Source organism: the organism of the source record quoted next, unplaced genomic scaffold (genome assembly GCF_019419815.1).
Source record: "Pyrus x bretschneideri cultivar Hongxiangsu unplaced genomic scaffold, Pyrus_bretschneideri_v1 Contig55, whole genome shotgun sequence".
Lineage (NCBI taxonomy): Eukaryota > Viridiplantae > Streptophyta > Magnoliopsida > Rosales > Rosaceae > Pyrus > Pyrus x bretschneideri.
In genome coordinates this window covers 1279739-1340686 of record NW_025999793.1, presented here as the reverse complement: position 1 = coordinate 1340686, position 60948 = coordinate 1279739, and the positions used below count along the sequence as shown (strand labels likewise).

The following is a 60948-nucleotide window of genomic DNA, read 5'->3' as shown; positions in this document are numbered from 1 at the left end:
ATACATTATGTAATATATTCTTATTACTTAAACGAAGAGCCGCATCAATAGAAAGCAGATTTAACATATGCACTTCAACCATTCTTAGAGAGTATCTCACAATCATGGTCTACCATTGAATTAGAGCCTCACAGTTGTTTGGAACCCGATTTTCCTTCAATAATATAAAGATATTCCTTGAGTTCCACTTTTGCTTTATCCGAAAAATGAAAATATTGCATGTGCGCCCTCCTCCTTATACAAAAATCTTCACTAGGTCGCAAAGGTAATGCCCAATAGAACATATTCTTCCGTCTATTATATATATTGGCTGCATGCATACATATTTTTCAAAGCTAAAACCCAATATTGCTTTCATTAGCCTTAACTTGTATGAAAGTTGTTCAGGGTTTAGCAAATATAAATCTAACTTTTGTGGATCTGCTTATACGTGAATGCTGATGGCCATGACGAGCGGCGGGGTTGCGAAATCAAAGATGTTTATGCTTAGGTAATGTTTCCATTATGAATTAGCTAAATTGATCCTTCTAGTCCGTAGTTATCGACAGTAAAAGTTGTTTCAATTGAACCATCTTAATTAACTGGATATCAAGTCTATTATCTTTTCTAAAAGAAGTGGGACCGACATAACCTCTATTAGAAAGACTATACTAGATGGTAAGTTGAGATGATATAATAATAATTTTATTAAGAGGGTTAATAATATGCATGCATGCCGCAGTTCATATTACAGGGAAGCTAAGCACGCGCAAGGAGATCATCGACGCCATTTCAGCAGCAAGCTGAGGGGAGCTGCAGAAAACATATCAAGCAGAATGGTTGAGAGTGATAGTGAGGATACTGACATGATGGAAAGTGAGACTGGCAGTAATAGTTCATCTTCATGGAGGTGCAACTGGGTGCCACATCCAAGAACAGGAATATACGTTCCGAAGGGGCATGAAAAGGTCATGGATGATGTGCCTAAGGGAGCTGCTTCTCTTAACCAGACTTTCTGGCTCAGGAACGTCGACGGAGTACTTGAGAAACCCGACCCGGATACTCCTCCTGAGCATTACTATCACTACACGCATATGTAATGTGACAAATGGACCGTGATTCAATTCATCGTGATCGCGATCATCGTTATATATAGCTGAGTAATTAAAGGTAATAAAAATTAGTACTAAGGATATTCTGAATAATATATGGCCACATATAATTTGAAGCCCGGAAGGGTTTTACGACTTTCTTTGTTGTGGCCAGATGCATATATAGAAGCAGTAGTATAGGCTGTATAGCAGTGTAATTAATAAGCTTGTGCCCCTTAGTAATTTGGCTGCATCATGGTGCTAGTCATTTGTAATTAAGGTATATATAATACATTATATATAAAATAATGTTTACACATACACAATGGGTTTTTAAGTCGAGTGTTAGGTCAATAAGTGTTCCATAGATATTTCTATAAATGTAGTCATCGACTCATCGTACAGAATTTCTTTCACATGCGTGCTACGAAAAATGGAGCATACAACCTTCGTAGCGTAGCTTAAGCTTATTTTGTGTGATAGGTAGTGTTGTTCCTTGCAAATACTCAAACATATTTAAGGGAAATTTTATTAAACCCAATCTTTTTATGATTCTTTATACTTAATTTAAAATTTTCTCCTCCAAACTCTCAAAATTTTGCCTTATTAAATAAAAAGATAAAAATAAAGATTGGTGTTTCTAAACTCATTAACCCACAACACCATTGCACACCTCCATTATTTTTGGCCAACTGTAGAACTGTGAACTAGAAGTGTGTGTTTTCATTCATTGACTTAATGCAAAAATAAGTACAAGTGATAAGATTTTGACCACCTGTGAAAATAGAATTAAAAAAAACTAAAATACTTTTACAAAACACATAAAATACTTGTAAGAGAATAAGGTAATTGTAGTATACACAACTCAAACAAGTTTGTTATCCACAAGAATTGATATAAATAATTTATGTTTATATATAGAAAGTATTAAATTAACACTAATAAAAATCGGCAGCTAGTAAACAAACAGATATGTAAAATCAAATGTAAAATTACATTTCACAAATCGAGTTCCTTATCTTGGTGCCGAGAAACTCACAGGTAACAGGTAAGGTCATCCTTTTCTCTCTTCGATCAATGTTGTCTACAACAATTAGGTTAGGGACAAATGGATGAAATTGGTCTCATGCATGTGCTTTATGTATGTAAGGTCTTCGATGGCAGAAAGGGGAACGAAATGGTGGCTCTTACCTCAGATTTGACGAACAACATATTCAAAAGTAAATTGCTTACTAATTTCTTGTTAGTAAATGATTTACTTAGTAAATTCTTATTTGTTCTTTATGAAACTGTTTTCTGTTGAGATAGCTTGAGCTTATTAACAGTAAGAAGAAATTATGAAGAACAAAGAATTACAGAATCGAAGAGAGAAGGAGGGAGGGAGAGAGAGGGAGGGAGAGAGAGAGAGAGAGAGAGAGGAAATTGTATTGATTGCTTTCAGAAATATTACAACTGACTTGATAGAACAAGAGCCCTATTCTCTCTTATATAGTCATATATGCTAATTACAACAGTACCCTTCTAACTATATTAACAACCTCACTCACTAGAATAATGCCATGTGGCATTTCTATTATATCAGTTATTACTCCCCCCTTAAACTGAACTTGGAGTCTCCAAGTGAAGTTTGAATCAATCGTGCATCTGAGACTTGTCTGAAACAGCAAGAGCAAGATGTCTGCAATGCTTTACAGACATTGGACTGTGCAATCCTTTTGTAAACACATCGGCAACTTGTTCTTTAGTAGGTATATACTGAACAATAAGATCTCCACGTTGCATCTTTTCTCAAACAAAATGATAGTCAGTATCAAGATGTTTGATCCTTGAATGGAAAACAAGATTCGAGCTTAAAGCCAATGTGCTTAAGTTGTCACAATGGAGTAATGGAGGAACCAAAAGAACTTGATGCATGTCTTTGAGCAGGGATCGAATCCAAAATAAGTCTGTTGCAGAATGTGCTAGAGCCTTATACTCAGCCTCTGTGGAACTTCTGGACACTGTAGATTACTTCTTAGATTGCCATGGAATTGGATTATCTCGCAAGTAAATCACAAACCCAGTTATTGGCCTTCGAGTGTTTATATTTGTTGCCCAATTGGAATCTGAATAGGTAGTTAAATTGAAATCCAGACTTTTTTTGTAATGCAGCCCATAATCAAGTGTACCCTTTCAGTATCTTAAAATCTTTTTGACAAGTTGCATATGAAGATTAGTTAGGGGAGTCAAAGATTGACAAACCATGTTCACAGCATGGGCAATATCTGGCTTAGTGAAGGTCAGATATTGAAGAGCCCCTACTAAACTTCGATAATGACTTGGATCAGAGAGAACAATACCTTCTTGTTTAAGCAACTGTGCATGTGGCTTTGATGGTGTAGATGTTGGCTTACAAGTCTCCATTGCTGCCTTTTTCAGTAGTTCCTTTGCATACTTTGATTGACTTATGAACAATGAGCCATCCTCTTTATATAATCCCAGAAAAAATGACAACTTTCCCATATCTTTGAGATCAAATACTTCTGCAATAGCACTGATCACTGCTTGACTCTTTGTAGAGTTAGAACCAGTGATTATGATATCATCTACATAAAGCAAAAATAGAATAATGTCCCCTTCATCCACTTTAACAAATAAACTTGTATCAGATAGTGAGTTGTAAATCCGAGAGAAGAAAGATAACTTGTGAACTTTGACTTCCAATCTCTTGGAGCTTGTTTCAATCCATAGAGAGATTTGATAAGTTTGCACACATAACTTGGACAAGAAGGATCCATAAATCCTTGAGGCTGCTTTATATAGACTTCCTCCTCAAGATCCCCATGTAAAAAGGCATTTTGAATGTCCAATTGTCTCATATTCCAACCAAATTGTGCAGCTAAGGCTAAAATGATTCATACAGAAGTGTGTCTCACCATACAATTGAAAGTTTTTGAGTAATCCAAGCTTTGTTCCTGAGTGTAACCTTGAGCCACTAGCCTAGCCTTGTATCGTGATACTGAGCCATTAAGATTTTTCTTGACTTTATACACCCATTTATTGCCTACAATAGATCTGTGAGATGGAGTTGGAACCAAAACCCATGTACCTTGAGCTTTTCATGCATTATACTCTTCTTGCGTAGCCAATTGCCATTCAGTTTTAGAAGATGTTGCCTTAAAGGTCTTAGGTTCTTCAATTTCTGTTATGTCAGCTAGAAAAGAAAATCCACCAAAGAATGCACCAGAGGTTGTACCAGGAGAAGAATCATTAGACCACGATTCCTGAATCTGTAATGAACTTAACTCAGGTAATGTAATAAGATAAGCTACATAGTTCTTTCTTGAAATGGCACACGGTTGTAATCTAGTTTGAATTCCATGATGTCTGTGTTATTGAATAGGTAATATGAGAGACTCAGTACTGGAAGATCTCCCAGAAAGTGGTAAAATTACCTGGAGTTGATCATAATTGAGGACAGGAAGCAAATGAGGTGAAGTAGGTGTATCACAAGCTATAGAGTAAGTAAGATCATTAGGTGCAGTTGATGAAGATTCAACATTTTGATTTTGTGGTGTAGTACTATCTTAAGTATGAGAACTAAAAACTGGTGTCCTAATCACTAATGTATCAGACATGACATAATGTATTGCAGGTGATTGACCATTCTCAAATTAAAAACTTGAATGCCTAACAGGAATTGAAACTGGTACAATCACATAAGGAGAGGGATTTGATGTTTTCACAGATGTAGCACTTTGCTAAGATAGCCCCAACTTTGTAGGAAATATTGATTCTTCAAATATAACATGTCTTGATATAATACACTTCCTTGATTGTGGATCATTACATATAACCACTTTGCACCCCATTGCATAGCCTAGGAAAACACACATTGTTGACCTGAACTGCAATTCATGGTCATTGTAAGGTCTTATACAAGGAAACACAGTTGATCCAAAAATTCTCAAAGATTGTAATTTAGGCACCTTGTTGTACAAAAGTAGATAAGGAGAACTAAAAGACAAAGTCTTACAAGGCATCTTGTTGATCAAGAAAACTGCATGAGCACATGCAAATTCTAGAATTCACTACTTAAACCAGAAGCATTCAATAGAGTGAGAGCAGTGTCAACAACATGTCTATGTTTCCTCTTAGATATTCCATTCTGTTGAGGAGTATAGGGACGTGAAATAAAATGCATAACAACTTTTGCAGCCAAAAAAGATGTAAGTATCTTGCTAGTGTATTCACCTCCACCATCTATTTGCAAACTTTTAATTGATATCTCAAACTGAGCTTGAATGAAAGTGTAGAATTTAACAAAAAATGCATACATATCTGACTTATTGCACAGGGGAAATATCCAAGTAAATCTATTATATTCATCCACAAAAAGTACATAGTATCTATATCCTTCCACAGATTTTACAAAAGTTGGACCCCAAACATCCATATGAACTTTCTCAAAAGGAACCAAACTTTTATCACTTCTAACAAGAAATGGTATCCTAGACATTTTCCCTCTAATACAAAAAATACAAGTAATATATGTATCATTTAATTTGTGTACAACCCTAGACTATTGCAACATAGCAGTCATATTATCATGAGCCGGGTGCCCTAACCTTTGATGCTAAACATTAGATTTCACCATTTTTCCCAAGTAAGCCACTGGATCTTTTGATACAGATTGTAACCCTCTTGAAACTTTAATCATAGGAATTTGAAATAGCTTTTCTGGTTTACTCTTTTCATGATACACCACCTCCCTTGTCTTATTGTCCTGCACAAAGAATTCACATTCATCACATATAAACCAACTGTTATTATTTGCACATAATTGTTTAACTGAAAGAAGGTTTTTGACAATATTTGGAACATGAAGAACTTTATTGAGGACCAGAGATTGATTATCAGTTTGAATTGTAGTAGAACCAATATTTTGAATTGGTAAGCTAGAACCATTACCAATGGTTATATTCTTAGAGCCCTGATAATGAGTCACTTATCTCAAAGCATTTATATCTGCAGCTATATGATGACAAGTGATAGGAGCATATTTATGCGACTTAATTAGCTTGTTTTCTTGCATTTATGTTGTTAGTTTCTATTTATTATAGTAATTTAAGCTATTTTCATGTGTTTGTAGGTTCAATTGACTAAAGTAGCAAGAAAAGGCAATTTGGAGCATTTTAGAGCAGTTTTGGCCTTGGAATGGATAGCACATGCATGGAGCAAGGTGGATGGACGAAATTGAAGTTCAAGAAGGGCTAGGAATTTGCTAAAGAATTGAAGAAATTAATTCAAGACTTGGAAGAAAAGGAATCAACTACAAAGAAGGAAACATGAGTCAAACTACCTTATTTTGACTTAGTCAATCCTAATCTTTTCCTACTTATGTTCCAGCTGCCAAGAGGATCCCTAATTAATTTAGGACACTTAAATATATGTTCTAGAAGCCTAAATCCCATTCCCAAAGGGGATGCTGCACCTATCCCTTTCCTTGCCGTGCAAGGCATGCCCATTCCCTCTAAATCCATGCCGCAAAAGCCTTTCCCTTTCCCTCTAAGATATGCCGCACCTTTCCTTCCCTTTTCTCTCTGGGATTCTGACTTTATTTACCCTTTTTCCTTGAGGATTTGGAGTCCAAATCTTTCCCAAAACATTTAATTAATGCCTAGCCTTCTCTCCCTTTAAATATATGTTTATGTCGTAAAAACCAGGGATTCGTTCAACCATTCATTCATTCAGCCATCATTCACCACAATTTCGACACAACCCATCCATAATACACCACAACCCAATTTCATACAACCACCCTTGTGCAGCAATTTTGGAAGGAAGGAGACGATAGTTTGGAGTTGTGCCTGCCATTCAAGATTGTTGGATTGTTGGAGCGTTTCTAGGTGCATTCAATCTTTTGTTTTCAATGTTTAATTTAAATTTTCTTTGTTTAATTGTGAACATGAGGAGCTAAACTCGTTTTAGCTAGAGGAGAATTCAAAGCCATGAACATATTTGCAATATGAATTGATTACTTCCAGTTGTGAGTTCATAAATTGTGAATGCAATTTACTTAACTGTTTGATTCAGAACTTATTCTTGAATGTTGATTAAGGAGGCCTACTTAGTTTGCATGCATGAATTTTATGCTAGAATATAAGTGAGTTTCACCTAATTGTTATGAACTTATATTCATAAGTAGTGGAGGTTGCTAGTCACAATCGGGTTAAGTAAATTCCTAGCAAGAGTATCATGTTGTTCATGGTTACGAATGCCTTGTCAATGCTTATGATTTTCAGAAAGCTTAATGATCTTTGATTGTATCTCTATTATGCTGTTCATGTAGGGAACTATTGAAGAATAATTTGGTTGCCAATGCGTTTTCCATCCAATTCAATGACTTAAGGAAAATCTGAGGGTTAATTAGTGCTGTTCACGGTTAATCTGGGGTGTTGAGGTTCATGGTTTATTGGAAAAACAACTGGAAATCGATTTGTATGCAAGTGTGTTATGTGTGGAGAAGGGCCCTCTAGCTAGCCAATCACCCATAATTTCCCCTAATTTCGTGCCAAACTTGTTTAAGTCTTTAACCTACTTGTCTTTACTTTAAATTTGTCAAAAACCCAATCCCCTTTACTTTGTTGTGTCAAATTAGTTAGAATCCGTCCAAACTTGTGTTTTTAAGTGTTTTGAGTCAAGTTAAAATTAATTTTCGTCCAAATCACCCTTTAGTGTCTAGTTTGAGTCAATTTGCTTGTTTTGCGCTGTTTTGAGTCATTCTAGTTTGTTTTGAGTTCTTTGAGTCTAGTTAAGTGTTTTCAAGCCTAGTTTTGTGTTTCTGAATCAGTTTTGAGTAGATTAGCAATCCCTCCTAATCCCCGGCTTAGAACGATCCCTACTTACATCTTTACTACAATTGTCAATAAGAGGGTTTAATTTAAGTGTTATTTTATATCACATCAACAAGCACCTGATTCCACAATCCATGAGTCTTGAGGAAAAGTCTATGATGTTTGTTGTGCATTCATGGCAGAGAAGGATGATGGTGGTGGTTGACCTTGAAATGCATAATTTCCCCTATGAAAACAATCAATACAATTTCCTCTCTCTCTCTCTCTCTTTCTCTCCTTCTATCTTTGATTATGTAATTCTTTGTTCTTCATAATTTCTTCTTACTATTAATATGGTATCATTGTCGGTATTGGCTTGTCGTCCCTTTCGATCTTGACGACGTCTTCCGCTGATTAGGGTTATGCTCGAAGATTGAAAGTCTGACGATTTTGGGAATCATTTGAAGATCTGAAATTATGCAATTCGGAGATCTGGAGATGCCTTGGTGAATCAGGTGAATTTGATTTTGTTAAATGATTCAATATAATGTTTTGTTTCTGAAGTTGTGGTGTTTTTTGTTAGAATTTCACGCTCTTGGATTATATGCGATAGAGATTTGGGATTTTGTTAGAATCTTGATGAGTTGATCTTAGAAAGTGTCATTCTTTCTGCATATTTCTTGGAGTATCATTCTCTAGAATTGATGAATGTGTTGGGAATTAAAATTTGTAGTGTCGAAGAAGAAAATGTCATTCTTTCTGTGAATCTGTGAATGTGTTGAAGAGTAAAATTTGTGATTTCAAAGCAGAATGTGTTATTCCTTTTGTGAATCTTGGAGTGTCATTCTCCTTAGTAGAATTGTGAAGTGTTTGTTAAGGTTTATATCTTTCTTGGAGTATCATTCTCTTCAGTAGATTTGTGTTGGATGATTTCATTTTAATGGCGTCTTCTTCATTCAAAGTTGAGAATTTGTTGGGTATGCTGACTATTAAACTCAGAGATGACAATTCTGCCAAATGGGCATTTCAATTTCAGTCAGTTCTTAAAGGGTACAAACTCTTTGGTCACTTCGATGGTACAATTGTGTGTGCATCGAAATATGTAGTAAGTGCAGAAACTGGTATTACAAAGGATGAAGTAATGGCTCTTATCAGTTTGTTACTTGCTACATTAACAGATGAAGTAATGTAATATGTTCTTGGGTCTAGAAATGCTTTTGAAGCATGGTCAAATCTTCTTGAATGTTATGCTTCAATTTCAAAGTCTAGGGTGAATCATTTGAAAACCAAACTACATACAATCAAAAGGGCACAAATAATATTGATAAATACTTGTTGCGACTGAAGAATATTAGGGATCAGTTAATGGCTGCAGGGGAGACAGTATCTGATAATGATGTTATAATTGTTGGTTTGGCTGGTTTGCCAAAAGAATATTTTGTCATTCGAACTGTGATTTTGGCAAGGGAGTCTTCAATAACTTTGAGAGAATTTCATGCACAATTACTTGGTATCGAAAAGGAGATTGAGGGAGAAATTAATTTGTTATCTCAAAATGTGGTTAATCTGTTTGTCTAGGGCTCTCATTCTGGTTAGTCTGCTAGTTCAGGTTGTGTCATATATGGTCAAGGATATGGATCATCACATGGTGCATCTTCATCTAATTCTTAGAGTCATGATCATATACCTGCTACTACAGGGGGTACAATTATTCAGCAATCACATAGTTTATTTCGTAATTCTCATCAAAACTGTGTTGAGAGTCAGACATTTGGTCCAAATGCATCACTGTCATTTCCTCCAGGACATCATGATCAGTCTTATGGTTATGGTTTTATAGGTCAGTCTAGTTCTGGAAATCAACAAGGATTCAAGTCTTAGAATTTTAAAATGGTTACAGGACCAACAATGGTAATCACTATAAGAATAATGGCAACATCTATAGGAGCAATAACAGTTTCAGAGGAAGAGGGTATACCAATGGGAATAATTACTATTCTGCATGATTAAGACAAACATAGAATGGAGCAAGATCATGGTCAGACAATATAGAAGCAAGGCCAAATGTTGTAATCGAATGTTAGATATGTAATAAAATGGGTCATATTACAGCAAACTGTTTTCACAAAAACATAAACAATGCTTCAGCTGGTTTTTTTGTAGAATGCCAGATATGTGGAAAAAGATGACACTCTGCACTTGCTTGTTTTCATAGGGGAAATTATGCATTTCAAGGTCAACCACCACCATCATCATTCTTTGCCATGAGTGCACAACAAACATCATAGATTCTTCCTCAGGATTTATGGATTGTGGACTCAGGTGCTTCTCATCATATGACTGCAGATATAAATGCTTTGAGACAAGTGACTCATTATCAGGGCTTTGAGAATATAACCATTGGTAATGGTTCCAGCTTACCAATTCAAAATATTGGTTCTACTACAATTCAAACTGATAATCAATCTCTGGTCCTCAATAAAGTTCTTCATGTTCCAAATATTGCCAGAAGCCTTCTTTCAGTTAAACAATTATGAAGAACAAAGAATTACATAATCGAAGAGAGAAGGAAAAAGAGAGAGGAAATTGTATTGATTGCTTTTAGAAATATTACAACTGATTTGATAGAATAAGAGCCCTATTCTCTCTTATATAGTCATATATGCTAATTACAATAATATCGTTCTAACTATATTAACAACCTCACTCACTAGAATAATTCCATGTGGCATTTTTGTTATATCAATTATTAGAGCTCATATGCCAAGTGTAGGGTTCTAGATTAGTTTTCATTTTCAAGGGCTCACATGCCTTGTAACTACCATATGTCATAATCACAATGGTTTATGTATTTGAATGGTGATGATGACTGATGTAAGGAATGAATGAATATATGAAAATGGAGCATCATTCTGCAACAGTTAGAATGTTGCAGTTGTCTCTCATTCTCTCCCTTTAGCTGTTTCCTTTTATTCTTCTTGCTCCCTTCAAAATCCAAGTGTTCATCAATGAAAGATTACTCAAATCTTAACATGGTATCATGAGCCTAGGTTTTATATGGAATTGGGACGTCGGATCTGTGAGTGATGTGCTTAGAAATCCAACGTGAAATTTTTGACTTAGTTCATCGATTCAGGTCTTAAATGGCTGGGTCAGGTAGTAGTGATCTTTGGGCTTTAATATTCAATGGTGACAACTATGAATTTTGAAAGATCCGAATGAGAACTATTTTTAAATCACGTGGAATCTAGGATTTAGTTGAAAAAGGATCTTAAAATTCCAGAATCGAAGGGGAAAAAGGTCAAAGTGGAAGGGTCATCGGATTCAGAGACAGCAGCTCTGAACGAAAAGCTAATAAAGGATGCTAAGGCACTGGGTATCATCCAAGTAGTTGTCCTAGATGACATCTTTCCAAAAATCTCAAATGAAGAGACCTCAAAGAGTGCTTGGGATATTCTACACCAGAAATTTCATGGTGATAAGCAAGTGAGATCCATTAAGTTGCAGGGTTTATGTCATGATTTCGAGTACATAAGGATGAGGGATGATGACACCTTGTCTGTGTATCTCACTCGTCTTCTCGAGTTAGTGAATCAGATGAAGGGTTGTGTGGAAGATTTACCCAGAGAGCGATTAGTTTAGAAATTGCTCATAAGCTCAACTAAGGAATTTGATCTTGTTTGTTATGTGATTGAACAAACTAAGGACATTGAAACTATTAAGGTACAAGAACTAATTGCAACGTTAAAAGGAGTTGCATAATGCCTTAATAGGCATGCTGGGAGTACCACTGAGAGAGCATTCAGTAGTATGAGTGTGAATCCAGAGAGAGTTTTCAGTAGTATGAATGTGAATCCAAAGGGAACTCAGCCACATTCATCTTTTGGTAATTCTAAACCAAAGAAGAATTGGAAATCGAAGGGAAAGAAATGGGATCCTAAACCTCAGAATCTTGCTAACTAAGGTGGTAAATATGATCAGGGAGGAAAATCTGACCAGTCTAAGGGAAAATGCAAGCATTGTGATAAGTTATTGATTTAAAGGGAAGCTAAAATGCCATGGATGCCATCGATTTGGTCACCTTATCAAGGACTATGATCAACCAAACAAGGCTGGAAAGCTTGTAAACTTTACAAATCAGGTAATAGAATCTACAACCATGCTTTATGCTTGTCATTCTGCTACTATTGGAAGGAATATGAATATATGGTATGTAGACAGTGCATGTAGCAACCATATGACCTCTTATGAGTCTTTTCTTATTGATGTTGATAAGAATGTTAAGTGTAGAGTTAAAATGGGCACTGGAGATTTAGTGCAGTCCATAAGCAAAGACACATTGGTTATGGAGATGAAGGGTGTGACTAGGTATATCAAAGAGACTATGATTGTACCTGGGTTGGATGAAAACTTATTGAGTGTAGGGCAGATGGTAGAACATGGATATTAGCTTGTGTTTAATGATTACATGGTTGATATTTATGGAGATAGACAGATGGAAGATTTGATTGCAAGTGTCACAATGAAAGGAAACAGATGCTTTCCTTAAGTTTGGAATGTGTCACTCCTTACATGGCTAATAGAGCAACTGTTGAAGACTTATCTTGGTTGTGCCATAGAAGATATGGACATCTAAACTACATTAGTTTGATGCTCCTGCAAGAGAAGGAAATGGTGCAGGGTTTACCTTGACTACAAGTTTCTAAGCATGTTTGCTTTGGATGTGTTACAGGGAAGGGTCATAAGGAACCATTTGACAAGGGAAAGACTTGGAGGGCATCACAACCTCTAGAACTTATTCACTCTGATATCTATGGTCCAATGTAGATAACCACTCTTGGAGGCAACAGATTATTTCTCACATTTATTGAAGACCGCACTGAATGTGTTTGATGTTTTTCTTACGACATAAGTCTTAAGTCTTCAACATTTTCAAACGGTTCAAATCCATGGTTGAGCTACATAGAGGCTACCAAATTAAGAAACTCAGGAGTGACAGGGGTGGAGAATACACATCCCTAGAGTTTTCTAAGTTCTGGGAAGATATGGGGTTAGAAAGGCAGCTAACTGCTGCCTACTTTCCACAACAAAACGATGTTGCAGAGAGAAAGAACAAAACCATGATTGAGATGGCTAGAACTATGATGTATCAAAAGAAGATTCCCTTGAAGTTTTGGGCTAAAGCTGTGAATATAATTGTGTATTTGCAAAATCGTTGTCCAACAAGTTCTTTGAATAACATAACTCCATTTGAGGCTTTTAATGGAAGCAAACCAGGTGTCAAACACTTGAAGATATTTGGTTCTCTGTGTTATATTCACATTCCTTCATAGAAAAGACATAAGTTTGAGGAAACTGGTGAGAATTGAGTATTTGTTGGGTATGGCAGCTGTGAAAAGGGATATTGGGTTTTCAACTTGAGACCGCAGAAGGTTGAATTATCAAGAAATGTGATATTTGATGTGAAAGTAATGTGGAACTGGGAATCTAATGAGGCAGTGCAATTTTCTATTCCTTGGAATGCTGATGGAAGCTCAAGGATAACTGAGCTTGATTCTGAGTCGAGTGACTCACCTCAGTTTATGCAATCTTCTCTAAGATCATAAACAACTAAAGACCTACATACATCTTAGGAATCTAGTTCTCTTGGTTCTTCAGTTTTATTCTCAGAAACTTATAAAGAAATGGAAGAGTTTGAGTGATGTATATGCTTAATGCAAGATGAGCATTATAGAACCTGAAGATTTTAGTGAGGCAGTTAAAGATGAAGCTTGGAAAAAGGCTAGGACAAAAGAGATGTTGATGATAGAAAAGAATTCTACTTGGGAGTTAGTTAATAGGCCATGCAACAAACCAATTGTGGGAGTGAAGTGGGTCTACAAAACAAAGATGAATCTTGATGGTTCCATTCAAAAACACAAAGCTAGACTTGTAGCCAACGGCTACACATAGAAACTTGGGGTTAACTTTAATGAAACCTTTGCCCTTGTGGCAAGGTTCGATACCATTAGGACACTCATTGCACTAGCTGCACATAAAGGTTGGAAATTGTGGCAATTGGATGTTAAATCAGCCTTTCTAATGGTGTTCTCGTCGATGAGGTATATGTGGACTAACCTGATGATTTTATGATTAAAAGGGCTAAAGACAAGGTGTATAGGCTGAGAAAGACCCTCAATGGTCTAAAACAGGCACCAAGGGCGTGGTATAATGAAATTGACACATACCTAATTCATTGTGGCTTTCACAGAAGCTTAAGTGAAGCAACTTTATATGTGAGAAACAAGGATGATGTTGGTGCTTTATGTTGATGACATAGTGTACACAGGGAGTAGTGTAGAAATGATGGAAGAATTCAAGGTTGAGATTATGTGCAAATATGAGATGTCAGATTAAGGTTTACTTCATCATTTTCTTGGAATGGGGGTAACTCAAACTGAAGGGAGTATATTTATACACCATAAAAAGTATGCTTTGACTCTCTTGGATAAATTTGGGCTTAAAGACTATAAGCTAGTGAGCACTCTATTGGTTGCAACTGATAAATTGAGAAGAAATGATGGAAGTGAACCTGCATATAAGTGTTTGTTAGGAAAATTGTTAGGAGCCTTTTGTACTTAATAACAACTAGGCCAGATATTATGTTCTTTGCTAGTTTGCTTGCACAATTTATGCACAGGCCTTCTAAGAAGCATTATGGAGCTGCTAAAAGAGTCCTAAAGTATATCCAAGGAACAATTGACTTTGGGATTGAATATGTGGTTGGAAAGTCTGCTTTATTGATTGGTTACTGTGATAGTGATTGGAGTGGATTTGAGGAGGATATGAAAAACACCTCAGGGTATGCTTTTTCATTTAGGAGTGGAGTATTCTCATGGGCTTCGGTTAAGCAGCATAGCGTAGCACTTTTAACTGCAGAAGCAGAGTATGTTAGTGCAGTTGAAGCAACCTCTCAGGCCATTTGGCTTAGATTTGTGCTCGAGGACTTTGGAGAAAAGTAAGTTGCTGCAACCTTCCTTATTGTGTGACAACACATAAGCTATAGCCATGTTTAAGAATCTAGTGTTTCACCAAAGGACTAAACACATTGATAGGAAGTTTCATTTCATTAAAGATGCAATTCAAGAAGGTGTGGTTGATTTGATCTATTGCAAAAGTGAAGATCAGATTGCTGATATTTTCACAAAGGCTCTTCCCAATGAAAGGTTCAATAACTTAAGATGTTTACTTGGTGTGAAATTAGTTAGCAGTTTAGAAAGGAGTGTTGAAAAGTAAATTGCTTACTAATTTCTTGTTAATAAATGATTTACTTAGTAAATTCCTATTTGTTCTTTTTTGAAATTGTTTTATGTTGAGATAGCTTAAGCTCATATGCCAAGTGTAGGGTCCTAGATCAGTTTTCATTTTCAATGACTAAAATGCGTTGTAACTGCCATGTGTCGCAATCACAATGGTTTATGTATTTGAATGGTGATGATGACTGATGCAAGGAATGAATGAATATATGAAGGTGGAGCATCATTCTACAATGGTTAGAATGTTGTAGTTGTGAATATTCTTCTCTCTCACTCTGCTTCATTCTATTCTTCTTGCTCCATTCGAAATCCAAGTGTTCATTAATGAAAGATTACTAAAATCTTAACACAACAGGACGATGGAGATCTTGAGGTTCTAATGTCAGAAATATACAAATCTTCTTCCTTCCTTCCTTGTTCTACAAAAAACTTGCAAATTCATGAAGCATGAAATCTATAGTGACTAGATGATTTATGGATTCCTAAGATTTGATATCTGTTTGTCATGCTTACGGATGGTTTGTAATCATGTGGTAAAGAACAGTAAGCAGAGGTGAAAGCAAAGAACCATAAGACTCTGCAACTGCCCAGTACTACGCCGATGAAATAAAACCCAGAAAACATCTCAATGTTCTCGGATTCAAGAATAAAAGGTAATAAACTCATTTCCTGCACTGATATTTAGGTTGGACTTATGACTACTATGCATCATCGAGTCTGTAGCGAACATCTCTTTGAACTGCAGGTACCACTGAATATATGGTAAAAAGGAACGTGATCACAGATGATAGTAATGTTTGCAAATCTAAGAAAGAAAGGTACAAATTTTGGACTATTTTCATCCCCTGTTATGGTGCATATCATGCATTTATACTGCGAACTACCTCTATGGATCCATAAAACTGAAACTTTCAAAGATATTGATGTGTATTTGTTCCTTGGTTTCATGCCCCCTTGAATTGAATCGACTGAATAATCTAATTACTTGGACTGTGGACCCTTTTTTATTACCTAGACCTCTGAATTGTAGAATGAATGTAATCTAGAATTTGAAATTGTCTATAAATTAATTTTCATGGGAGAGAGTGGAGCGAGTAGGTCCAAGTTTAAATTCTGATTTGCGTTGCATGTTTAGACTGCATGCTTAGGTATTACTGTAAACACGAAGACTCATGTGACAAATGAGACAAGAACACGTGTACAAAGAAATTGTTTGTATTAATGATTTGGGGTTACAATCTTTTTCACAACTTTAATCCTCTAATTCGATCTCCATAAGGTGTAGATTTATGAATGTGCTGTTAATCCAAGGGCTGTCGAGGCTTGATCTAGGATGAACAGTTGCCTTAAGGATTTGGCTTAAGGCGTACGAAGAACCGGCACGTGTGGTTGTGCTTGTTGATTCTAAGGATGTAGGGTGTCGTTGATCCAAGGGTCACGGTGACTTGATCTTGGATGAATGAGGGCCGCAAGGATTTGGCTTGTGGTGAAGGAAGAATCGGCACGTGTAGGGGCGCTTGTTGATTCTTCAAAGGTGTTGACGAAGAACAAAGAGAGCTTTCTCGATCTTTGGAATTCTTGGGAATTTGGGAGGTTGGATGCTTGAGAGCTTTAGAGTTTCAAAGTTCCAAGGATTTTGGGGAATGAATTCTTTTCCAATTTGGGAGTAGAGAAAATGTATGTCAATTGGTCTCCTGGAATGAATGAAATGGCTTGCTATTTATAGAGTTTTTCAAGCCTTAATTTTGAATATAATAATCAGATCAAATAAATCCTTTCGCCAAGTGTTGACATGTGTCCTTCTTGATGACTCATTTGATTTTTGTTGAGTCACATGCTACGTGTACAATTTATATGACATGTGGCATGTGACATGTATGTTTCGGTACGTTGAAATTTTAATGCGTTGGTCAATATTTATTTCACTAAAATTTCATTGTCTACAAATGCCCCCCAATTCAAGGTGCATCATATACATGTAATTGTCACGTGTAGAAGATGTGTTTTGAAGTCCCTCAATGTATATGTCGATTCAAAGGCTATTGAGGCTTGATCTTGAATTGGGCTTGGAAATTTCTTCAAGGGCCGTTGAGGCTTAGTCTTGAACTGGGCTGGATAGTTCTTCAAAGGCCGTCGAAGCTTGATCTTGAATGAAATTGGACCACGAGGAGCTTCACTTTGTGGATGATCTTTAGTTTTGGTAGTAGATGAATCGGCCCATGTATTGTTGCGCTTGTTGACTTTCCACAGACTTAATCTTGAACTGGGCTGGAGGGTTTTCTAGTTTCCTCCAAAGGTCGGAATATTACTCATTTTATTTAGAGCTGAATTTGATTCAAGGGTGATGGAGACTTGATCTTGAATTGGACTTGTGATTTCTTCAAGCGCCATCAAGGTTTGATCTTGAATTTAAATGGGACCATGAGCAGTTTCACTTGGCAAGTGAGATTTGACTTTGTTGGGGATAAATCAGCACGTGCAATTGTTGTGCTTGTTGATTATCCACAAGCTTGATGTATCATTTTCACTTGCCTTATCTGTTCTCCAAGCATATGTGGTATCTTCTCTGGAAGTACATTAGCAGTTGAAGATGAGTACTCAAGACTCGCCAGGTTAAATCATTGAATATGGGCCAAAGCCATCTTGCTCGAACTCGCCAGGTTAAATCATTGACGGTTGAGGTGGCAAGTCTCAGATAGGAAATCAGAGGGCTTAAGCATGAAAATAGAGAGCTACACATGCTCGCAAATAGTTACTCAATGAGCATGAAAAGAAAGCTTGGCCAGCTTCAGGAATCCGAAGGTTGAATTCAAAGTGACCATCGGATGTTTGTGGCTTTATTCCAAAGGCACCTATTGCCTTCGTCCTCTGGAGTTCTGCCAAGTGTTGAAGCTCCAAATAATCAACTTCTGGTGCCTCCTTCTTTAGAGGTTCTGCCAAGTATTGAGGCTTCCTATAGCAACCTTTGTGAAGGCTCCCTTTTTTTTTTTTTTTTTTTTTTTTGGTCACATATCTTTAATTTTATTTGTTCAGAGATATCAATAAATAAGCTTTATTACCATGTATTTTTTTTTGGTTTTTAAAAAAATTAAATTTGGGCACCATTCCAGTTGCCTTTATTTATTTTTATTCTTATGGAGCATGAAGCACCAAAAACCTTTTTATTATTTATTATTTTTAAGGTGGTGCCTTATGCACCAAAGATCTTTTGTCTTATATATTGGTCACATTGTGTCGTGCACAATTAAACTTTTATAATTAATTTATTTTTTCTTTTCCCCATTCTTGAGAACTCAGGAGTATGATTCTTCGCCGGAGAAGCGAGGTGGAGAGCATGGGTCTTCCACTTATTTGCCTTTTGTGGCTTTATAAAAGAATTGCTACCTTCTCCTACTTCAGTAACCAATTGTCTTGTTCTTTGCAAAGTAGAGAAGCTCTAACCTTCAACCAGACCGACGGTAGAAAGGAAGAAGAAGGTGAAGAACACGTAGCAGATCAGAACCCGGGTTTTAACCTTAAAAGCTTCCTCTGGCATGGTGGCTTCGTCTACGATGCCTGGTTTAGCTGACTCTGCCCTTCTCTTTCTCCCAACTGGGAATGCTCTCGGGAGACCATTATATATATATATATATATAATTGCACAGCAACTGCATTGCTTGTTGCCTTACCGTAATTATGCTTTTTGTTGCTTGGTGCTTGTTGCAGTGTGGCACTTTTTACCATGTGGTGTGTGCAAAAGTCTGCAGCAGGGTTATGTTGTGTAGTGCCTTTTGGTCAAAGTTTTCCTTCATTGGTGACATTGCCGTGTAGTGCAAGAAACTGCTTAAGTAATCGATGCAGGGTTGCGTAATGCGATTGAGTAGCATTTTGGTTTTCTTTGCTACTGTAACATGCTTTAAAGGACCGTCTTGTAGCTACCCTCATTGCCTTGCTGCTCGAGCTTTGTGGCTGATTTTTTCCATTACAGCCATGGTATTTTTTTTTTCAAGTGCTTTAAAAGCAACACAATCACCATTCTTGCGAAGGAAGGCGATTCACAAGATAAAGGAATGATGTTGAAGCTTTGTGCGCTGTTAACTGGCCCTAAGGCACTTGCTCTTCATTGAGAATTCTTATCTTGAACCCTTTGCACCATGTTCGTGACAATCCTTTGGCTTCGTTCGAGCTTCTTAGTGATTACACTCGTAGCGGAGCTGTGACTTAGAATAACATTTTGCCAACTATTGGAGAAACCATCTTTGCTGAGTTGTATAGGAAGTGGCTTGAAGATGTCTTGAGCCGATCCAAAGATGTGTTTACTAATATGGGCCTTTATCACACTATGTACGCATTTTTGTTTAGTTATGATCACCATCTTTCGTCCTTTATGCATTCTTTTAGCATTAGTGTTCTGCAACCTACACACTTCACACGGCATAAGGGGAGATGTTGATTTCACTTTGGGATCTCCACAAGATAGGAGGCTTGCCAATCTAAGGTAAGTTTTACGACGAGGTTGTTTCCAGCGTGGAGGAATTTTCTCATTGAAATAGCCAAGGATTGCCTACGAGCTACCGTTGTTTGTTTTAGGCGTTTCATAAGCTTTCTCAGGAGCATTAGGGTAAGCTAGGCGTGAAGATATCTTCATGGATTCGATTTTGGTATTGGGGTTCCATGAAGTACAAGAGGCATTCGAAGAAAAGTGGCCGCAACAAGACAACTAAGCCAAAGGGAGACGTAGACCCGTCAGGCGCTATAGGTTCAGTAAGGTATCGTACCCCTCTCGAATTGAAAGCGTTTGACTAACTTGGCGTAGCCTCAGAACATATAGAAGAATCTTACCTATTCGCTTTCTTAGTTTGTTGGCTTTGTAAGTTTGTTTTCCCCAAAGATGACATCAACTTTATTCGTCCTGATGTCTTCAAAGTGGCTAGCAAGATGGCCGTAGGAAAATCTTTTAGCCTTGCTTGAGCCTTGTTCAATTATGCCCATGGACCCGTAAGCCCTCAAGGCAAGGCGAAACGGAATATATGTTTCCCAGTCTTAGCCATTAGTTATGATGGCTTGAGCATTGTTTCGAACTCAGCGAGTACCGAAGATTGTGCTGCGGTACTTCCCTACCACTATATGTATGGTTGGTTAGGTGAGTACTTTGAAACTCATTTTTCCTCGTCAACTTTAGACAAGTCGAGGCCTTTTTCATCAACTCCAATCAAGTCGGGGCCTTTGATGACAAAGTATTCTGGCGTACTTTCTGCAAAGAGCCTTGATAATTTGCAGGCACAAGTGTTGTTTAGAAGCTATGAAGGTTTGAGAATGGACCATCTAGCAAGGGTTGGCTCGACACGGCGAGGCCTCATAGATGATTCGTACCTTTGTTTCTTAGACTTATCTTATTTTATGAGTCCGTGCTTGGGATATGTTTCTTTGCGACAAGGAGACCCATGTATTATTCAGCCGTATAGTCCTCACTGTTTCAGCAGGCAATTTGGTTTTGTCTAACACATGCCAGGCGAGCTGATGGAAAACGCCCAATCGGAATCCTTGCAAGCTGTGTATATGCATTGGGAGTCTTGTACCTGTGTATGTACAAATGCTTCTATCACCTTGTCAGCCAAGGATGAGTTCAAGAGTAATCCATTGATCTGTGCATACGTAAGTTGGTGGTCAAAGGTACATCATGAAAACTTGGGGATGGCAAATGGTACCATTTCTTCTCATTCACACAATGATGTGCCGAGAAAGGGTTGTTCAGTGAATCCTACGCAGCTGGTACCTTTTGATTACGCGAGTGTAGCTCATTTGCAAGATAGACCTATGGTTTTAACTCCTTAACGCTTGTGCTTGTATTCTCAACATTTGGATGCTTCTGAAGAGGTGGGTGATGAAGTTGACTCGCACGAAGATGGACTTGCTTTAGAGTAGCGTCAACAAATTTTAAACAAGCGACCACTTGAAGGTGCTCAGGTTGATAACGACGTTAATTTTCATCATAAGAAGAAGAAAATGTTTAGGCATCTTCAATTTGATGGCCTTGTGTCACTTGAGAAAGATCTACGTATTTCGTTCTTTCTTGTGATTTCTTCTGCTTTCATTATTTTACCTTTTGTTTCTAACATCTTTCTTTGTCTTCTTTAGGCTGAGCCTTCTTGTTCTTTTGATTTGGCGAACGTGGGCGTTCATTCCTATACAGAGATGTTATTTGGAGGCAATTTATCTACAGACGAGGAGATTGAGGATCCACCTGGTGCACAACTTGTTCCGAATCCGCCAAGTTACCCAAGTTTGCTGTGTGTAGGTGAATGTATGTAAGAGCCCGTCATGCGTCCAACACCTTTGCCAGCTAGTTTGAGATGTTCTGAGAGGGCCGAACATTAGTAGTACTGAGCAGTTTATCCATCGCATCAACCTTTGTGCGGCCATGGATATCAAGAGCCATATTGAGGAGAGGATTTCAAAGTGCCCATTAGAAGACCTTGCGTTGCTTAAGGAGCATTTGTCGAAGCTTGTTTTTGCGATTAACAATATAACGTTGATTTTTCACCCTTGAGAGTCGAAATTGCCAAACTTATGGCCGCCTTGACTGAGTATTCTTCCTTGCATGTTATTTCCTCGACAAAGTTGAGTCCAGATGTTATAGCTCAAAAACTTGTGGCAATAGACTTATCAATTGCCCAAGTCCTGTCTTCTCAGCAAGCTGCTTCGGAAGATTATCAAGTCATAGGGACTTCTTTAGCTTTCGTCCAGGTGCGTCTAGAAGTGTTGGTGCGAGAGTGTGAGCAGTTGGGAATTGAAGCATCATGACTTGAAGGTGTTCTCTCGGAGCAAGAAGCTACACTTTTCCCGTAACAAGAGGAGATTTAACGTCTACAGCAAGAGAAAGGCATGGCTATGGAGTTACCCACCTTGTCTTCCATTGATGTGGAGACCTTAAAGACTTTGGAAGGCCTGCTTGAGGATCGTCACTGTAGTTTTAGGGACATAGCTCTCAAGTAACATCTTCCATTTTTTTATTTTTTATTTTATTTTTTACTTTAAGCCTTCTTTGCTTTTGCTCATTTTTGTAATAAAGCTTTGGCCAAATCCTTCTTTTTAAAGAAATAAAGTATTCACATTTTGAGTTTGCTCTTTATTCTTCAAAGTGTTTATGTTTTTGTTGATGATGTGACCTTACTTGAAGTTTTGAAGTTTCAAATTGCCTACGTACCTTTGGTTGAGAAGGGATCAAGTTATGATGTAGTTTACATGAGTGATGGTTTTTTTGTTTTACTGTACACAGTTTATGCTCGTTTGAACAACGAGCATTGTACCGTGTACAGTTTAGGCTCATGCAGGCAAAGAGCATGGTACGTTTGTTTTAGGGGTAGTAGCACTTCAAGAATCTACCATTAATGGGGTGGATCTTCAAGCTGTCTTCCGTCATAATTAAGTTAGCGCCGTTGTTGTTGACCTTTTGTATTGCATATGGTCCATCCTACTTTGATGTGAACTTACTTTTTGTCTTGTGAGTTGTGATGATGGGCCTTCGTAATGCCAAGACAAGATCTCCAGTTTGGAAAGACGTTAGGCGGACCTACTTACTGAATGCCTTGGATAGCCGTGCTTGGTAGCATTCCAAGTGTTGTTGAGCTTTGAGTCTCCTTTCATCTAGTGCTTCCAACTCTTGAAGTCGTAGCTTTATGTTTTCATCTTCAGTCAAGTCTTTTTGTATAGGCATCCTTAGTGAAAGGATTTGACTTTCGAACGGTAGAACAGCTTCTATGCCATATACGAGAGAATAAGGAGTAGCTTGGGCATGAGTCCTATGTGTAGTTCTATATGCCCAAAGTGCTTCGCTTATTCTTTTCTGCCAATCTCTTTTTTTTTTTTTTTTTTTTTTTTGGCCAATTACCTTCTTTAGGAGGTTGCACAACATTTTGTTGAATACTTTTGCAAGACCGTTGGTTGGAGCATGATACATGGAAGACTTGTGCTGCTTGAACTTGTATTTCTCGCATAGCTCATCCATGAGTCGGTTGGAGAACTATTTTCCGTTGTTGGTGATGATGTGGTGAGGTACACCATATCTGTGGATGATATGCTCTTTGATGAAACGGACGACAGTTTCCTTCTTGACTTCTCTTAGGGGTACGGCTTTAGCCCACTTGGAGAAGTAGTCAGTTGCGGCTAGGATGTAAGCTTTTCCTGCAGATGACTTTGGTGAGATTGGTCTTATGACGTCCAATCCCTATGCAGGCTTAGCATATTTTGGCATGTTTTAGGCAGTCCTTCATTATGCTCGGCCAGTAGTAACCCATTCTCTTGAGCTAGAAGTGTAATTTTGGTCCAGACTGATGCGCTCCGCATACGCCTGAGTGTGCTTCTTTCATGGCTTAATTGGCTTTTTCCTCACCTAGGCATCTTAGAAGTACTTATTCAAAATAGCGTCGGTAGAGTGTTCCTTAGTAGTAGAGGAAGCAAAGTGCTCATCGACGTATTTTAGAGCGGTGTTTAGGATTGTTCGGAAGCTTTCCATGCTCCAAGTAGTTGATCAGCAGCTGTCTTCACTCTTCAGTGTTGACTGGAAGTACTAAGATGACATTTGTATCATCCAGTAGCATTTTAGTGATGAGTGAGATCACCTATCTTTGGCGAACTGGCACGTCTGTAGCTTCGTCTTATCCTAGTGTTATACTCGAGGCTAGGTTAGCAAGAGCATCCGCCATTTGATTTTTTTTTTCTTGGCACATATTCTAGTGTCACGGCCTCTAACTTTTGTAGCAGTTGAGTTGCTAGTTGGAAGTATGGGATGAGATCATCTTTCTTCACTTCATATTTAGTCAAGAGTTGATTGATTATAATCTTGGAGTCATCATATACTTCTAGGGTTATGATTTTCATGTTGATTGCCATTTGGAGTCCGATGATCAGCGCTTGGTACTTAGCGACATTGTTGGTACATAGCTCGCTTTGTGGCAACATGAATAATACTCCTACCCCCGCTCCATCTGCTCGTGCAGATCCATCGAAGAACATCGTCCATGTCGAAAAGATGTCGACGTAGAACACCTCATCGTCAGGCAAGTCGTCTGAGATTTTCTAGTCGACCGAGGTTAGATGATCGACAAGGAAGTTTGTTAGCTCTTGTCCTTTGATGGATTTAGCTGGGACGTAGATGATCTCATATTGATTGAGAAACAACACCCATTTAACTAGTCACCCTGTCAAAACTGGTTTGGACATGACGTATTTGACCGGGTTAGCTTTAGCAACCAAATGGATGGTGTAAGCATGCATAAAGTTTCTTAGCTTTTGGATGGCAAAGACTAGGGCAAGGCACATCTTCTTAATCGGTGAGTAGTTGAGCTTGGTGCCAGTGAGAGTTCTATTTGGGTAGTAAAGTGCTCTTTCCTTTTGGTCTTCATTTCCTTGCGCTAAAAGTGCTCAAACTGAACTTTCCGGAGCAGTGATGTACAATATGAGCGGCTTCCTAGGCATAGGCGCCCCCAGGACATGCAGACACTATAAATACCTTTTTACGCTTTCAAAGGCATTGTGGCATGCTTCGTCCCATACGAGCGGAACATTCTTCTTGATGAGTCGATTGATCGGTTGACAACGCACTGCCAGGTCGGAGATAAACCGTCTGATGAAGGTGAGCCGTCCTTGTAAGCTTTTCAACTCTTGTAGGTTCCTTGGCTCTGGCATACTTTGGATGACCTTGATCTTAGATTGATCAACCTTAATCCCGCGATGTTTGATGATGAAGCCGAGGAATTTCCCTGACATGACACCAAATGCACACTTCAACGGGTTCATCTTAAGGTTGTATTTTCACAACCTTTTGAACAATATTCGTAAATCCTTCAAGTGATTTGATCTCTTTTTTGTCTTGACCAACACATCAACAATGTAACATTCGACATTCTTATGAAGCATATCATCAAAGATTTCTGCATGGTACGTTGATATGTAGCTCCATCATTCTTCAAGCCAAAGGGCATTACCTTGTAATAGTAGGTACCTTTTGGAGTGCGGAAGGCTGTTAGTTCCTCGTCTTCGAGAGCTGTCCAGGAATGATAGTGCCTCATGGCCAATGGTTGCATCCATCATAATTTTGATAATTGGCAAGGGAAAGTCATTCTTTGGGCAAGCATCGTTCAGGTCTTGAAAATCTACGCAAATATGTATTTGTCTAGATTTCTTAAGGATAATGACAATGTTGGAGATCCACTTAGGGTACTGCACCTCTTGAATGAAGCCTGCTTTGATTAGCTTGTCAATCTCAGCCTCAATTTGTGGGATGAGCTCGGATCGATAGCGTCTTTGAGTTTGCTTTATTAGTTGTGTTCCAGGCTTAACTGCAAGATAATGTATGCCAATGGTAGGGTCAAGGCCGGGATTTCTTTGTAGGTCCAAGCAAAGCCATCTTTGTACTCTATTAGCAATTGGTAGTACTTCTCTATCTCGTCCGCACTTAGTAACGCACTTACAAAGATAGGCTTAGGCCCCTCTTTTGTGCTTAAGTTGAGCTCCTTGAGATCATCAACCATGGCTTGGCCCCCATCCTCGAGATGTGGTGGTGCAACAATGACAACTTCTTCAGGGATTTCATCTTTTTTGCCTTTTTGGATCGTGATGTGGAAGACGTCTTGGACCTCCTCTTCAGTGTCATCCACTTGGGCTTGTTGATGTAAAGATTGGCCAGTGTGTGATGTGATATATAATAGCACACAAATTAAACCCTATTAAGATAGCTGTAGTATATGAAAGTAGGGACCGTTCTAGGTCGGGGATTAACTAGGGATGCTAATCTACTCTAAATTGACTTAAAAACACAAGTTTAAAATTAAAAACAGAAAACTAGACTCTAAGACTCTTAACTAGACTTATATGACTCAAATTAAGCTAAATAGACTCAAAACACACAAACTAAGTTAAATTGACTCAAAACAAGACCTAAGGAGTAATTTGGACGAATTCTAACTTATGTTGATTGAAACACTAAAAAGAAACCAATTTAAACAGGTTCTAACTAATTTGACACAACAAAGTAAAGGGGATTGAGTTTTTGACGAATTTAAAGTAAAGACAAGTAAATTAAAGATTCTAAACAACTTTGGACGAAATTGGGTGTTTAAATGGGTGAATGGCTAGCTAGAGGGTCCTTCTCCACACATGACACATATGCATATAAATCGATTTCCAGTTATTATTCCTTTAAACCATGAATGATAATGACCCAAATTAGTTGTGAAAAGCACAAATTAAATTTCAGATTTTCCTAAATTCATTGAATTGGATGGGATACGCATCACAACCAAATTATCCTTATCAAGTTCCCTAACTATGAAAAGCATGATAGAAAGACATATCAAAGGTCATTAAGTTCTTTGAAAACCATAAGCATTGACGAGGCATTCGTAACTATGAAAAGCATGATACTCATACCAAGGATTTACTTAACACAATCATGAGTAGTGACTTCCACTACTTGTGAATATAAGTTCATAACGATTAGGTGAAACTCCCTTATACTCTAGCATCAAATTCATGCATGGAAATTAAGTGTCGACCCTCAATTAACATACATAAACAAGTTTTGATAACTCAGATAAACCAATCACATTCAAGACTCAAGAAACAATAACTAGAGGAAATCAATTCATATCACATATATATTCATGGCTTTGAATTCACCTCTAGCTAAAAAGAAATTAGTTCCTCATGTTCGCAAAACAAAGATAATTAAATTTAAACATTGAAAACAAAGAGTAGAATACACCTAGAAACGCTCCAACAATCTAGCATATTAAATGGCAAGCATGGCTTCAGGTGGCTCCTTCTTCCTTCCTTGCTGCGGTACAGTAGGGATTTGTGTGTATGATGGATGTGTGGTGTGAATTGTGATGAGAGGTGGGTGAATGAATGAATGCTTGAATGAATGTATGGATGGATGAGGGTGGTGGTTGATTTATGCGGCAGAATGTAGTATTTATAGGCTAGGGTTTTGCACAATTTCTGAAAGGAAAAGGATTGCACAATCCTAAAGGAAAAAGACTAGGATTTGGCAGAAACCAAGCGGGAAAAGGTTAGGAACCTGCGGCATACATTTAGGATCAGGAATAAGGCTTTTAGAAAGGGTATCATGGCAGGTTTCTAGAAGAACAAGGGCTAAGGGGTGCGGCACCAATGTAGGAGAAGGATAGGGCTTCTAGAAACCTGATATTTAGGTGTTCTAATGTCATTTGGATGTTCCCCTTACAGCAGGAATTAAGGTAGCAAAATATTAGGATATGATAAGATAAGATTAGATTAGATAATGTTTGGATAAGATAAGGTTGTTTAGATAATGTTCCTTCTTTGTAGTTGATACCTTATCTTCAATGCTTCCAAATTTGTTTCTCCAGATATTAAGCACATTCCTAGCCTCTCTTAATCATCAAATTCGTCCATCCACCTTGCTCCATGCATGTGCAATCCATTCCAAGCCCAAAACTGCTCCAAATAGCTCTAAAATGCACTTTCTTGCCTCTTTTGCCTTTTAAACCTACAAACACATGAAAATAGCTTAAATCACTATAACAAATAGAAACTAACTATGTAAATGCAATGTGGATAATGGTGCACCTTCTTACCTTTAGTGGTCATTTTGTGTCAACATCCAAGATTGCTTGGCGCTTCATTCTTGAAGGAATCAAGCTTCGAACATTGTCTTTTTTACTAAACCGTCGAGCTTTTCTTCCTCTTTCTAGAAGGCTTATTGGTTTCTTCAAGTCTTTCCAGAGCCAACCATCGCGGAAGGGAGCTAGCTATGTTACTTTGTTTCTTAGGCTTTGACAACCTTTCGAAAACAGAGATTTGGGATGTTGGCATATTAAGCTTCTAGGTTTGGTCTTGACCACCAATGCGATTAAGTGCTGAAATTCTGGGTCTTGAACGATTCATCCTATTGAAGACTGACGTTCGAATGGCGAGTTTAGGCTCCTCTTAATCTTGTTCAATGTTCATGTTGATGTGTTGAGCGCTAACGTTTTTTGCTTTGCTTGAAATCTTTATAGGTGCATTTGGTGTGAAGCTAAGTTTAGCTTTGTTGTTGTCAACTCCGTAACCATGTTCCTTCAACTTCTTTTGAGTCTCGGTGAGGTCACGTTCTTTGTCATTAACGGTGTTTGAAACCTTCTTTCCAAGATTTGAGCAGGAAGCGAAATCGTACCCAGCCTTTGACATGAGTTTGTAGGCGTTTGGGTCGAAATCTTCTTCGGTCTTCTTAGTTAGAAAAGAGCTTGTTTCCACCCCCTTTGGCCAAGGTTTTACGAAGCCTTGCAGTGGTTTTGAAGCCTTAGCATCGCCTGGTTGTGTTAGAGGTAAAATTGCATTTGTCTTGAGCAACTTTACATCATCCTTGTGTAACTGTGTGTCGGTTTTGCTTGTTCCAGTTTTGAACGGGTATTGGCCATTCTTTCTTTTCGACATCTGGATGTATTGGAAGACAGGTGTGTTTGGTCATTTTGGGGATGTCCTACTCTCTTTGATTGTTGTAGGTTTAGCAGGCTCATCATCATTTTTGCTTGAAGATGGCACGGCTTCCCCTTCTTGCTTCTTGGGCATTACTTGCCACTCTTGCTTTTTAGGTGCAGCTTTACTTATGGATTTGATCTCTTTTAGAAGAGCCTCGGGCATCATGTCTTCATCCATGTAGAACTTGGCGTTCGCAAGTGTGATTCGGCTTCGGCTTCGGTGTCGCTTTGTATCACCTTTACTCCTTCTCGGTAGAACTTTGAGCATTGATGAAGGGTGGATGGCACTACTCCATTTTCGTGGATCTAAGGCCTTTCTACGAGCAAACTCTAGGAAGCTCTTCCACGAATCATATGGAATAGCGTGATTGATTTGAGTTCGCCAATGGTCATCTCGACTTGGATCATGCATATTGCTCTTTGTCCTCCTTGGTTAAAACCTTGAATTAAAAGGCGACTTCGAAATAGTTCATCCACCTTAATGCCGATTGTGGTCATTGTTGACTTTGGCATGATGTTTATGGCCGATCCACCATCCATAAGCATGCGGTTGACTTTGTGCTCCCTTACGTACCCAGAGATGAAGAGACGACAGTTGTGAAGCTTTGATCCAGCAGTAAGTCTTCGTCAGTGAAGTTGATTATGTTATGGGTGGCACAACATGTGGCATATTTATGTGGTCGAAGCTTCAAGCCTTCGTCCTTGATTTCTTGTACCTTATGGTCATCGGGATTTTCCAAGACCGCTACTAGTGCTTTTCGCATCTCCTTGGGTGATCGTAGTGCCTCCTCAATGCTAAAGTGTGTCGGCAGACCCTTTTTGGGCGTGAGAGTCTTCTCTTCCTAAACGGTGATATCTTTGCCTTTTGAGGGCTCTTTCATCTCTATTTCGACCATGTGACATACAGTGGTAGTGCAATGTTGGAAGAAGTTTTTCAGGAAGTACTCGTGCAAGGAAATGAGAATGAATGACTCTTTCTCCCTTGTTTCATCTTTCACCTTGTGGCTTGTGGTCTTGGCTTCCTCGGTTTTTTGTAGGTCACCAACATCCACCCTTCTTCATTGTTGGTTAGGTGCATCTTAGTCGTTTGCCCCCAGCGATGGCTGTGTAGAAGGTGTTGTGTTTGATGTGATAGAAACTAACACACAAATTAAACCCATTTTAGACAATTGTAGTATACGTAAGTAGGGATCATTCTAGGCCGGAGATTAGAAGGGATGCTAATCAACACAAATTAGACTTAAAAACATAAAACTAAACTCTAATGACTCAAAACTGACCAAACTAACTCAAAATAGCGCAAAACAAAAAAATTGACTCAAAAGAGGAACTAAAAGGTGATTTGGACGAATTCTAGACTTAACTTGACTCAAAATACTAACAGGGACAGGTTTGAACGAATTTTAAACTAAACTAACACGACACAATGGTGAGGGGTTTGGTTTGGACGAAATTTAAAACTAAACTAAGTAACTTGCAGGAAACAAACTAATTGATACTCAATTGGGGTGAATGAAGGGGGTGAAAGGCTAGCTAGAAGATTCTTCTCAACACATAAACCATATGCATACAAATCGATTTCCAGTTATTATTCCTATAAGCCATGAATGACAATGCCCCAAGTTAATTGTGAACTGCACAAATTAACCATCAGATTTTTCTAAACTCATTGAATTGGACTCAACGACGCAATCAAATTATTCTTATCAAGTTCCCTATATGAACTGCATGATAGAGATACATATCAAAGATCATTAAGTTCTATGAAAATCATAAGCATTGACAAGGCATTCGTAACTATGAACTGCATGATACTCCTGCCAGAAATTTACTTAACACAATCATGACTAGTGATTTCCACTACTTATAAATATAAGTTCATAACGATTAGGTGAAATTCCTTTATATTTTAGCATCAAATTCATGCATACAAACTAAGCGTGCACCTTTAATCAACATACAAGAATAAGTTATCAATCAAACAGATAAGTAAATTGTATTCATGCTTTACGAAACAATAACTGGAGGAAATCAATTCATATAAAACATATGTCCATGGCTTCGAATTCACCTCTAGCTAAAAATAAATTAGTTCCACATGTTTGCAATTAAACGAAACCAATCTAATTTAAACATTGAACTAAAACTAAGGATAGAAAGAACCCAAAAATTCCCCAGCACTCTAATGGCAGATTCGGCACAATCCTTGGATGCAGGGTCATGGCACAAGTCCTTCTTCTCCTTGCAAGCACGACACAAGTCTCTAAAAACTCTCAGAAACCTACGGCACACCCTTTATATTTTTTCCTCTGAATTTCTCTCTAAAACTCCCTCGTTTTGTATGGCATAATGTATGTATATATAGGCTAGGGTTCACGGCACCAATCCTTGGAGGACAAGGATAGGGCACGGCAGATTTCTAGGGGGAAAATGATAGAGTGGTTCAACACAATCTTAGGGCTTCTAGAACCAGATATTAGGTGGTTTCATATGAAAAGGAGTCCCCCTTGCAGCTGGAATTTAAGTAGGATAAGATAAGATAAGGCAAGTTAGGATAAGGTTCATTCCTTTTAGCTGATTCCTTATCTCCTATGTCTTGAATTAGTTTCTCCATCTCTTCAGCACATTCCTAGCCTCATTTGAACTTCAAAAACGTCCATCCAATATGCTCCATACGCATGCTATCCAATCCAAGCCCAAAACTACTCTAAAACGCTCCAAAATGCCATTTCTTGCCAACTTTGCCAATTGGACCTGCAAACACATGAAAATAGCTTAAATTACTATAATAAATAGAAACTAACTCACTAAATGCAAAGAAACAAGCTAACAAAGTCGCATAAATATGCTCCAATCAAATTTCCCTACACTTAGCTTTTGCTAGTCCCCGAGCAAAACAAAGAAAACAAAATAAAACCTAAACCTTCCAACAATTGCCTCAGGGATTTCCAATGAACCATGACATGTTAAAAATCACTACTCACACAGATTTTAGCCATCCTTACTATTGAGTATACACTTAACCGCAATCAACACTCTCTAGCTCGCAGTTAATCAATTAAAACAACATTTTGAATATAGTAACATGCCTTAGAGAATCCCTCAATTCCTCACCGGATATACCCTCTATTTTCACACAGATTTTCTGACTACACACTCTACACTAAGTATATGTGAGAAGATTGATGTAAACATGTAGACTAGCACTCACATATAGTATATCAAAGAAGGCACTTTCTGGAATTATTAATACAACATGTATATGATCTCATGAACGAAATGCCACTAATTAGAAGCAAGAACCAGGGATTCCATATGCTCGTACCAATTTCAAACTCCACATATTGAATAAGATAACAATCAAGATAGAAGTCTAAGGGTTGTAATAGGGCTAAGGTATTGGCTAACAAAGAAAGGTAAAGATAAACAAAAGTGCTTAAAGCGATAGTAAACAAAGTAATGAAATCAACACTTAGAATTCAACTTTTAATTGCAGAAATTAACTTTAAACATTCATGGGAGATTCACACAACACTTAGGGCCAGATTCAACTTTTTGGACCCTTTCTTCAACAACCAACACTTGTGAGCTCATTCTCACTTATTTTGAATTCTTTTTCTTTCTATTCTGCACACTTCTCTCTCTCTCTCTCTCTCTCTCTCTCTCTCTCTCTCTCTCTCTCTCTCTCTCTCTCTCTCTCTCTTTTCTTTTCTTTTTTTTTTTTCATTTTTTTTTCATTTTTTTTTTCTCGTGCCCTTTCTCTTTGGCACACAAAATGTACAACCTCATAGATTTCCAACGAAAATCCTTCCCCCCCCCCCCCACAACACTTGTTTTTCTACATATTGTAGATCAAAAGGAATTCCCAACAAGTCATGCTCCACTATTCTTTAAGAACAAGGGTATGGATAGTCCTATACTAGGCTAGGTAGGGATAATGCAGGCTAACAAAGAAAATAGGCTAAATAAGACTCAAAGGGGTTAAACCTACGATACATATGCAAGGGATAAAGCTTTTTGGCTCTGGTGGTAACTAAACAACTCATCTTGTTATTTGTTATGTAATCAATTTTATGCTTTGAATGAAACGGGCATGAGTTTTAGTATTTGGAACTAAACTTCAGGAATCGCCCCGAACCAAAAATTTCAAAGGGCCGCCCCAGCCCGCTCCGTTTCTCTTTTTTAAAATTAAGAACCGGCCCATACCCTCCCTGAACCTTGATTACCCGCCCTGACCCGCGGTTCCTATATCCGTTTGCCCACCCCTAGTTTATTTTCACAATACAGTAGAACCTTCTTCTTTTTATTTTTTTTTATTTTTTTTATTTTTTTTAAAGCATAGCAATACCAAACTAGCTATTAAAAATAACTTGTCCAGACCATATAAAATAAACTTATTCGAAAATATTGGTTGACAAAAATAAACAAAATAAAAATGCCATTGATGAAAATAAACAAAATAAACAAAATAAAATTGTCTTGGACGAAAAATAGAAAAACATAAAAATATAATCCCACCAGAATCTAAACACTCAACGTCCACGCAATGTCGCATTGACACACGTCTTCATCTCAACCCAATCCATTCCAAATTAGAAAAAGCGCTAAATGGGCCAAAGGGTGAACTGCCCATTTAGTCCCTGAATTATTACTTTAGTGAAAATTAGGTCCCTAACCTTATTTATTTATTTTTTCTAGAAAAATTAGTCCTTGAATTATAAAAATGTATCAGTTACATCCCTAATATTATATTCAAAGCTTCTATATTCAACTTTCCGTCAATTTAAGTGACGTTACTTACAATGTCATACACATTGGAGAGTAAAATGATAGTTTTTCATAAAGAAATAGTGTATGGAATTAACTTTGGAGGGTAAATTGGTAATTTTACTTAAGAAATAGTGTAGGTTAACTTTGAAGGGTAAACTAGATGTTAGGTTCGCAACCTATACGAAATGTTAAGAACTTATAAGCGAGAAAATGACGGTATTACATTTTGAAATGTGTCAAGTGACTTAAGTTGAGGAAAAAATTGGATAAAATAGCTTTGAATATAATAGTAGGGATGAAATGAGCTAATTTTATTGAATTTAGGGACTTCTTTTACCGAAAAAATAATTCAGAGACCTAATTTTTATTAAAGTGATAGTTCAGGAATTAAATCGGCACTTTACCCATTGGCAAAAATACCAAAAAAGTGATTTCCAACAAGTCATACCTTTTACTTTTCATACACCCTTTATTAAGTTTTGTCATTTGATTTTTTTCAATTGACTCAGTCCCGACAACCAAAAAAACACAGAATGCATGAAAAAGTAAAAAACAGATGGGTAGATATCACATACTTTCCAATAAACAAGTTAAAAGGCAGTATTGGAAAAGTCACTTCAGTCAATCGTCACCAACCGCGTTTTGGAGGTGTAACAGGTTGTGCGAACCCGTTACTTTCGCCTTCCCAACCGTTTCTGCGAAAGAAAACACAGTAAATTCGTCAGAAATCCGAAAAAAACAGAAACGTTTCGAGGAGAATAAGGTAAAAAGAACGGCGATTGGTGTGTGTGTATGCCGACCGTATCGGAGCTTTTCTACAACCGGAGGTCTCGCTACAACCGAGCCGCCACCGATCCAGGGTTCGACTCTCTCCCTCCTCCTCCGTCCGTTGACCGAAGCCACAACCACAATCAAAGTCGCCGCCACCACAATTCTGACGGCTGCGATCCCCTCCTCCGCCGAACCCCGCCCCATTTCCGGCACCGTTCCTCCCTCCCGGTAATTTCGTAATTTGCAATTCAATTCCAGAATTGATTGAATCGTGTGTTTGGGTAGACGCTTAGCTTGCGTTTGGGTTTAGTTGCAGCAGCGGGCGCCGGTTGGGCTCGATCAGGGCAGGACCCACCCGGGTTCTGGAAATGGGGTCGCCGGAAGTAGTGGCGGGTTGAGCGGGAACGAGAGGCTTCCCGGGTCTGTTTTGCTCGCCAGGGAAAGGCTGCTGGAGAGGCTGAGAGGGATGCCTCCTTCAGAAACCAGGTCAGTTTCTGCTGCTCTGCAGCTTAATGTTTCCAAATTGCTCATCTTTTGATGAAAGTAGCTGGTTTTATCACTTAATTAGCAATTACACTAGCAGTTTCAATGGATTAGACATGTACTCAGGAACTGGGAATTTGGATGCTGGCTTTACATTAGTGCCCGCAGTGGTTTGTGTGTTGAAACTTGTATCGGAGAGTTCAGAGTTCGGATTGGACTTCATAACTATCACCTTGCTGTAAAATTCTACCATAAGACAGATATTCTAAGATTTGTACATCAATTATATGAAAGTAAGAGATTTTCCATAAATTACCATCAATTACGAAATAGGTTTTGGTTTTGGTTGGAGCACACTAATTAGAAACTGTTAGTCATATGCACTGAGCGGTTTGAACTAATAATTGGTGTAACCACCAATGGGTTAATTACCCATGTAGGAATGATAGCAAAATCTTTGTTCGAATTGAAAAACATGCGTCCCTAATATCGACTCTATGGAAATTACCTAATTTACCTTGATTTTATTAGGCGGCATAGGGCATTGCATATTTATGGTGGTGGGCTACTACATGATGATGACTTGAGTCCCCCTGTAAGGGATTCGGACGCTGAAATCTTGACAGGTCGTCCAGCCAGTGCCTACTCTTCGACTAACTTGGGCTCGCAAATTGAAAGCCTACATCTCTTGCAAGAATCGAACAAGAAGCCTCCAGGTCTTAGTCAGGAGGTCTTTGATTGTTTGAACCCCGAGATTTTCAGTAGCACAGAAATGGGTGTTGAAGGGTTGGAGTTAGGAGCTTCTCAAGATTGTAGTATCTGTTTGGAGAGTTTTATGGATGGCGACAAGCTTATATGCTTACCTTGTGAGCATAGATTCCATGCTGCCTGCTTGAGTCCCTGGGCTCATATTCGAGGGGACTGCCCGTACTGCCGGAAAGTTATAGTTGTAGATAGTCAAACTGCTAAGAGGAATACATAGTTTCCATTTAAGTGTTTTATTGCTTTGCACTGTGTGTTGTAGGAAAAGTTTTGAAACTCGACTGCCAAATTATGGCAATGCTTTCGAACTGGGTGCAGGTGCAATGCGTCATCGTTTTGTTTGGTTTGTAGACTGGTGTATGCTTATAATCTGTATTATGTAACCTTACAGTTTACAGCATGTTTGAAAACTTCTAAAGCTTTCATAACATATGTTGGGGGCTATGGAAATTGTTCAATATAAATATTTTGTTTGCATCGTACTCCTGAAATAATCAAAAAAATTTAGTCTTTGATGTTCGCGCAAGTGGTGACTGGGTGGAGATTTTTTTGGTCTCTAGTTCACCATGCATGTGGCCGGTCCTTATTGGACGGGTGGTTCACTTTTTAAATAAGAATTCCTTTCCAGGTTACATGAGCTCAAAAATCTATGCATTGTAAGTAGTATCATCTCTTTGTAAATAATATTGTAAATAATATCATCTCTGTATAAACATGTTATATATGGTAAATAACAATTGCTAGTAAATTTTTTAAAGCAGATGATTGGAAGAAATAATGCAATTTCAATAGATGAACTCAGAAACCTGTTCGTAATATTGGATTAACATAATCATTGTCGATACAGTGTAAAACAAATTTGGTTTTGTCAGTGATGGATGTTTTAATAAATATGGTCTAGCCAATGATGATTCTTTTTCGGTCTTCTGTGGCAATTTAATCAGAAAGTGTACTTGATTGTTTTACTGTAGTATAAGCTTTAAGAGGTTGCGATGAATGCTTACTTGAGGAACCAGGTCAGTCTTACATGGCTTCCTTCTATGGAGGAAATCAACTGCATAACTTGTTTCGGAATTAAAACGATATTATATGTGCTAAGCCTCATAATGAGATAATAATAATGTAGTTCAAATTCGTTTCAGTGAAGAGGAATACCAACTGAGATGAGAAAAAAGAAGAATAAATTGAAAGCAAGAGGTCAGTTACTGTATAACGTAGATGCAACTCAAGGCCAGTTATGTTATCATCACCTATACCTGCAGCCCAAGGAATTTCCCCTTTAAATGAGCCCTAAGCAAAGCCAACAAACCCCACCCATTCACTGCACAAATCTCTCCAAAACCAACTGATCCAAATCCTATTTCGTTTACCAGTACACCCACCCCAAAACCCTAATCATGGAGAAAACCCTCCTCTGGGTAAATACCAGTCATCTTCCTCAACCCCAACCTGGAATCCATGCCTTGAATTCTTCTTTAAAGCCATCACCACATCCTCGGATCCTAAACACCCACAGAACCCTGCCCCCAAATACGGTTACACGTATGAGCAACAGAAGGATTTGACAGAATGTGAAGAAGAAGCATGGAACCAAGACGTTCTCACCACTCTGGGACTCATATTTTGCTTCAGAATGGTAGGGAGACCCAATAAAGAAGCCTTTTACAAGTCCCTATTGTGGGTCCACAAAAACCACCCTCTAGCCCTAGCTCTAAATCTCAACGTTTTTTGGGATTTGGGTTGGTTCAAGGATTTGTTGGAGATTCTCTCTAGGGTTTTGCAGGACTCCATAGTAAAGAAAAGGGAGGAGAAGCGTGTGAAAAGTTGTTGGAACATGAGTTATTGGTCCTTTTGTGACGAAAGCTATGAGGAGGAAGAGAAGGAAGAGAAAGAGGAGCTCAATACAATCACAGATGTCCAAATTGCCAGGGCTAAAGCGGCTGTTGATAGGTACTGAGATGACCCGGAGTATAGGTTCTTGCATGATCGTGTATCTGATGTGTTTGTTGAAATGTTGGCATCGGATTTAAGGTCTTTGAAGTCTGATGAGGTTGAAAAAATCAGCTATGCCTCCAAATTTTGCCCTTCAATTGATTCGTCTTACGACAGAGCAACTCTTATATGAGAAAACATAGCGAAGAGAATGTTTCCACGGGATGATTATGAAGAGTACATGGATCTTGAAGAAGCGCGTTACGCTTACAGGGTGGGGTTCGCGATCAGTTGAGGAAACAAGTACTTATCCCCCTGCGCAAGGCATTGTCATTGAAGTGCTCACTGGCTACAAAACAGAACAAGAAGTCATTGTCATTGTTCAAAAACCGCAAGGCGCTGATTGCTTTAGAAGACTACAGGAATATCGCTGGTTGTCATGATGGTAGAGGCAACAACGAAAGCAAATTGAAATTCAAGAGTCGCATGAATATTGTGCAAAAGCTTGCACCAAAGAAAGCAATTATCGATATTTGTTTTGGTGATGAGGTAAAGCTTCCTCACCACGTGCTGGCCTCATTGGAGAAGGAACAAGGTGAAACTCCAGAGGTTCAGTGGCAGAGATTGGTCAAAGAGTTGTCTCGCAAAGGGAAACTCAGAAATTGTGTTGCAGTGTGTGAAGTCCCGGAGAGTAAGAGAGGGACGTTGAAGGAGAAGGTTTACATTTCAATGGGGTTGTTAATTTCGGATTTTAGCGAAAAACCATGGAAAGGTTCTGTCATTCTATCTTCTCATTCAGCAAAGTTCCAATGCTGAACAGGATCGAAGGAGAGGATCTTCAATCCAAATGCGAGTTCATGAGAAGCTTAGAGTTCGCTGAGAAAGTTGATTTCCTCAAGATTTACAATCAAATTTTGCAGATTGCCATTGTGGAGAAGCAGAGCAATGCCAAGATTCCTAGAAGGATTTTCGTGTTCACATACAAAGATTTCGCGAACGCCATAAATAACAATTGGGTGGAGGATTACAAAGAGGCTTGGGCTAATTACAAAAAGAGTGGGCATTGGAGTGTACCAGAGTTGGTGTTTTGGAATTTGAACGGCTCAATTGCCGAGCCAAAGGTGTTCGGTACCCCGGTGAATAATCACAAAGGGGGGATGATTATTACCGGGTTTTCTGACATCTTGCTCAGCCTTTTCTTCAGAGGCGAGTCGGATTCTCGATCATATGCAGGTCAGTTGCATTCAGTCTATGGTATTGATGTACTGCCTGCGATGAAACTTGCTCCAAAGGTGGAGGACGTGATGAACTGGGCCGTTTCAACACAATAGTTGAAGAACCTGATTGTATTGGATTGATGTAAATCATGATCAGAATATGTGTAGTAAGTTTTGTGTAATAAAGGATGAATTTTGTTGGAGATTTCTAAATTGGAGAAATTAGATGCGTTTCTTTAGTTTTCACTATTTCATCTAAGGTAGGAGGCCTTATGGTTAAATATTCAAATAATACCTAAACCGTATTTATTTGGCTATCAAATGATACTCGGTTCTTTAAAGCGAAGTTTCGCTTAAGCAGGGAAAGCTGCGCCGAACCTTGGTTTGGGTGCATGTACCACCACCTTCCGCCCCAGTTGCTCCATTGGTATTAGGTTCCTTGGCTTCAGAGTTTCGTTCTGGACGCTTTTCGGGTGGCGACTTTTGGACTGGCCTTATGATAGGGCTCAGGGATGAAATAGTGCAAAGAACCAGAGGAAAAGGAAATAACTAAACCATCAAATTTCATTCATGCCTTTCCCAAATGGACAAAGGAGGTTTAAATACAACCCTAAAGGCAACTGCACCAGATTGGAACACATCACCATATTCTTCACCGTTGGATAATACCAACTCCTACTAAGATAAAACAAAAGCATTCATAAGGGACAGTTGCTACATATTTCTGTATCCTAACGTTCCTGCCCCCTAAGAAAGAGCTTGTTCTCAAGTTTTGGAATCAGGGAAACAGTCAAGAATGGCATCAGCATCCTCCCAAGTGGTATCGTGTTCTGGTAAGCCCATCCATTTGATCAGCCAGCATAAAACCGTGTGACTCTCGCGCTTGAAGAGGCTTCGCTGCAGAATGAACTCTAGTGTCCAAGCCACTAGGCCTTTGTTAGACATAGGGGGAGGGTGGAGGAAGCCACGACATAAGATCCAAGCTTGGGCTTGAGGAGAGAAACATGGAAAATAAGATGGATGCGCGAGTCTGGAGGCAAGTCCAAGGTGTAGGCCACCTTCCCAACACGAGTGAGGACTTTGTAGGGTCCGTAAAACGGGGGCGCTAACTTGGGGCAATTGGTGTGGTTGACTGAAGACTGGCGATAGGGTTGGAGGTGGAGGAAAACCCAATCACCTATTTTGAACTCGCACTCAGAGCTCTTCTTGTTCACATAGTGAAACATGCGGTCCTGAGCAACTTGCAAAGTCTCACGAAGAAGGCGAAGTAAGGCATTGTAGGCTCGAAGTGTAGTATCCACAAGGTACACCGATGAAGAGTCTAGCAAGTATGAAGAGACATGTGGTGGAGGGTAGCCATAAACGGCTTCAAAGGGAGTCATTTGCATGGCTGAATGGAAAGTGGTGTTGTACCACCATTCCTCCCATGACAGCCACTCAACCCAAGATGAAGGTTTGTCGCCCACAAAGCTATAGAGGTAGTGCTCTAAGGTCCAGTTCAAGATCTCGGTTTGGCCATCTGACTGGGGATGATAGGCAGAGTTACGACAAAATTAAGAACCATTGAGCTTGAAAAGTATTCCCATAAATGGCTTATGAAAATAAGGTCACGGTTACTAACAATTGTTGCAGGCATACCGTGGAGACGAAACACCTCACGTAGAAAAATGTCAGCCACCTTTGCTGCCGAGTAAGGGTGTTTTATGGTGATGAAGTGACCATACTTGGAGAGCTGGTAGACCGCCACCAATATCATATTGCGGCCCTGTGTAGAAGGAAGGCCTTCAATGAAGTCCATTGCAATGTCGGTCCAAATTTGGGATGGGATTGGCAGTGGCTAGAGCAACCCTAGGGGCTTAATGGATTCATAGTTGGTGCGCTGACAGGTATCACATGAGGGTACAAAGTGCTTCACTGCCTTCTTAAGACCCAACCAATTGAAATTTCGGCGAACCCATTTGTAAGTACAAAGGAAGCCCAAATGGGCGCCTATGAGGGAAGAATGAAATTCCTGGAGGATACTGTTGTGCCAGGGAGACGACTCCACTATAAAAATACCATCTCTATAGTAAAAAAGATGCCCACGGAGAGAAAAATAGGCCTGTGTCGGCTGAGAGTATTGGAGTGCTGTGAGAATCGTGGATGCCTCTGTATCGTGGCCATATTCAGCTTGGATGTTTAAGATACTGTCAAAGATGGGTTGGGAGAAACCCATAAGGGTTAGGTACTCATGTTGCTAAGATAAAGCATATGCCGCTGTGTTCAACGACCCCGGTCGATATTCAAGGGTATAGTTATACCCCAACAATTTGAGAAGCCATTTCTGTTGAGTTGGCGAAGTTATCCACTGGTTGAGAAAACACTTCAAGGTTTGGTGGCTTGTGAAAATTTTGAACGGGTGCCCAAGCAAGTAAGGGCCCCATTTTTGGACTAAATACACAATGGCCATTATTTCTTTATCATAAACAGATAAAGCCTTACGTTTCTCGGACAAGGATTTGTTTAGGAAAGCAATGGGATGGTGGTTTTGGGAGAGAACAACCCCTAAGCCGACGTCCGAAGTATCGCATTTAATGGTGAAAGGCACGATGAAGTCCAGGAGTGCTAAAACCGGTGTGGATGTAAGGGCCTATTTAAGGTCTAAGAATGCCTTATCTGTCGTGGAGTTCCACTTAAAATTATCTTTCATCAGAAGATCTGTCAGTGGGCGAGCAAGTATCCCAAAGTTGCATACAAATTTGAGGTAGTAACCCAAAAGCCTAAGAAGTCGTGTAAGCCTTTGAGGGTACGAGGGTGAGGCCACTTCAAGATGCATTGCACTTTCTTAGAATCGACGGCGACCCCTACAGCTAAGATAATGTGCCCAAAGCAAGCAATGGGTGATTGGCCAAAAGAGCATTTCAAAGGCTTGACTTTCAAGTGGTGCATGTGTAGCACATCAAACACCAAAACCAGATGGGTGAGGTGTCTCCATGGTCGGGCTAAAGACTAGGATATCATCAAAAAAATACCAACACAAACTACCGTAGGTATTGTTTAAAGATGGAGTTCATGAGGGCCTGAAATGTGGAAGGAGCATTGCAGAGGCCGAACGGCATGACCAGAAATTCAAAGTGCCCAGTATGTGTTCGAAAAGCTGTTTTAGGGATATCTGGTTCATACATCTGAATTTGATGGAAACCCGAATGGAGGTCCAGTTTAGAGAATACTGTGGCGCTTCGTAATTCATCAAGTAGCTCATTAATCACCGGGATGGGGAAATGATACTTGACCATGACCTGGTTAAAGCCGTGGTAATCAACACAAAACCGCCAGTGTCATTGTCCTTATAGACCAACAATGCAGGGGACGAGAAGGGAATCGAACTGGGGTGAATCACGCTGGCAGCGAGCATGTCTTCCACCTGACATTCAAGCTTCACTTTTTGAGCATGAGCATAACGATAGGGGTGAATGTTGATTGGATAGGTGCCCGGTAATAGGGTGATTTGATGGTCTGTTGGTTGAAGAAGTAGAAGACCGGTTAGAGGTGTGAACAGGTCCTGGTAAATGTCCAAGAATTGCTCAATAAGTGGTGAAGTGGGCTATACGCCCGCCTGAGATAGGGGAGCATGCGGCAATGAGGCTTCCGAAGGACTCAAGACCCCATGCGGGGACACCACAGGAGATAAAGATAGGTAAGCAGGCGTATCTAGTGATCGTAGGCCCACCAAATGGTAGTTCGTGCTGTCAATCTAAAACACCATAATTTTGTGTTTGAAATGCTAGCCAATGTAGCCCAAAGATTCCAGCCATTCGGCTCCTAGGACCAAATCACATCCTAGAACTGACAAAAGATGTAGATCCGAGTAAAAAACATAATCATGGACCCGAATCGAGACATTGAGGGCAACTCATTTAGTGTAATAGAGGCAACCATTAGCTATCGCCATGGGCTCCACCACAGAAGGATCAATGTCGAGACCAAGACTGATGGTGACGGCAGGACTGAGGAAATTAAGGTCGGCCTTTGAGTCCACAAAAACTCGAATAGGACAAGTGTCAATAGATCATAGCAGGCGCATAGCCCTACCTCGAGTGCGTTTGGGAGAAACTAGTGCATTGAGGGGAATGAGGATGGGTTCCTTTAGGTGGTATGCATCAAGCACTGGGGAAGGATCGTCCGTCTCTGTTTCGGAAGCCACCTCAATGATAGTTGCGGCATCGAGAAGAAGCAGATGAAGGGTCGCACAGGTATGACCCGGAAAGTACTTGTCGGGACAATAGAGACATTGGCCGCGGGCGCGACGTTCTCAAACCTTCGCGGGGGAGAGGCGCAATGGTGGCCGAGTTGAAGGTAACGGAGATGGTGAAGGTGAGGTTGAGGTGGGTGCTAGACCTAGCATTCGTGTCGTATTTCTCGTGTTCGTGTCGTTTTTGTGTCATACCCGATAGCTTAACGGGTCGCGTCGTGTAATACCTGTTAAAAGTAAACGGGTAATATGACCCGACCCAAAATCAACCCGTTAATACTATCAAGTAATATGACCCGACCCGTTACCCGTTAAGAAAATTATATTTTAGATCAATAAAAATGAAAAGAAAAACATAATTTGACCCAAAAAAAATGTAAAACATAATACTAAATTAGTATATACATACTAAATTTCAGAGCTGACCCCTTAATGAAAGTTGTAAAGCTTTTCATTACGAGTGATTACATTTTTCACACTTATTATTATTAATTTTTCACTCAAATAAATAACATTGTTCATGAGATTTGGAGGGTTTTAAAAATCTACACTTATTTATACTTTCATCAAGTATAACATAAGATTTTATAGCATCCACTAGTGTAAATATTTTAAATTGAAGATTGAATTCATTCATTGTATTCATATAGGGTCAATGAGTGTAGCTGTAAAAAATCATCAAAATCAAAGTTAAAATAACCGTTAAATCGTAATTTTTCGTTTATAACTGTCGAAAAGTTTTGTCTCATTACTTGATCTCTGAATGTTTGTTTTTTTGCAATTTTTGGCGTATGCGATCTCGAAGCATATATAAACAAGTTTGACGGTTGGATCGTTGAAATTAGTTTCGTAGGATGCGTATCCCATCAAAACAATAGATTCACTAACACTTAAGTGTTTATTTATACTTTCATCAAGTATAATATAATAGTGTAAATATTTTAAATTGAAGATCGAATTCATTCATTGTATTCATTTAGGGTCAAGGAGTGTAGCCGTAAAAAATCATCAAAATTGGAGTTACAATAACCGTTAAATCGTGATTTTTCGTTTATAACTATCGAAAAGTTTTGTCTCATTACTTGATCTCTGAATGTTTGTTTTTTTGCAATTTTTGGCGTATGCGATCTCGAAGCATATATAAACAAGTTTGACGGTTGGATCATTGAAATTAGTTTCGTAGGATGCATATCACATCAAAACAATAGATTCACTAACACTTAAGAGTTTATTTATACTTTCATCAAGTATAACATAAGATTTTGTGGTATCCTTTAGTGTAAATATTTTAAATTGAAGATTGAATTCATTCATTGTATTTGTTTAGGGTCAAGGAGTGTAGCTGTAAAAAAACATCAAAATCAGAGTTAAAATAACCGTTAAATTGTGATTTTTCATGTATAACCGTCGAAAAGTTTTGTCTTATTACTTGATCTCTGAATGTTTTTTTTTGGCAATTTTTGGCGTATGCGATCTTGAAGCATATATAAACAAGTTTGATGGTTGGATCGTTGAAATTAGTTTCGTAGGATGCGTATCTCATCAAAACGATAGATTTACTAACACTTAAGAATTTATTTATACTTTCATCAAGTATAACACAAGATTTTGTGGTATCCACTAGTGTAAATATTTTAAATTGAAGATCGAATTCATTCATTGCATTCATTTAGGGTCAAGGAGTGTAGCTGTAAAAAATCATCAAAATTGGAGTTACAATAACCGTTAAATCGTGATTTTTCGTTTATAACCGTCGAAAAGTTTTGTCTCGTTACTTGATCTCTGAATGTTTGTTTTTTGCAATTTTTGGTGTATGCGATCTCGAAACATGTATAAACAAGTTTGATTGTTGGATCATTGAAATTAGTTTCATAGGATGTGTATCCCATCAAAACGATACATTAACCAACACTTAAAGAGTTTATTTATACTTTCATTAAGAATAACATAAGATTTGTGGTATCCACTAGTGTAAATATTTTAAATTGAAGATCGAATTTATTCATTGTATTCATATAAGGTCAAGGAGTGTAGCTGTAAAAAATCATCAAAATCGGAGTTAAAATAACCGTTAAATTGTGATTTTTCGTTTATAACCGTTAAAAAGTTTTGTCTCATTACTTGATCTCTGAATGTTGTTTTTTGCAATTTTTGGAGTATGCGATCTCGAAGCATGTATAAACAAGTTTGATGGTTGGATTGTTGAAATTAGTTTTGTAGGATACAAATCCCGTCAAAACAATAAATTCACTAACACTTAAGAGTTTATTTATACTTTCATCATTCTGATGGGATACGCATTGATGTTATATTTAATGAAAGTATAAATAAACTTTAAGCGTTAGTGAATCTTATCGTTTTGATGACTTGGAATAAATGTATTAATTATTTATATATTTTAAGTGTTAATTAGACTATGTTTCAATTAGGATGTGATGATATTTAATAATAAAATTACATTTATGTTTTTTATTACGTATTTTATTTTTATTCAAGTTAAAATGTTACAAGAGATAAAAATAAAAAAAAATAAAAATAAAAATAAAAAAAAAAAAAGCTTGTTATTTTTTTTCTTTGGGTTAAACATTAGGCGGGAAATGGATGGTATAGGTTGCAAAATTTCCCAAACATTAGGTGGGAAATGGATGAAACTCTTGAAATATTAGGCGGGAAATTAATTATTATAATTTTTTTTTATGTTTTTAAATTACTTGATATTTTTATTTTTATTGTGTTTTATGATTTTTAATCTCAATCTTTGCCTATAATATACTATAAAAATAAACAAATAAATAAAACTTAAATTTTAAAATAATAATAGAATAATAATTAATAAACAATATATACATATTCATTATATCTATTGCATTTTATAGTAAGTTTTTTTTAGTAGTTTAAAAAATTAAAATCATCAAAATAGCATTTTTCTTATCGTGTCGAAACAGGTTACCCGCGTGTCACTCTCGTGTAAACCTGTTAGGGACCCGTTATTAACGGGTTATTATCGTGTGACCCGATAATGATCCGATTAGTTATCGTGTTGACCTGAAACCTGTTATTTTCGTGTCGTTTACGTGTCGTGTTAATGGGCCGTGTAATAAATTGCCAGGTCTAGTGGGTGCAGAGGCGGTGAAAAGGGACCGGTTGGAGAATGGGTAGAAGGGGCCCCGACGGAGTTGGTGTTTATTGTCATAGATGCGGGCTAGTTCAATGGCCCGGGCCAAAGAACTAGGAGCTTGGGCCAAAACATCATCTTGGAGGTCCACTTTAAGCCCCTAAGGAAGACCCCTTGGAGCTAGGAATCAGACCAACCTTGGGCTCTATAGGACAATTTGATGAAATCATTGATATATGTGTCTAATGGGCTTTTCTAGGAAACATGGGAGAAGGATGTATTGAAGTCCAATAGGTCGCCCGGCCCAAGCTGTTGGAGCAAGGATTCCGTGAAAGTGGACCAAAGCCCAGACCCAATATGCACTTTGTATCATTTGAACCACAGGGCAGCATCACCCAAGAAATGGAGCCCCGCTATTATGACCCTGTCGACGGCGGCGACCCGGTGATAATCAAGATACTCCTTCGCTAGTGCTAACCAGCTGTATGGGTTATCCTCGGAGAAACGGGGGAGTTTGGTTTTCATATGTTTTGGGCCAGGGGAAGGAGGTGGTGCCCTTGTAAAAAAAGATGGTGGGTAGGGAGGATGAAATGAAGAGGAGGGTAGGTGGGTCCGAAGGGTGGTGGTAGCAGTCAAGTAGAAGGGGGAGGCGGGTGGGTAATCGATGACTGGGTTTGTATAGGGGAGGGAAAATGACCGGAAGTAAGGGGAGCCCCATGTTGGAGGAGGGTCGACGGAGGAGGGCTGGGAGGGATGGGGAAGTAGGGTGGAGGTCGAACTCAAAGGGATATGAAGAGAGCTGATCGGAATTTGGGGGATGGTGGTGGGTACTGGCGAGGGTTGCCTGGAGGCGCGGATTTTCTCCATCAAATGACTCTGTACGAGACTGATATTAGCCAAAAAAGCTTGAATATCTGTTAGATTCGACTGAAACGACTCTTAGCAAGTGGCCAGTAAAGACACCGAGTCATGAAACCCATTGAGTTGCTCCAAAATTTGGTGTTGTTGATACTCGAGTTCCAAATCAGCCTTGTTTGCTCAATGACAGGACGACACCATAAGAAGAGGGTAACTAGGTTGTTTAAACAAAGGTATCTACAATTTGATGGAGAAGTGAAGATAAGGGATGGAGACTTTGGAATTGACGGCATAAAGAAAAAGAAGATGAGAGTTGGTTGTCATAAATGATTCAATGAATAAAGAAAAAGACTTGTTTAATAAAATAATGGATTGAGAATATATAATAAATTAAACAAAATATCTAGAAGTTGTTGTCGAATCTTTTATCATCTTTAGGTTAGGGTTTTCTTTGTAAATAATTAAACATACAAGGCCTTTTTGGGTTATGTCTTTTTGGATGTATATACTTTAGTCATCTACTTTTATTTTTTCATTTTATCATTCTTTTATTATACATAGAAATATAGTATTTTTTTAGGTGTAAATAAGCACTTATTTACAAGATAAATAATAAATTTACATAAATCCGCCTAGGCCCTAGACCCTTACCCGTCGCCTGATTAGTGCCTAGCGTCTTTTAGAAACTTGGTGACAATCCTTTGATAACAAGAAGTTGAAGTAACTTGGGACGTAAGCAATCAACTTAAATTACTTCCACTCAACAATCTATTATATAAAAATAATAGTGGCACGCTCAGATCTTTGTTAGTTTTGATTGTGAGCCTCAAGGCTTACACCAAAGGTCCTACAAAGGCACCTTTCAAATTAACTGTAAACTCATCTTGCAATACACCCAGCAACAAGATCTTGCCCGATAGGCAAGAACGTGCTATTTCCTCAGGGAACTGTGCAAGGGGCCGGACCCAGAAATCGGGCCCGAAAAACAATAGTCCCGAGCACCATAAAATTTTCAATAACTTAATAAATTTCTTTCATCTCAAATATTCTGTTCTCTTTCTTTGATATATTATTAAGTACTCCCTTCGTTCTCTTCTTTTGTACTTACAAGTTACAAGTCTATTATTAGTGCTTTATATAGTGAGTAGGAGAAAAATGCCCTAATTATATGGGTAATGGGTAATCCCCCACTTGTTTTTCTCCTAATCAAGTAAACTCTAGTTCACCGAAGCCAATTTGGGAGGGGTGTGTTTTCTATCTCAAGGTTTGGTCGTCCATTTTTGAATGTTTTGGTTTGCTTTTATCTTTAATTAAAGAGTTATGTACATTCAATACGTTGCCGTGACATCTTGAGTTAGTAACGAATTAACAAGTTTGTGACCTGGGTGCTACGAATGACCCACCAGGTGTAAGTTAGTTGTCTTTGTGAAGATTAAATTTCATGGGATAGTCAGCTGATCAAAGCTGAAACCAGTGGAAGGAAATAAAATCTTTGTACGTAAGCGCACAAAGGGTGACTTTTGACTTGTGACTTGTTATCTTTAATGAACTGATGATGATGTGGCCTTAATTTGATTTTCTTCATGTGTGTTCTGTTCACGGAGGGTAAGGTGCTTGAGTTGGGTAATTTGAATTCTCTCTTTTTTTTTTTTTTTTTTTTTTTGGTTCTTTTATCATCTTTTGATGATTTTCATGGGGTATCCCGAGCACTATAAAACTTTTGTAACTTTGTGTAGTCAAGTCAAACTAGTACAATTGGTCTAGTCTCTGCGGACAACTACTCTCTCATCTGTTGCTTGCTTCTCAGTTTCTACCTCTCAATGTCTCTTCTTAGTTTAGTGCCTAGATATAGCAGTGGGCAACATCCGGTTCAGTCCACCTTCGCTTAGATTTATTACTAAAATCTATTTCAACCACAAATTCAAGTAAATTTGAGTTCCCTCTACTAGATATACAAGATTTTTAACCTGAAGATATAAAGTGTACATAACGTGTAATATATTGTTTCATTGCTCCAATACTAGTTAAAAGAGTACAGAACATGGTTTACATACATATACACATAATACATTTATAGATACTGGTTAAATACATACATACATTCATAAAACTAATAAAATTAAATATATATTTATAATTCTGGTCTGGTTCGGTTTAGGTTGGTTCCTAGTACTACAAAACTAGGACAAAAACCGGTTTGAGCCAGTCCAGTTTAGTTCTTGACTCGATTTTGACTTTTTTGGTCAACATAATTTTTTTTCAATTTTTTTTAATATGGTCATCAGTCGATTTGGTTTTCCAATTCAGTGGTTTTTATGCCCACTCTACCTAGATATAGATAGAGAGAGAGAGAGGGAGGGAGGGAGGGAGGGAGGGAGGGAGGGAGGGAGGGAGGGAGGGAGGGAGAGAGAGAGAGAGAGAGAGAGAGAGTGTGTATCATGGCTCTCTCAATTGGGCCAAGGCACATAATTTTTGGATGAGCTCTAAACTTTCTTATGATCTCTCAATAGCCTCAAAAATAAAGGTGAGAAATCAACTCATTGAATTGTTAATGAGTAACCATAAGATCAGTTTAGTTTGATTTCACCATAATATGGTGGTGATATTGGTAGTGGTGATGATTGTATAATACCTTATTATGGTGAAATCAAACTAAATAGGTATTAGACTCTTAATAAGGTTCTAAAATATGCTAGCCGCTAGTTGGGCGGTGGGCTGGGGCCTAGCGCCTAGGCGGTCAGGTGGAGCCTAGGCAGGCGCCTAGGCAGATTAGGCGGATTTAAGTAAATATATTGTATTTCGTGTAAATAAGTGTCTGTTTATACTTAATATATATATATATATATATATATATAATTTCATCATAAACTAGAAAATAGAATGACATATATATTATGAAGTATTGGAACATAATGAAAACATGGGGAGCAAACATATCATGTGTGTTTATTTAAGTGTTCAATAAGTCTCTTACAATTTATTGGAAACAATAAAATACAAAAGGAAAGTTATCTATTTTCTATCTAAGTCAGTTGCAACATAGGCAAGTGTTTAGGTGAATCTGGGCAGGCTAGGTGGTCTAGGTGGGCGCCTCAGCAGGTCTAGGTGCCCTTTCTTAATTTTCAAACGTCTAGGCATTAATCGGAATGGTGGCCAACCACCTAACGCTTAGGAGGGCCCTAGGCAGCGTTAGGCGGGGATTTTTAAAACAATATTGGTTACCCATTCCAAATCTTAGGCAATCTCCACTATTGAACAACTATATTCTTAGCCCTTCATTATTTTATAATTTGAAATTTACGTACCTTTTTTTTATGAGAAATTATAGAAATGTACTCAATCGAAAGTGCTTGAAAATTTCTTGAAAGAAATTGGACATTAACTAACTAACTAGGAAAATTCAAAACTTTGTACGTATACCGCGTAAAGGGAGGCCCCATCCCATGTGCCCCTTTTTCCTACTTTTGTTCATCTGTCACTCATTGATTTTCCTGAATGAGTTTGGAGGTTTGTGCATGTGGTCCAAACCAAGCTAGTTTAAGTAAATTCTGAATTAATCTCTCTTTCTCCCTCTCTTGCTTCATTTTTTTTTTTTTGGTCAAATGATAGATTTGTTAGATTAGGAAGCTAATGGAGTTCAAACTTACATTGTGATGCAAGGGAAACACTCATCTCCATTATGTGGTAGAGGGCCCCTTGCTTTCTCTCTCTCTTGCTTCATTGGATCCTCCTTAATTCTAAACTAGTCTCTTTCTCTATGATTAAAGAGAATCCATAGAGAGTCTCACTTTGAGAGTTTCCTTAGCATTTCTCTAATAAGAAATCTCTCTGCAACTACTTCCTTGATCTGAAAACTAAAGAGTATGATTCTCCCTTCTCCTAATCTCCTCTCCTTCTCCCCCCCCCCCCCCCCCCTTTTTTTCTTGTCTCACTTTCCTTTTTCGTCTCTCTCTTTTTATTAAAAAAAAAAATCATCACAAGATGTTGACATAACTTAGTCATGAGGTTATGGATATGGCTTCTTCTTCTTCTTCTTCATACACTGCTGCTCCTGACAATGTTAATAATCTGAAAAGGTACGATGTGTTTATTAGTTTCAGAGGTGAGGACAGCCGCCGTACTATTACTAGCCATCTTCATGCTACTTACTTGAGAAAAAAATCGAGAAAAAAATCGAAACTGACCATCCAAGACCTAATGCCTAAACCAGAGTCCCTTCAATGTGCAAGTAAATGTACCAAGAAAAATTTCAAAATTTCAATGATTTATTATTTTTATCATTTTTTAATTTTCATTAAGTCAAGCAAAACATAAGTTCGAGCTCAACCAAAATCGAGCTAATTAAGCTAACCTACCAAAATCTAGATTTCAATTTTCAATTTACAAACAAGCCAATTAGAGTTGTGTTTTGGGCTTGAAAAATCATTCGACCAAGGTTCTCAAACTTGACTTAGATGATATTGTTTGCGGACAATTGAACTTAAGATGTTGTTTCTTCCATGAACTTTGTTTTCTAAACAAGTTGTAATCACAACGATGATCCTCTAGGGATCTTAATGGACATGTAGTTATACTACATGTATTTTGTAACATATTTAGGAAAATGTGAAAACAAAATACAATACCTCAGTTCAGTTATTGCATCCGCTATGTTTCTTCCACAAACATGAATTATATGAGGACAAAGTTTAATGTCTAATTTCCCTCTCCTCCAATATTGCTGGTATAAAATAGCAAACACCATATAAACCATTTTGACAAAATAAAAAAACAGCTTGGAAAACCAGCAGCCACGACCCCAGCCAACTCCTCCCCTCACACTGCCAGCCTCCCCACTTTACCTCTCTTCCTCCACCTTTTTTCTTACTCCTCAAAATCAGACTCAACCAAAACTGATTTGGAGGTGGGTTTTCTCTATTTCACGGTATCAGCTAGTTGATTTACGAATTCAATGCTTTAGATTGGTTTTATTTTCAATTACAACACGTATTGTTACTGTGACATTCTAAACTAATAAGGCACCAAAAAGTGCATAATCTAGACGCTGCCTTGACGTGCCAGGTGTCGGTTAGTACTTGTCGAAATTAACTTGCACTGGATGCTCTGCTGATCAAAAGATATAAACTGATGATGATGTTCCCTTAATTTTGTCTTTCTTCATGTGTCTGAACGCGTTGAACTTTTTATGGAGCGGAAGGTAAAGGTGAGCTGGGGTTTTTTGTTCTTTTCCATCATCTCTTTGATGATTTTCTAGGAAATACCGTATACGATACTCCGAAGCACCATACTAATTTCAATAACTTAATAAATCTCTTTCATTTAAAGTATGCGTTCTCTTTCTTTGATATATTATCAAACACTCAGCTTCTTTCTCTTCTTTTGTACTTACAAGTTACAAGTCCATTGTTAGTGCCTCCAGAGAAACACAGAAACAGATGGAGTGTATCATGACTATCTTGAAAATGTGCTGCAGCTGGTTAACATTTTCTTCTCCGTCATCTGCTGCAGCTGCTGCTGCTGGTGATGACGATGATGATGGTACTGAATCTAGTATCCCCCCTCGTCCGGAAATGTATGATGTATTTATCAGTTTTAGAGGTGAGGACACCCGCCGTGGCATCACCAGCCATCTTCAGCAGGCCTTGGAGCAGAAGAAAATTGAAACCTACATAGATTACAGACTTCAGAGAGGAGAAGAAATCGGACCTGCCCTTCTAGAGGCAATCGAGAAATCCACGCTTTCGGTGGTCATTTTCTCACAAAACTATGCTTCATCCACATGGTGTTTGGATGAACTTGTGCATATACTCAAATGCAAGAAAAAATATGGCCAGAAGGTTATACCCGTATTCTACGACATCGATCCATCTGATCTACGAAAACAACACGGGAGTTATGCAGATGCATTTGCTCAACATGAAAAGCGATTCAAGGACAGACTCGACAAGGTGCACAAGTGGAGGGATGCTTTGAGGACGGCAGCCAATCTATCTGGCTTTGAGTCCCAAAAATATGGGTAATAACTCATCCCTTAACTTGTCTAAAGTTATAAATTTTCTTTAAACTATTGACTCTTTGATTTGTACTCTATTCTAAAACTTGGGGACGTATACAGTACAATTGAGAGAGAGAGAGGGGGGGGGGGGGGTGTGGAGGGGGTGTGATTTAGTTTTAATTACGAAACTGCTTCTTTTTTTTTTTCTTTTTTTTATGTGGGTTTGGGAGGGGTGGCCCTATTCCTTGGCCATGCTTGTAATTAGTTGTGACCATTTAAGTATCTGGAACTTTAGTTTTAATTACGAAACTGCTTTTTTTTTTTTCTTTTTTTTTTTTTTTTTTTTTTTTTTTTGTGGGTTTGGGAGGGGTGGCCCTATTCCTTGGCCATGCTTGTAATTAGTTGTGACCATTTAAGTATCTGGAACTTTAGATTATTCTCTGCAACTTTTGAACAACTTTCTGCAACCTTCTGGATTTATGCACCTTTTGTTCAAGGTTTCTGCAACCTTCGGGATTTATGCACCTTTAAACCAGAAAGAATCAAAGCATGAATTAAGAAGCAAATAGAAAGAAGGGGTCAAACCTTCCGGATTTCTGCAAGAAACAAGGTAGTTGATAAAAAAGGCAGTGGAGATTAGAAATCCGGTACGTGGGGATTAGAAATCCGGTGGAACACGATTTTTGCAACCCTTCGGATTTCTGCACCGTTGAACTCCTTTATATGATATTTTTGCTAGTTTAATATATTGACTTTCAGAGCTTTGTGCTTTCTAATTATTTATGAATTAGTGTTCAAAGATTTATTACTTAAAGGGGTTTCATTTTTCCAATTTTTTTTTTTAAATTCATGCTTCGATTCTGGTTTAAAGGTTGCACACATTCAAAGGTGTAGTTAAAGATTGCAGACCTCCGAAGGTAGTTTAAAGGTTACATACAATACTGAAAACAAAAAAGTGATAAGAGATTAATTTCTCAACTTGATGCCAATTTACGAAAAATAATGTGGAAATTCTGAAAACTCTCTATCTATATTCAAATTTGCAATATTATAGGTTTTTGTTTTGGTTATTGTGAGAATCCATAAAATGGAGGGGTATATTAGTACTTTCATATCAAGTTTTGGTTTATATTTATCATAAAATTAAAAATTGTGGCTATAATTCTATATGGGCAAAACTTGGTTGTTTTTCCAAATTTTCCCCATTAGTGAGGCAAGTTCATTTTCATCAAATAGATAGTGGGTTGAATGCTATAATGTGTAAGCACACTTAGTTGTAAAGTTGTTGAAGACAAGTATTTATATTTTAATATTTACTTTAACATTTGGAGGAGAGAATGAACAAGATTTCTTTTTCTTGCACAAATATATGGTATTAAATTTTTTAATATATTTCTGTATTTGCGTGACAAATTTCTCGACCTGTCTCAACGCACGAGCACAAATACTTGTTTTAAGACTAACTATTGTTTTTTCCTACATAATCATATATATATATATATATATATATATATATATATGTATGTATGCCAGGACGGATGCTGATTTGGTTAAGAAAGTTGTAGAGGATATTTCGACCAAATTCTATCATGAATCATCATGCAATTTAGAAGGCCTGGTTGGAATTGAAAGCCGCATCGAGAAAATTGAATCGCTATTGAGCATCCATTCACAGGATGCTTGCATCACTATAGGTATTTGGGGCATGGGTGGTATTGGCAAAACCACCCTTGCTAGAACTGTATTTGACAAATTCTCTTCTAAATTTGAAGCTTCTTGTTTTTTTGGAAATGTTAGGGAGAACTCAGAACAAACAAATGGACTAGATCACTTGGAAAAGACACTTCTTAAAGAGATATTAAAGGAAGAAGGTCCATCCATAGGATCAACTTTTGTTCGAAATAGGCTCAGCCGTATAAAGGTCCTCATTGTTCTTGATGATGTGAGTGATTCAATGCAAATGGAACATTTAGCTGGCGAGCGTCTTCGGTATGGCACTGGAAGTAGAATCATTATCACAAGTAGAGATAGGGCCACACTGAGGCAAACTGTTGAAGAGGATAAGATCTACGAGGTTAAGGGATTAAAAGAGGATGATGCTCTTCAGCTTTTCTATTCGCGTGCTTGCAAGAATAACAATACTCTTAGAACGGATTATATGCAGATGGCAAAAAAGGCAGTGGATTGTGCCGGGGGCAATCCTTTAGCTCTTAAGCTTCTGAGGTCCTCACTCTTAAATTGCAAGGGAAAAGAAGACTGGGAAGATGAATTGGACAAATTGAAAGCATTTCCCAACGAAAAGCTCCATAGAGTGTTGAGACTAAGTTATGATAGATTGGGAAGAAATGAAAAGGAGATATTTTTGGATATAGCATGTTTTCATAAAGGGAAGAAAGTGGATGAGGTAGAAAAAATGTTAGCTATCCGTGGACGGTTTGCGACAATCGGAATTAGAGTTCTCGTTGATATGTCTCTCATATCAGTTTGTCAAGGTTATGTTTATGAAACCATAGAGATGCACGATTTGATACAAGAAATGGGAAGGGCAATAGTTCAAGAACAATGTATTGAAGATCCTAGTAAACGGAAAAGGTTGTTCACTGATGAAGATGTCAATTGTGTACTAGAGAGTAACACAGTAAGAACCAATTGCTTTCAATTTTTTTATTTTCTTTTTTTAAAAAAAAATAAATAGCAAACTTTAGATGATAATGCACCAAAGTAAAACTCAATAAAGAAGTCAAATTCTTAAAAAATTAATTTGATTGAATTTTTATTGTGTTAAGTCTTTGAAATTTGAACAAATGTTTGTTTTTTTAGGCAAGTAAAGGCGGATACAATTATCGTTGGATATTTTACTAGACACTTGTACAGCATTGCCACCGCAAATACTCTAGAACTTTGTAGAATTCTTTTTCCAAATGTGCATTACATTTTAACTTGTTAAAAACATATACATTCATATCTAAACTTTGCTCTTATTGTCAGGAAACTCCAATTGTTGAAGCCATACGGGTTAATTGGCTTAAGATTAAAGAGCAGCGATCGAAACGTGTAGACTTCAAAAAGATGTGTAACCTAATAATGCTAATTGTGGAGGAGTTTGGTAATTACTGGGATTTCACCATTTCTCTAGACCTTCCCGATTCTATTCGTTATCTTTACTGGCCTTATTATTCAATGGAACCTTTGCCTTCAAATTTTTCTCCCGAAAATCTAGTTGAGCTTCATATGCCATTTAGCAAAGTTAAGAAGCTCTGGAAAGAAGACCGGGTAAATTATATGCCTATTTTAATTCTTGTATCAAATGATGTGTAGAAATTTTATAAATTCTTATATTGCTATTTAATGTGTTGCAGATACTTGTGAACTTAGAAGTGATCGATCTGGCATGCTCTGAAAATCTTACTCAAGTTCCAAATCTCTCTAGGAGTCTAAAAATTGTGAACATAAATCTCCGTGGCTGTACAAGGGTGGTTGAAATACCTTGGTATATTCAACATCTTGACAAGCTTACTCATCTTGATCTTAGAGGCTGCACCAGTGTCAAGTGTCTTCCAGAGATGCCAGGAAATATTCAATACTTAGATTTATCTTACAGTGGTATAAAGGAGTTGCCCGAATCAGTTTGGTCTAACGAAAATATTTCTTACTTGAATATTAGCTATTGCAAAGACCTTGAGAAACTTCCAAGCAACAAGTGTAAGGTGAAACTCTCTAATTGGTTTAGTCTATGGGGCTGCACATCTCTTCGCCAGTTTTCTGAGCTTCCCAGGGACATGAGATACTCAATGACGCAATTGAGTATAAAATGATATCTGAACTTGTATAAATTTCTCCAAATCAATTGTGTCACTGCGTAGATTTAGAATGGTGTATGCTGCTCATGAATGGATTGGATTACATCATAGTGTGGTTCGAATTGCATCAAGTGTACTTGGTTTGAACCTTATAAGCTATTTGTAATAGACGGTTAGGATTAAAACATCTAAACGAAGGAGAGTGTCATTTGTCCTAAGTTTGTTATATTGTTTAAGTGACACCGTGAGCTGCACATGAGCTTGCTCACACAAGCAAAGCGTGCGAGCTCTAACGGTATTATTTTGTCATTTTCTTCCATCATACTATGTGTGATTGCTTCCCTTGCAACCGGATCTAAGACTGAGAAGGAATGAAATAGAGAGAGCAACGTACTCTCCTTTACAGAAAACCACCATTGTTCATTTCGTGTTCTTCAATATTTTCTAGAAAATCCATTTACAAAACCATATAATCAATGAAAAACAACACATGAAGCTAGTGGAAGTTATGAGCCTGAAGAATCAATTGATGAGTCTGAAACAAGTTCGAGTGATCAAAGCAGTGGACGTGATCAGTATGAAGCCTATGGACGTGATGAGTCTGTAGAAATTATTGAAATGTAATATTGAGATGGGCAATAATGGACCAAATGCTGAAATTAAGTTTAATTTTACAGGTGAGGTAGCTTTCACTTAATTTTGTTTTTCCTAGAATTTGTAAACTTCTGATGCTTTTTTGAAGTAAAATATCTGCACGGCATTAACATTGTTCAAAGCATACCACTAAACAAAAAATGCTAGAGAAAGGTAAAGCATCAAGTAACAAATGATCATAGAAGGGAACCATACTCAAGTCGAGGGATGCAAGGTCATTGGTAGGAAAATGCCTCAATGCTCGGGTCGTACTCCTCGTCACTATGTCCTGAGGGAGCACAAAAACGCCAAGGTGAGTGGACCATGACTTTATAAGAATACTAGTAATACGAAAACCATTTTCTTTGTGAACATACTAACCCCCCCCCGGGTTTTGAAAACACATATATACTACATATACTAAGTTTTTTCCGAAAACTCTAGCATGCCATGCAATCATTCATAAAAACAAGTATGAATAAAACAATGCTCAATCATGGTGCTATCATCGCCCAAAGGCAAATCCATAAATCTCATCAATATTGTACTCTCTAGGGGTATCATAGTCGTTCGAAGGCAGTACATGTCTATCACCCGAAGGTGAAGCTATACGACACTGGGTTACGCCAGTGAAGAAACATGTTAGGCCCCATCACCCAAAGGTGAAGCTGTACGACTTCGGGTTACGTCGGAGAAGAAATATATAACATCACACACCAACACTAGTCGTGGCTAGTGAAGCTATCCGACACTGGTTTCACCAGTGAAGCTGGGGGTATATCATAAATCTCCTCAACTATGTCCTATGGCCATAGACGTCTACATACCCATGTTGTGTGGATGTGTTGTATGATAACCCGCTAGATAAGCACCGAAGTCCATACCTCAAAAATCTCATATCCAAATTTGGAGCTCAAAAGCTCAAAGTCTCAACTCATCAATCCATGATAGCACATACTCATAAATCCGTATATTAAAATCATATCTGAAAGCCATAGACTTTCATATACGAGAATCCAATAATTTATAACCTTTTGTGAAACATAAATTTGATAAATCAAAAATATTCCATAAAAGCAATTTATATAAATCATAAATATAGGAATCCATAAAACATATTATAAATTATGCTCCATTCATGAAATATGAAATGCATGCAAGCCTAATGTTTTATAAAAACATGAAATTTAGGAAGGTGTCCACTCACAAGTACTCCGTTACCGGAGAACCGCTAGAACTAGGGAGGACTAGTTCACTTCCAACCAATGCACCTAAACACAAATGAAGATCATTTAATAAAACTCTACTAAAACGATGGAATTTAGGAAAACAAACAACGGATTACGATTTGGCACATCAAATAACCTAAGGAGGGACCTCGGATTCCCACATGTGCCGCCACGGGGCGGTGGCCCGGAAGGTCACGAGCTGAGATGGGTCGCCAGAAAGTTCACCAGAAAAGTCGTTGGTGCCACCGTGAATGGCTGCGGAGCACAATACCTCTAGCAGAGCTGCATGTGCTCCATGCGCCAGCCATGACATTCACCCATGCGCAGGCCCAAGAAGCTGGGTTTGGGTCCGAGTTGGATCGGATCTAGGTCAGGTCTAGGCTTGGGTTATAGGTTTTGGATTCGGTTTAGGGCTAATAGGTTGGGCCTAGGATACTAGGTTAATAGGCAGGGTTATTGGTTTGGATCTAGCCCAAAGGTTTGGTTTGGATATTGGGCTAGGTTTTTGGTTCACAGCTTGGGTAGACCCTATTCCAGGACGTGGATTCGGCCATAATCTGGGCAATACTTTCCGAGCTCCATTCGAGTTCAAATGAACACCATTTGCAATGATTCAAAAACCAAAATGAAGCTAAGAGAGTAAAGATTCGAGTCGTACCAAGATGGGGTTCAGTCGAGGTCGAGATCGGTCGAAAAATAGCCTGCAACCTATGGTCATTAGTCGGAAAACTAGAAAAATGTTTCATCAAGTTGTTTCTACTTTCAAACATCACCAAAGTTCTCAAAACTACCATAATCTAACCTAAAACATGATCTAAAGGGGTTCTAGGTGCTTACCTTAGCTACAAACTACGGAACTCGCCATTGAAATGCAAGCACAGTAACTGTGCTACAATGTCGAGCAAGAAAGAGAGAGAGTGAGATCGGAGAGGGATGAGGAAGGGAAGAGAAAGTCCATATGATGGTGATGATGGTGTGGTTGTTATCTGTATGTATGTGGGTGGGTGTGTTCACTGGAGATGAGAGAAGAGAGTAGAGACGAGAGAGAGAAAGAGGGAGAATTCTAGAAAGAAAAAGATGCCACTGGAGTGGGGAGAAAAGGGCACTAAAAATGGTGGAAAGGAGCACCACGTCTCTGCCATTAGAGGTCCAAAGTGGAGAAATATCTCTACTTGTGTAATTACCAAAATGCCCTTAACGTTCAAAAATTGTAAAAGCTTCGTTTTAGCTCCGGATTCGATTCCAATTGTGCCAACACGTTCGTATCGATGAGAGCTACGAAAATAAAATAAATGAAATTTTCTAACATGTCGACAAAGGAAAGTCAACCCTTCCGTTATTAGGGGTATTTTTGTAATTTTAACCAATTTATATGTAAATTTTGAAACGGGTCATTACATTGCATGTTAAAGCATGAAGCTGCTATATAGTTTCTCATAAATTGAATAATATGATGGCCACCAATGTTTCATGAACCCTAAGAGCAACTCCATTTGTTTTTTTTTCACTTACAAGTGAAGAGGAATACCACAAGACCATAGTACTAAGTGGCTAATAGCACCTCTAGTTAGCTTTTAAAAGTTTTAAAAAGATGATTTCGCCTCCCTGTTGTCTTGGCCTTTGGAGTTGGAAATGAATTTCAATTCCAAGGTTTCACCCGTTGATTTTAGAAATGCAAATGCTTTTTATTGGTTTAACCTTCAATTGAAGACTTACTTAGAGCAGTTCCAGCATCGGAAGCCTCCCTAGGCAATAGGCAACTCAATCCCTTTAAATGAATAGTAACTGCCTGCAGTGAATAGTAATTGCTCAAGTGCATCTCCACCCCTAAACTAAATAGCACGGGCAATTCGTATTAAACTATTAGTAGTTTTTATTTTATAAAATAATAAAATAATAATTTTATTTTTAATTTCGGATAGGATTTTTGACCGATCTCGTCACACCATATGTTATTATCCAAAGGTACAAGTGGATAGATTTTCGAATAGATTTTTAACCAATTCCGTCGGACCACATGTCAGTGTCTATTTAGAATCGTTGAGGATAGATTTTCGTATTCGAAAATATTGAAATGTAGTGTAAGATGGAAGATAATGTTAAGGCATTTATAGAAATAAAATTATTTTTTTTAATATTAAAATTTAAGAAAAAATGAAATTTTTTTCAAATTTTTAATTAATTTTTTAATATTTTTTAAAATTTTTATTAACTTAATTAATGTGAACCATTGGATTACAAAAAAAAATTGAAATCCACCTGTCCTTAATGTGACACATGGCCTAACGGTAACAATTCTAATTTTTTTTTAAGCCGAAAAAATGTGGACCATTGATTTGGAAATCAAGGGGTCCAGATTGTGCCATGTCATCTAGCTATTGGGGAGATTTGAAATTTTTTTTATCATGGAAATCCAACAGCCTGGAAGCAACCACGTCGGTTCAAGACAACAATAACTGAGTGGGCTGCCACACAAGCCCCACTTTCTGAAACC

The 60948-nt window shown here is 38.1% G+C and overlaps 3 protein-coding genes across 7 annotated transcripts; all 3 read left to right on the top strand.

The window, feature by feature from the left end:
- The first annotated feature begins 320 nt into the window (after positions 1-320).
- LOC103928113 lies at positions 321-1391 on the top strand. 2 transcript variants are annotated; one of them, XM_009337129.3, is made up of 2 exons: positions 321-490; positions 734-1391. In XM_009337129.3, exons 1-2 carry the CDS (start codon positions 435-437, stop codon positions 1077-1079), a joined length of 402 nt encoding a protein of 133 aa, XP_009335404.2. In that variant the 5' UTR covers positions 321-434; the 3' UTR covers positions 1080-1391. The 2 variants fall into 2 exon arrangements, with proteins under 2 accessions (XP_009335404.2, XP_009335403.2); XM_009337128.3 differs by having other exon boundaries at positions 323-490; positions 722-1391.
- A 32829-nt stretch (positions 1392-34220) lies between these two features.
- On the top strand, positions 34221-35926 carry LOC103928114 (probable E3 ubiquitin-protein ligase RHY1A). Its single transcript, XM_009337130.3, has 3 exons — positions 34221-34427; positions 34510-34685; positions 35214-35926. Exons 1-3 carry the CDS (start codon positions 34221-34223, stop codon positions 35662-35664), a joined length of 834 nt encoding a protein of 277 aa, XP_009335405.2. The 3' UTR covers positions 35665-35926.
- Positions 35927-51607: 15681 nt separating this feature from the next.
- LOC103928115 (disease resistance protein RUN1) lies at positions 51608-56901 on the top strand. 4 transcript variants are annotated; one of them, XM_048570846.1, is made up of 5 exons: positions 51608-51700; positions 52306-52813; positions 54326-55430; positions 55781-56065; positions 56152-56901. In XM_048570846.1, exons 2-5 carry the CDS (start codon positions 52368-52370, stop codon positions 56605-56607), a joined length of 2292 nt encoding a protein of 763 aa, XP_048426803.1. In that variant the 5' UTR covers positions 51608-51700; positions 52306-52367; the 3' UTR covers positions 56608-56901. The 4 variants fall into 4 exon arrangements, with proteins under 4 accessions (XP_048426803.1, XP_048426801.1, XP_048426802.1 ...); XM_048570844.1 differs by lacking the exon at positions 51608-51700 and adding an exon at positions 51844-52000; XM_048570845.1 differs by lacking the exon at positions 51608-51700 and adding an exon at positions 51855-51994.
- Positions 56902-60948: the final 4047 nt, after the last annotated feature.

What these genes read in the sequence shown, in the direction of transcription:
- LOC103928115 (XM_048570843.1), top strand. Translation starts at nt 52,233, where the DNA reads ATGGAGTGTATCATGACTATCTTGAAAATGTGCTGCAGCTGGTTAACA. An exon ending in TTTGAGTCCCAAAAATATGG is followed by an intron (nt 52,814 to 54,325) that starts GTAATAACTCAT and finishes TATGTATGCCAG; the next exon opens with GACGGATGCTGATTTGGTTA. An exon ending in AGCTCTGGAAAGAAGACCGG is followed by an intron (nt 56,066 to 56,151) that starts GTAAATTATATG and finishes AATGTGTTGCAG; the next exon opens with ATACTTGTGAACTTAGAAGT.
- LOC103928113 (XM_009337128.3), top strand. Translation starts at nt 435, where the DNA reads ATGCTGATGGCCATGACGAGCGGCGGGGTTGCGAAATCAAAGATGTTT. An exon ending in TCAAAGATGTTTATGCTTAG is followed by an intron (nt 491 to 721) that starts GTAATGTTTCCA and finishes TGCATGCCGCAG; the next exon opens with TTCATATTACAGGGAAGCTA.
- LOC103928114 (XM_009337130.3), top strand. Translation starts at nt 34,221, where the DNA reads ATGCCGACCGTATCGGAGCTTTTCTACAACCGGAGGTCTCGCTACAAC. An exon ending in GGCACCGTTCCTCCCTCCCG is followed by an intron (nt 34,428 to 34,509) that starts GTAATTTCGTAA and finishes GTTTGGGTTTAG; the next exon opens with TTGCAGCAGCGGGCGCCGGT. An exon ending in ATGCCTCCTTCAGAAACCAG is followed by an intron (nt 34,686 to 35,213) that starts GTCAGTTTCTGC and finishes TGATTTTATTAG; the next exon opens with GCGGCATAGGGCATTGCATA.